Source organism: Sarcophilus harrisii, chromosome 2 (assembly GCF_902635505.1).
Source record: "Sarcophilus harrisii chromosome 2, mSarHar1.11, whole genome shotgun sequence".
In the NCBI taxonomy this organism is placed as follows: domain Eukaryota; kingdom Metazoa; phylum Chordata; class Mammalia; order Dasyuromorphia; family Dasyuridae; genus Sarcophilus; species Sarcophilus harrisii.
The window spans coordinates 435065256-435137344 of NC_045427.1; the positions used below are offsets into that span (position 1 = coordinate 435065256).

Consider the following 72089-nt stretch of genomic DNA (forward strand, 5'->3'; position numbering starts at 1 on the left):
ATCGACATCCTGCAGGCTTTTACATCCTACCTGTCTCAGAGGGATTGGGGTCAGAGGGGGGGATTGATTCAAGTGTCTGACCCCAGGTGAAAGGAATCCTGTTAACCAAGTCCTGTAGTTTTTGTATCTGAATTTTGGAACATTGTGGCACAGTGGGAAAAGAGCTGGATTTGGAATCGGACAATGTGAGAGTTGAATCTTTCTGCTACTCACAAGCTCTTTGGCTCCATTTCCCTCCTTATAAAATAAACTGACGGAACTGAGAAAGAGCTGAACTCAGTTCCTCTAGACTCAGAGCTGAAAGAGCTGCTGTGGGGAGATTGAAACTCAGAGAAGTTAAATGACTTGCCCAACATGATAAATGATTGATGGGAGGATTTGAGCCCATGTTTAAACCATGGCTTTTCCCAGTGTACCACAATTTCTTCTAAGATATTTTCAACTTTTAAATCTATAATCCTATGAAATGAGAAAAGAAAGATGTTTAAATAAGCACTCTATAAGAGAAAAAAAAAAGCAGAATGGACAATTAGCCCCACCCCCTTGGCTGGAGGTTAATAGAATTAATTGCACCTGTCATATTTTACCATGGATGGTCATCTAGTCTTGCCATTGTCACTAATTTTCCTTGTGATCTTGGTGAAATTACTCTTCTTCTCCAGGCAGTCAGTTTTCCTGTCTGTAACATAAGGATAAGAAACCTATGTAGCCTCTTTTAAAAGGCTTGTTGGTGCTTTGTAGGTTGTATGGTGTTAGAAACAGATAAGCAGTTGTTACTGTTGTCAATTCCCTGAGCTCCTTGATACACACATGTTGCCTATTCCTGTGTCAACGGTCCGTCTCACTATTGATGGAACAGCCAAGCTCCTTCCTATAATCTGAGGGTAGACAATGTGGCTTAATGGAAAACATGTTGGTTGGGGTCCCAGCACCTGTGTTGAAAGATCAGCTGTGCCATTTACACACCTGGGTGACGGAGAATTTTCAGTTTTTTTGTAGGCAAAATGGGAAGAAGAGAGAAGGAAGAGAAGGACGAGGAGGAGGAAGAGGAGGAAGTGGAAAGTCTCTGATTCTCCTGGTTCTCATCCTCCTTGGTTCAGCCTGGAACTGCTTCTCTTGGATTAGTTTTGTCTGTGTGGAGCTGAGCTTTCTTCTGTGGACTCTCCTCCATCGAGCCAGGCTTTCCCCCGCCCTGTACTCTCCGCCTTCCCTCTGCTTCATTTCCTCCCTCTCCCAACCCCAAACCCAGCCCCAGCTCCTTCAGAACTGCTTCCAAGTGTCAGTAAAGACTTATAGATTGAAACCCAACCTTTTGTATTGAATGCTTTCCCCCAGGCTCAGGAAATATGAGGTTGCTCCAGATATGTGGGAAAAACGGAAAACCTTTGGGTACATATTGTACCTTTTCAAGGCTACTTCTCCTGTGTTATAACTGGCAGCACTTGAAGGATCAGAGAAGCTTGGCATGGTGGGTGGAAAGGAAAGGCATGTATGGGGGGTGAGGAGTGGGAGCAGGCTGAATAGAGTCCAAGATACTCTTCCTTCTGTCCCAGGTGGATGGAACCCTGGATTAGGAAGAGTTAGGACAACTGATTTCTTATTCCTGGCTCTGCCACCAAATTTGGGCAAGTTCCTGGTTACTCTGTGCTTCGGTTCCCTTTTTTGTAATCAATCAGTTCTTATTAAGCACCTACGGTGTACCAGGCAGTGTGATGGAGGTGGAGGAATACAAATAGATCGAATCAATAATTTCATACAAAAAGTTTTCATTATAATTGTGAAGACAAGTTACATACAAAAGTGGAAACAAAACTTTAAAGAGAATAAATACAATGTAGCTGGAAACAAGGTGGTTTGGGAGAAGGGTATTAGTTTCTGGTGGGTGGGGATAAGGAAAGACTTCATGGGAAAGATGGTTTGGATTAGATGCTTTCTAAGATCCTTTCTGATTCTTAAATTATGATTCTGTGATTCTATCACTTCTGAGATAATGTCAAGATTTTCTCAGGCTGGAAATACTGGGGCTACTCACAGGTTTAACACTTGCAGTGATAGGGCACGGCTTCTAGGGGAAATATAGCAGTGATCCTGAGGTTCCCTGAATTTAGAGTGCTGTTGTTCTAACAATCTGTCTGTCAATGATTCTAAAGTCTTCTGGCTTTAGGATAGTTCTACAAACATTGCTGACTGTCAGATAGATAATCTGCTGGTCATTGATAATCAAGTTCCTGAAACAATAGTGAATAGGTCACTCCTGAACCTACCTGTAAGCAATAAAATTAGTAAATAAGTAACATGAAGCTCTGATCCCTCTAACTTTGTCCTGTAAATTTATCTTCTTTGTTAAATCCTTTCGGAACTTAGCCTGCTTCATTTGGCATTACAATTACAATAAACTTTGTCCCTTGACTTGGAGTTGGGTTCAAGCCTGCAAATTCTTTTGAGACCCCTCATCACACCGGTCTGTGACCCCAACTTTTTGAATCTCAAAAGCAGGATTGGTACAGCAGCTTTTGATGTGGCTGATGTAGACATCAGATGATGGTAGGCACCAAATGTTGGGGTCCAGTCTTATGAAGAATTCACAATGACCATTCTCTTTGGCAAAAGGTAGATTTATTTAGAGAAGAGGTTACAGACAGAATGAAGAGATAAAATAGATACCAGGAATAGCAAATGTGAAATAGAGTTGGGAGAGTATAGAAAGGAGTTTTAAAAATTAATGATGGAAAAGGCAAGTTCCTTAGTTCTCCCTGCCTGCCTCTGGGATCAATTCTTCAGTTTCTCTCTGCCCAATACACCCACTATTCAGGAACTCATCGTTTCTCCACTCTTTCCATTTGTTAAAGAAATCTTTTTTTAAAAAGTGGGTTGGGGGGGGTGTCAGTGAACAGTAGGGGGTCTGGTAGACCAATGCTGAAATTTTAGGGCTCAAATCCTGGGACACTTATTAAGTAGTGCTCAGATGCTAGGAATGAAATATAGTGGTCTATGAGGTTGAAATGTTACAGCAATGAACTGAAGCCAAACTTTGGTAATATCACAGTAGTATAAAGTTGGTTACCAATGCACAATAGCAGATATTAGCACAAAATCCATTTGCATCTTACTAGGGGTCTACTCAGATACTGAGTAATGTTTTGATGGGGTCCATTCACCCCAACAATCAGTTTCCCTTCAAATAAATGGGGCCCAACATCCTTTGGAGTATGGGGTAATAATTTCATCTTCTGAAATTACTTCCTGCTGAGAATGAATATAGAGCTGGAGGGATGTTCCAGGAGGTGATTGGAGTTTTTATTTTTTATTTTAAAGTTTTTTATTTTCAAAACATATGCATAGATAGATTTCAAAGTTCATCTTTGCAAAATCTTGTATTCCAATTTTTTCTCTCCCTTTTTCCCCCACCCCCTCCCCTAGACAACAAATAATCCAATATATGTTAAACATATACACTTCTTCCATACATATTTATACAATTATCATACTATCCAAAAAATAAAACAGATCAAAAAAGGAAAAAAATGAAAAATAAAACAAAATGCAAACAAACAACAACAAAAAAGGTGAAAATGCTATGTTGTGATCCACACTCCGTTCCCACAGTCCTCTTTCTGATTGCAGATGGCTCTCTCTATCACATTGGAACTGGCCTGAATCACCTCATTGTTGAAAAGAGCTGCGTCCATCAAAACTGATCACATAATCTTATTGCTGTGAACAATGTTCTCTTGGTTCTACTCATTTTACTTAGCATCAGTTCATGTAAGTCTCTCCAGGCCTTTCTGAAACCATACTGCTGATAGTTTCTTACATTCCATGACGTTCATATACCATAACTTATTCAGCCATTCTCCAACTGATGGGCATCCACTCAGGTTCCAGTTTCTTGCCACTACAAAAGGGGCTGCTACAAACATTTTTGCACATGTGGGTCCTTTTCCCTTTTTTATGATCTTTTTGGGATACAGAGCCAGTAGAGAAATGAAGGGAATTATTTAGTGACTTCTGAGTCAGATCTTGGAAGGTGGTCAATATAGCTGTCTAGTGCTGGTCACTTGAAGGTGAATTGACCAAAGCCTAAAAGAAAATAAACCTAACAAACAGAGATTGGGGCAGTGGCAAAACATTAAAGGGGTCACTTGGGTAGCCAGGGATACATATGCTAAAGTGTTCAAAAGAAGTTAGACATTGTGTAGAAAAAATAACGGGCTGAGATCAAACTTTGTCCTAGTCTGACAGGAGGCCACATGGTTGGACAGGGATAGTTTGAAAGAGAGGGCAGGGCTCTCATCCTTGGGAATATGATTAAAGGAGCAGAAAAAATTGACTTAAGAAGTGTGAGGGAAAAAAAAAATTCACCTGGAGAAAGTATGATCAGTTTTCCCCACCTTCCTTAAAGGTTGGGAATGCCAGGCAGAGTGAAGGTAATAATCAGTTTTAAATACCTTAACCACAGTTTGGATTATTTGTGACATGAAAGCTAGTCACTCTGTAAAGAACTAGGCAAAGTATGATTTCTTTTAGTAGAGACTTTACTGTACTTGTGCTGGCTTGGCTGTTTTTCTTGAAGAATTTCTCTGCATCAGGAATAAAAACAGGCTTAATTGGGGAAGTATGACACTAGCAGGGAAATATAAAACCCTAAGTGTTTGACATTATAACTTGGCTTTCTGTTTAGATGCAGTAAAGGTATGGTTTCTAGAATTCTCCACCTGGAATGGGATTTTAATCAAAAGTTCATTGCCTGGAGAACTGGAGGAGTAAGAAGACCAATATAATAGCAGTCTTTTTTGTGGCTGCATCAGTAAGCCAATTTCCTATGGCTTGATCGGTGCATATCAAATAAGTTTTTTATAAGAAAACATGCTTGTGCACAGACACACAGGACAATATATTGTTCTCCATTAGCTTAAATAGAATTGATTTTTTGCATGGATATAACAAAAACTCTAAGTTACATTTCTTTTTTCTTTTAATTTTTTATTGCTTTATTTTCTTCTGGTTATACATGTGCATTTGTTTTTAAAAATACATATTTCTTTATGAATCATGTTGGGAGAAAAAAAATCAGAAAAGGGAAAAACTATGAGAGAAAAAAACAAAAGATAAAGGGGAAAAAAGAGAACATATGTTGATTTACATTCAGTCTTCATTGTTCTGTCTCTTGATGAGGTTGGCATTTTTTATCCAAAGTTTATTAGGATTACCTTGGATCACTAAACTTCTGAGAACCAAATTTTTCCTAGTTGATCATCACATAATCTTGCTGTTACTGTGTACAATGTATTCCTGGTTCTGCTTATTTTGTTCAGCATTAGTTTGTGTAAATCTTTCCAGACCTTTCTAAAGTCAGCATGTTCACCATTCTTTACAGAATAATAATATTCCATTACTTTCATATACCATAATTTATTCAATCATTCCCCAATTGCTGGATATCTATTCATTTTCCAATTCTTTACCACCACAAAAAGAACTATTACAAACATTTTTGCACATGTGAATTCTAAGTTACATTTCTTAAAAAAAAAAAAAAATTGCCTAAAATTCTTTATTTTTGCTGGGGCAATGGGAGTTAAGTGACTTGCCCGGGATCACACAGGTAGGAAGTGTTAAGTGTTTGAGACCAGATTTGAACTCAGAAACTCCTGACTTCAGGGCTGGTGCTCTAACCACTGTACCACCTACCTGCCCCTAAACTTCTCTACTTTAAACTATATTGTACAAGAATAACAGCTGGGTCTCGTAAACAGTTATATCAGTAGCTAAATATTCTTACAATTTGAAAGGTTTAAAGACCTTATATAAATATATTTCTAGTAAGACATATTTCTAGTCACAGGCAGAAGACTAGGCTAAATATTCATCTACCCAGTGATGGAAAACAGTCATTTACCTAGTAACTATACATTTTCAGATAAAAAACAAGATTTTATACTTTTATTTTTGCTTATGGTTTTTAAGCTGAACACTTTCTCTGAATATAAAGATTTGCTATAAGAGAAAAAACCAGGGACATGACGAAGTATTTTTAGCTGTTTGACTTCAGGTATGAAAATCATAAAAGAATTCCATCCTCTTGCCAGACTCAGGAATAGGTGGGAATCATTCCTACAAAAAGGAACACAGTTGGGAAATCAAGTTGGAAGGGTCTGACCTCAAGTAGAGCTCAAAAAACCATCATTCAAACTCCTTTTTGCCTAGATGAACAAACCTTTCCCTTCTGAAGTACTTTTCTGAAGAAAAGTGGGCATTTCTCTGGGATGGTGGATTTTTCTGATTTATTGGTCCTCATCCACATCTGGATTCAAACTCAAGAAATAAAATTAGTTATAGTCTCAAACGTTTTCTTTCAAATAAACAAACCCAGATCAGAGGTTTCATATCTGAAAAGAAAAGAAAAAAAACCCAAACTTACAAATCATTGTGCCTAAAACTATCTCAGGGCTGTTATTGAAGAAGAGATAAGATGGGGCAGGCACTCTCATACCATACTTCTTTTTCATATGCAGGTAAACTTGTAGAGAGGCAGAAAGTAAAAGATTACAGGACATAGCCAAAACTAGGTGCAGGAAAATTATAGGTTTTAAAAATCCTACTTTAGGTATTTTAAGAAAGCTGTCGATCATATTGGTTAACCAATGAGACCATGATGCACTAAATAAATGTTAAATAATTTGCTGAATGGGTTTTGAAGCAACCCTTTTAATCAAATTTGCAGTTTACCAAAAATCTAACAAACTTCTTTTAGAAGTACCTTGTATTACTAAGAAGTAGAACCTTGCCAAAGATTTGAAAAATCCATTTATACTCTGTTATTTGCTTGCATTTTTGTTTTTCTTCTCAAGTTATTTTTACCTTCTTTCTAAATCCAATTTTTCTTGTGTAGCAAGACAACTGTATAAATATGAGATGAACCAAATCAGTTCCAATGGAGCAGTAATGAACTGAATCAGCTACACCCAGCGAAAGAACTCTGGGAGATGACTAAGAACCATTACATTGAATTTCCAATCCTATATTTTTGCCTGCCTGCATTTTTGATTTCCTTCACAGGCTAATTGTACAATATTTCAGAGTCCGATTCTTTTTGTACAGCAAAATAACGGTTTGGTCATGTATACTTATTTTGTATTTAATTTATACTTTAATATATTTAACATGTATTGGTCATCCTACCATCTAGGGGAGGGGGTGGGGGGAAGGAGGGGAAAAATTGGAACAAAAGGTTTGGCAATTGTCAATGCTGTAAAATTACCCATGCATATAACTTGTAAATAAAAAGCTATTAAAAATTTAAATTTTTTTTTAAAATATGTATACATATATTGTATTTAACATATATTCTACCATATTTAATATGTATAGGATTACCTGCCAACTAAGGGAGGGGGTGGAAGGAAGGAAGGGCAAAGTTGGAACAGAAGTTTTTGCAAGGGTCAATGTTGAAAAATTACCTATGCATATTTTGTCAATAAAAAGCTATAATAAAAAAGATTTGAAAAAAACAAATATTTCTTGTTTGGGAATTTCATATTCCATACCAAGATAATTTTCTAGAGCTGATGACTTGCTAACAAGAATGGCTTTATGAATTTTTTTCTTCCATTTCCCTCAAACAATGAGGGGTGGAGGGAAAAGGGCTAACTGGTCCCCCAAAAAAATCTAGATAAAATTTTTCATTGTTCTATACAGTTTTAGGTTTTAAAATCATCAAATTCAAATAACTCAAGTTTCTAAAATTCAAAACAGGTGATAAGCGAAATAATTTTGAGTGAAAACTTCACAAAACAAAATTCTGTCCATCAGGACTGACAGAATTTTAAAACATAGCTCATACAATTTTTGCAAAATGCACAATATACAACTTAGAAAACAACATAACACCTTAAACATATTTTATCTAATTAGGAGATACAAACATTTGACCAGAGAACTTTGGTTTAATACCCAAGTTTGTTTAAAATGAAAGCAAATACAGATTTAAATTTCAGTAACAATACTTCAGTATTTGCACACAAATTTCTGAGATCTTATACCCAGAATAAACAATTTTACAATTTTAGCATGCACTAGTTAATAGTGATAATCTCATACAATTATAATAGTAAGAGACTGATCACAGAAAATTCACAATTTATCTTGACATCTAAAGAGATGGTTTTAATTACCCCCCTCCCTCCCTCCACATTTTGTAGAGAGGAGAAATCCAGATAAGGTTTTTTTTTAAATCTCATACCCAACTTTTCATACACAATAATCACTAGTTTTAGCTAGTTTTAAAGTTATTTTCCACAAGCTTTTAGTTACAAGTCAAATCTCAGTTCTACAAATCCAGAAATGACTATTACTTATCAATTAGAACTTATTAAGTTAGATTTCTGGTAAACTACAACAAAGTTATGCTATTAGAACAGCCCAGGAAAGAGACTATTTTCCTGGGGGCCAAAGGGCCCTGCTACTTTGGAAAAATGGGATTCAAAATTGTGGGGGGACTCCCTTACCTTTAGGCAAAGGAGAAGGCTAGCAGGTCAATTTTCTTGGTCCTCAAGATTATATTGAGACCAAGAAATTTTGACTCTAAAGGAAGTCTAACAAGTTAGTTTTATATAAAATTTGGGGCTTAATTAGCAAGCTAAAAGTCTACAAAATTATAAAAGACAAGTAAGTTAGGATGAGGGCTTTGAGTAGACCCTGAGCTGTGACCCATCATTTCCCCTTTCCTGTCTTTTGGAGAGAAGAAATTCTGGAAACAAGATTGGAGGTCTCGCCTTCTACTAGAACCGCAGCTGCTCCAAGCTAAAAGGGGGCGTAGCTCATCATGTGAATAAAGTTTACATTTTACAACTAAAATTCATCTTATATATCAGAGAGCTACTTTTCTGACCACGTGGCAAGAACTTGTTAAGTCATAAAATCTATTTCCTGGAAATTTAGGACTTAGTGACATATCATTTTTCATTCAGCCACTAAAATCCCACCAACATTGAATAGTTACTGTGATATCTTATGGATGATTTAGTAATGATAATTTTAGAAATTTGATATTAAAACATTCCCTTTTGCCATTCAGACTTTTCAGGTTTGTGAATTGTTTCACATTGGATCAGAGGGGATTTCCACAACTCTCTGCATTGCCACTAACTGAGTCACATTTTTCCTCATTCAATATAAACTACTTTGGTTTGCAAAAGTTTATAAAAGAACCAGTTTTTCAGCAATGAAACAATTTTTTTTTTTTTTTGGATACAATTTTGTCCTATTTTCTTCAGTTAATTTAAGGGTTTTCTTATTTCATATCCTATTCATTTGGAGGGAAGATGGGAAAAATCTTAAGGTACAAAGGCTCCCAGATTTCCCCAAGCCACCTGACTCTGTCTAGAGAAAGAAGATGGGGAAATATCTTAAGGAGAAGCTGAAAAGGCCAGTCCCCTTCCACATACTTAAGTGTCCCAAGAGGAGAATTTTAGGACTCAGGAAGTTGGGGACACAGGATATCTCCATCTAGAGAGAAATTGAAGCTAACTCTAGGGCATGGGAAAGGGAATTTTGGGAAGCCTGCCATTCATTGGGAAGGCTGGACATAAACACAAGTAGCAAAGATCAAATTAAGTAGGGCAGGAGATCTAATCAAGACTGTCTTGGGCAATAAAGAGAAACGTAACTTTTAAGAAAAATTCAGGTTAATTTGAATTGAAAAAAAAAAAAAAGACTGTTACAGACAGGCAGAAACAGGAACACAGAAATAGGAATAATATAGAGAAAAATTGTGCTTTTTAAATGTTAGATGGATAGATAGTTTCTTCTGTGATATTGGGGATGCAAACTCCCCTAAACACCCGGAATCCTATCCTTAAACAGAGAAAAGTGAAGATATGCATTTTACCCCTGGGACTTTGCTGTGTTCCAAGCCGTGATACCTCCATTTTAGATGAGTAGAGAAAAAAATTGGGATTTGCATATCTTACCTTTTTTTCAAGAAAAAGGCAAAGGGTTTTGATCACCAAAGCCTTCTTCTGGGCAAATTCACTAGGGGTTTGTGCCTTTTTGTTCCCTTTTTCTGGAAAGCCATTCTCCTTTCCCTTCCTCCGTCTCACACCATCTCTTCCTGTCCCATCTCTATCTCTCTCCTTCCAATCCTACTTGTTCAAACCTTCTTTGACATTCTTTAAACACTCCCAAACCAATAACTTCTGACTAGATGCTCCATTTAACTATTAATTGCTTTTGCAAATCAATCTCTCTTGTCCCTTGCCTTTAAATCACTTTTTTTTAAAACGTTAAACTTCAAGCTTTGCAAATAACTTTGAACCAAATTTCATAAAACTTACCCAACAGAGCTGACAAATGTTTAAGGCATAACTCATAGTTTACAAATTCTAGAAAGCAACATACCATCTAAGTAGGAAGTTACAAACATGACCTCCCCTAAGGTAAGCTACTGGCATTTTGTTTTAATAACCTATATTTTAACTTAAAATCCAATCAAATACAGCTTTAAATTCCCAATAATATAAAACTGCTTTTACTATCATATTTCAAATAATGAATTTCACTAAACAGCATAGTTTCTTTCTCTCCCTCTGGTACCATGTGGCCCTGCTGCAGTCAGGAAACGAAGGAAGGAAAGGAAAGAAACTACCATCTTCATTCTCTCTTCATGATTCTCCCCAGTTTAATTGAATTGTTTGGAATTTTGAAATGACCAATTGCCAAATTCTCTAATTATTATTCCCAATGGACTTTCCTAAAGCTTCAACTTTGGCTAGAGTTGGAGCTTACAGGAGAGTCAGACCTTTCTCTCTCTCTTCCTCTTCCTCCCTCTCTCTCTAACAAATTCCAGCTCACAAAACATGACAAAGACATTCTGCACAAAGACACACAGACAAAAATCACATAGAAGAGACCATCCCTTCCCCACATACAACAGAAATACCCAAGTGCACTTTTTTTTCCCTTTTTGCTTGGAAGATTTGAGTTGGACTGCCCCCCTCAGAGCATCTAATCTTACCCCTGATATCCAGCAAATGCACAGCCGAACCCCTCCAGGGTCGGTTGGCAGACCAGGGTCAGAAGGAGTTGCCTACCTTCATAGCCAACCAGAGAACTCCCCTATCCTGTGCCATTAACAGAACCCCTTAATCTGGCCATCACCCCTTAATCTGGAAGGCTTGATAATCCCAGGGCCCACAAGGATAGTTCAAGGGCACATTAATAGATAGTGCCTCTAGGATTACACATGCATAAGTTACCTGGCTTTCTCTCACCAGGGTTTCATCTTCAAAGACTTGTGTGCCTTCTATCTGTATCTGAGTGTCTTGTCTCCCTAGGCCCATTTTTCACAAGAGGGAGGATGAGAGTCTGATCTCAAGATTGGAGGACCCAACCTGGCGCCTACCTTGAATCAGAGACCCAAGCCATCTCTCTGGGAAGCCAGATCCCGGATGAGCCCCCATAAACTGTGTGGGACAGGTAGGTTGCAAGACCCCCTTCTCAATTAACTAATCAGAGAAGTCATCAGGTACAAAGAGAAAGCATTTATTTAATCCCTGCAGGAAGAGGCCCAGACACACCTGGAAGCCATCCCAACTCCGCCAGGTACTCCTGGAACCTGGGCAGTTTCCTGCTTGTCCAGGGTTTAAAAGCAAAAGACTAGCCTTCTCATTGGATAGACTAAAAGGATCCTTGACCAATGGTCACCAATGCTGGCTGCCTCCCACAGGTTATGTCACTTCTTTCAACTTCTTGTATCTCCAGGTTCAAAGTTCATCCCTTCAGAGATCAAATGACCTCTCAAGGTCCCAGTTCTGGAAACAGGGATCATGTAATTCAATATTGAGAAATACTTCATCCAATCAGTCCCATTCATAATGTTGTGCCACAGTTCCCTTTTGATGTCCTGACCTAGTTTCCCCATTGTCCTATCTGCCTCAGGTTATAACCTTTTCCTCTTAATGTTTGAGTTAATTACTCTGCCTCAGGTTATAATCATTCTCTCTTAATGTTTGACAGGATAAAGGTTTATCCATTTTAGATGTCATTAGAATATCAAGTAACCTCCCTCCATTGTGTCATCCTAGGGGCCTCCCCCTCCATTAGGTTATCCCCAGGTACCTCCCCCATTATGTCATTGTTCTCATTATCCTATAAAAAAGCTTGCTGTCCCAATACTCAGGGCTGGATTCTTTGAGATGGTAGTTTTGTCTAGCCCTGGGACCAAGATCCATCTGGTCCCAGTATCTCTCTCCATTTAATAAACTATTGAATTGATCTCTAACCTCTGTCTTGCTCAGTTTTTTTGGCATTACAAATTCTTTAGCTTCTTTCTGCCCAACATACTCACCTCTCAGGAGGTGACTGACCCCCAACTCTAAATTACCCTTTCTATCCAATTTCAACACCTCTCCTCCTTGCTATAATTGGAAATCATATTTGGTCCATTATCACAACCTATTCTATTGTTGACCTGGGCCAATTTGGTCCTCGGGCATCTTGGTAGCCTCCCCACCCCCTGTATTGATGCTAAAGTTACTGATAGAGCCTACAATATCCACTGAGTTGCCAGGATCAAAAGATCTACTACACTTAACTTGTTACTGTTTTCTAAGCAGATAGGCAAAATATTTTTTTTATTTGTGTCCAACTCTACAATCCCGTTTGGGGTTTTCTTGGTAAGAATAATTTGCCATTTCCTTCTCCAGCTCATTTTATAGATGAAGAAACTGAGGCAAACAGGGTAAAGTGACTTGCTCAGGATCACACAGTTGATAAATGTCTGAGGCCAGATTTGAGCTCAAGATGATGTCTTGTTGACTCTAGGCCTAGGGTTCAATCTATTGGCTGGATTTGGAGATAAGAAAACCTGAATCCAAATTTTTTTTTTTTAATTTAATAGCCTTTTACATGGACCCACACTTATACCGTATACCAAGATAAGATCAAAATGGGTCCATGATTTAGACATAAAGAACGAGATTATAAACAAATTGGAGGAACATAGGATAGTTTATCTCTCAGACTTGTGGAAGAGGAAGAAATTTGTGACTAAAGACGAACTAGAGACCATTATTGATCACAAAATAGAAAATTTGATTACATCAAATTAAAAAGCTTCTGTACAAACAAACTAATGTAAACAAGATTAGAAGGGAAGCAACAAACTGAAACATCTTCACAGTTAAAGGTTCTGATAAAGGCCTCATTTCCAAAATATATAGAGAACTGACTCTAATTTATAAGAACCAAGCCATTCTCCAATTGTTAAATAATCAAGGATATGAACAGACAATTTTCAGATAATGAAATTGAAATCATTACCACTCAATGAAAGTGTTCCAAATCATTATTAATCAGAGAAATGCAAATTAAGACAACTCTGAGATACACTACACCTGTCAGATTCTAAGATGACAGGAAAAAAATAATGATGATTGTTGGAGGGATGGAAAACCGGACACTGATACATTGTTGGTGGAGCTGTGAACGAAATCCAACCATTCTGAAGCAATCTGGAATTATCCAAAAAGTTATCAAACTGATACCCTTAGATCCAGCAGTGTTTCTACTGGGCTCATACCCAAGAGATACTAAAGAAGGGAAAGGACCAGTATGTGCCAAAATGTTTGTGGCACCTGTTGTAGTGCTGAAGCTGGAAACTAGTGGATGCCCATCAATTGGAGAAATGGTTGGTAAATGTAGTATATAGATGTTATGGAATATTATTGTTCTGTAAGAAATGACCAGCAAGATGAATACAGAGAGGCTTGGAGAAATTACATGAACCGATGCTAAGGAAATGAGCAGAACCAAGAGATCATTATATCGCCAACAACGATACTGTATGAAGATGTATTCTGATGGAAGTGGACTTCTTTGACAAAGAGACCTAATTCGTTTCAATTGATCAATGATGGACAGAAACAGCTTACCAAAGAAAAACACTGGGAAATGAAGTAACTGTTTGATTTTTGTTTTTCTTCCTGCGTTATTTCTACCTTTCTGAATCAATTCTCCCTTGTGCAACAAGAAAACTTGTTTGGATCTGACACATACATTGTATCTAGGATATCTAGGACATATTCAACATATCTATATATATATGGACTGCTTGCCATCTAGGGTAGGGGTGGAGGGTGGGAGGAAAAATCGGAACAGAAGTGAGTGAAGGATAATGTTGTAAAAATTACCTGGCATGTGTTCTGTCAATAAAAGTTATATAATAATAAAAAAAATTTTAATAGCCTTTTATTTACAGGTTATAGTATTGAGTAACTTTACAGCATTAACAATTGCCAAACCTCTTGTTCAATTTTTTTCACCTCTTACCCTCCACCCTCCCCAGATGGCAGGATGACCAGTAGATTTAAATATATTAAAATATAAATTAGATACACAAAAAGTATAATGACCAAACCTTTATGTTGCTGTACAAAAGAATCAGACTCTGAAATATTGTACAATTAGCTTGTGAAGGAAATAAAAAATGCAGGTGGGCATAAATATAGGGATTGGGAATTCATTGTAATGGTTTCTAGTCATCACCCAGAGTTCTTTCTCTGGGTGTAGCTGGTTCAGTTCATTACTGCTTCATTGGAAATGTGAATCCAGATCTTGAACCAGATATTTACTAGATGTGTGGGTCCAGACTAGTCATTTAATCTCTTCCTCAATTTCCGCGATAAAATAGGGATAATAGCATCTACCTCACATGGTTGTTTTAAGGATCAAATGAGAAATGACATTTAAGGTGCTTCGAAATATTAAAATATTGCATAAATGCTAATTATGAGGCAATTAATTATGAAGCAAATACTGGAATTGAAGTCTCAAAGACCTGAGGGAAAATTTTACTTACCTTGGACACATATTTTGTGATTTTGGCTAAGTCATTTAAACTTTCTAGGTCTGTTTCCTCATTTGTAAAATGGGGGCAATAAAAGATTATTATAAAGACCTAATGGGATAACTTGGGTAAAGCACTTCAAACCCTTAAATGCTATTATCACTTATTATTCAAGTATCTCTTCCAGTCCTGACAGTTTTAAAACTCCTTTCATCTCTTCAAATTTGAAGATTTTCTGATTCTGGAATAGTTATGAGGTCTAATTCTCCTTGTTTTGGAAAAGATAAAAAGCTGATTTTATTTTATAGATTCCTGCAACATATGTATAGACATCTTTGAATACCTCATCCTCTTGTGCTATTTCAGCTTATACTTTGACCCCAAGTCTAAATTGCCTTTCTATCCAATTTCTACATCTCTCCTCCTTGCTATAATTGGAAATCATATTTGGTCCATTAAAAAATATGTTAGTCATGTATTGGATTACCTGCTATCTAGGAGAGGGGATGAGGAGAATGAGGAGAAAATTTGGAACACAATGTTTTGCAAAGGTTATTATTGAAAAACTTAACCATGAATATGTTTGGTAAATAAAAAGCTTTAATAAAAAAAAAAAGTTAGGCTCACTGCTACTTGGCAATCCTCTTCTCCAACTATTTCTCACCCTCCCAGATCTGGCACTTCCAAATCTTTTTCTCTGCTTGATGCTAGATGCTACTCATTCGCCTCTTGTCCTCTAAGCAGAGGGCTTCTTACTTTATCAAGAAGTCATTTATTGGGAACACCCCCTTTTTATTCTCTACCTCTTTCACCCTTATCTGCCCTACTTCCCTTCTCTACTTTAGTTCTTGGTAGAAGTAACCTTTCACCTTGCCAAGGTCAACCTCTGCCTGTGCAGTGTTCTCATTTTGTCTGCTCCAGAACTTGCCTTTTTGATCACTGATTCTCTTTCATCCTTTTTCCCTCATAGGCTCCTTTACTACATATGCATAGGTCATATCCAGATCATTATCATTAAAAAAAAAATCTTCAGTTGATCCTCTCATCCCCTATAGCTAACAAATAATATTTCTTTTTCCTTTTCTAAATATACCCATTTTGACTTCCTGTAAATTACATCTTCCTCTTGGATCCTGTCTCCTTGTGACTTCTGAGAATTCTCTTTCCTCCCCCCCCCACTTTGCCCATTTTTTCCGTCTCCTTTGGGATCTATGTTCTGTTACCTAAGTGTGAGTGTACCCAAAAGTACTCTTCTCCCTTGCCTTTTTTCTCTTTATGTGATTTCATTATATTTCCTGTGTTGGTGATCATATATCTATGCACTTGTGAGACCAAAATACCCAAAATATACATAGTACAGCCCTTATCTTCCTCCTGATCTCCAGCCCTACATCACTGACAGTTGGATATCTTTACCTATATATCCCATGTGTTTCAGATTTAACATTTCCAAAATATAACTTGTAATTTTCTCCTGTTAAATCCATCCTTTTGTCAACTTTCCCTTTTTTAGTCAAGGTACCACCATGGTTCAAATTCCATTCATTCAGGTTTACAACCTCAGAGTAATATTATTTCCTCTCCCTTAAATCCCTCCCTCTCCTCTCCCAAATCCATTGGTTGCCAAACCAATCAATTTTGTCATTATAACATCTGTCATTCATCCCTTTCTCTCCAGTTTAATCAACTGGTAGAGAACAGATATTTATTAAATATTGTTTGCCAGGAATTTTATTTTGTGCTAGAGATACAAACATATGAAAAAAAGTTTGCATTCTAATGGATGAAGCAAACAGAAAAATTAGATAGGACAAAAATATTGGGGGTAGGGGTGAGTGAAGGGTATTGAAATTCAGAAAGTCAGAAGCACTTTCTGAAGAAAAATGAACTTCACTCAAGACCTTTTACTCTTGCCTGGTTTCAGCCTTGGTTTCTCCTCTTCCTCTCCATTCTCCATGCAAGTGCCAATAGGATATTTCTAAACCACATTTCTGACCATGCTACTCCCCAGAGATTTTATTGACTTTCTATTGTTTCTAGGCTAAAACACAGAATCCTTAGATCTGGCACTTAAAAAAATTCTCCTAAACTAGCACTAAATCTCCCATTCCAAATTTATCTCCCATTACCTCCCTTCATGGGTTCTATATTCTAGCTATAGATCTATATTCTACCTAATAGCGATTATAAGTCTGATCTCGGCACTCGCATATCTGTTTCCAATCTGGAATGTCCCATCTTCTCATCTCGGCCTTTTAGCATCTTTAGCTTCTTTTAAAACTCGGCTCAGATGTCACCACCAATGGGAAGTTTCTCCCAATATGCTTAATTATTAGCACGTTCTTATTTCCATGGGTTGTGTTCGAGTTCCCTCATCAGGGATGGGAAGTTGTGTTTTTTACATTTTTTAAATCCCCAGCGCATAGTATAATATAGCAGGCATTTCGTAGCTAATTGTTGTATTAAATACGTAGAAAACCGATTTTATTGATCTCAGAAAGGAATGGATAAATGCATTTTAACTACGAAGCTAGAAAAGGACAAGTCTTGCCTCTGCCGCATACCGGCTGTGTGATTCTGGGCAGTTTCCTTACCCTTTGGGGTTCCAGAGAACTTGGCTCAAGGACTACTAGCCCACTCTCCCGCAGCGGCAGAGCACGCACCAAAAGCCAGTAACGCTGGATTCTGAACGCTGACCACGATGGAGTTCGTGGCTGTGACTGAGGCAGGGGGCTGATGGCTCAGGTTATGGAAGCTTTGACTCTGCTGGGGAAGGAGCGGGGGAGGAGCTGGGAGTGTCTGTGCCAGGGCCAGGGAAGCTCGGAGGGGGATGCGATGGGCTTTCCTGGCCCAGTGAAATTCAGCCCGGAAAAATTGTCTCCCGCACGCTTTCAGCTGGGACACTGCAGGCCGCTTCCGTCGGCGGACTTAAAAAAGTGCAGCACGTTGACGAGGGGAAACATGAGTATCGCCCCAAAAGCAGACCCCAGCTGTTCCGCTGCGCCACACCACACGAGGGCGCTGTGGCTCAGGTCGCGCAGCAGCACCCCAGTCATCACCTTCACGTAGCTCAGGGTCCCAGTGAAAAGCACCCAAGAGATAACCTGAAGGCACAAAGAGACATTCCCTTCTCTTGAGACAGGCCCCTCCAGGGCACCAAGACCTCCCGTGTAACTGGAGCCCCAGCAGCCGCTGTTTTCCCTCAGAACCACGGGAGATGACTCCCCCACCCCAAAAATCACACGGGGCCGGTACTGCTCTGCTCTGGTCTGGAAGGGCCCCGAGGCAGAAAAGGGAGGAGAAGAGGGAAGGATGGAGCGAGGCAGGGAGGGAGGGGCCAGAGCTACTCACAATGAGGGCTTCTCCCCACGGGGAGCCCTTCAGCGGCGGGCAGGGACTCAGGACAGCCGTGGCCATGTTGAAGGCTCCAAACCCGGTTCCCACCACGGTGATCATCCCCAGCCACGAGAGAGACCTGGGGAGGGAAGCAAAGGGAGGCTTCTCGTGTGAAGAAGTGGCCTCAGCGGAGACTTCACAGAAAGTGCCTCTCGATCCCCTCCCATATATACCCACAACTCCAAAGTAAACTTCTCAGGGAAGACTTTATCCAAAACAGAGAGGACTGATCACCTGCCCGCAGCCCTGGCAGGATGCCATATCCAGGAGGAACTATTCATGTCTCTGCTGCTTAGTTTTTATAACACTTTGGGGACATCTCCTACTTAAGCCTCAGTTTCCTGATCTGTAATTATGACAATTATGTAATTATCTTCCAACATTACATAGTTGATAAGAGAACTACCCTTGCATCTAATCCAGTCACAGAGTTAGTTCCTGCTCATATCCCTATCTACTTTTTAAGGTGATGAGCCCCGATTTTTTGTGTGCGACATTCAGGACTTGTTTATGTTAACACTGTAAATGTTCTTTTTCTCTGTGTGTATACCGTTTCAGTCAAGAATCTGGGATGTCTTGGAGAGAAGGAACAGTGTTTTCCATGTTTTTGTTTTCCCAAAGCCTATAACTACACCAACTGGGCTCTGCACACAAGGGAAATTCAATTTATATGATCAATGCAGTATTTACCAGCCTTCTTATACTCAAGGGGAGAGGTTACATTCAATTGAGACCTAGAATCCAAACAAGTCCAGGAGCTAAATTCCTCCATGACCCCTTTCCCTACTTCTAACCATCAATTCTGCTCCCACCTGGAGGTGGGAGAAAAAAGTATAACAGTATTTTAAAGATTTTTATGGCTGGAAGGAACTAATGTAAGGTGATTTAAGTGGTGACTTGCCACAAACTAAGATATCTAACCCAGGAATAGAAATTCATCAACTCTTTGCTCTGAAAGGGAACTTTAGAACATAGAATATTTGTCCAGGTAGACAAAATCTTAAAGATTGGTGGGGTCCAGTGGAAAGAGCATTCACTGGATCCAGAGACAGAGAATCCAGATTCAAATCCTGCTTCTGGACATTTAGTACCTCTTCACCTAAGAATAAGCAGGAACATCCAAGTTCTAATTTATCCCAAGACACTAGCTGTATGACCTTGGGCAAGGCATTTAACTTTGCCTCAGTTTCCTCATCTTTCCTTGGGGAAGGAAATGGCAAACCCCTTCTGTATCTCATACAAGAAAATCCCAAGGAATCAGGAAGAGTTAGCCATGAATGAAAGGACTGAAGGACAAAAACAGTAATACCTGGCTTCCTTCCAAGTTCAAGTCTGCCTAAAGAAACTTCTTTTAGATCCTTTCATTTAGATCCTTTTAGTTATCTATGTTTCTTTAGCTTATCTTATCTTTAATTCTCACATTGTAAACCTTGTTTATAACAAATAGATTAATCAACCAATCAATATTTAAACTGCCATAATTTACTTAACATCCCTAAGCTTCAACTTCCTTATCTGCAAAAAGAAAGGTTGATTTTTGTATCATAGAATCCTTTGACAATCTGGTAAAGCTTATGGATCCTTTCTCAGAATAATTTTAATATAAAAGTGCAAATATTTTTTTAAAAACGAAGTCTACAATGTATACTTATATTGTATTTGACTTATACTATGTATACTTATATTGTATTTGACATATTTAACATGTATTGACCATCTGGGGGAGGGGATGGAGGGGAAGAAGGGGGAAAATTGGAACAAAAGATTTGGCAACTGTCAATCCTGTAAAATTATCCATGCATATAACTTGTAAATAAAAAGCTATTAAAAAAAACAAAAAAGTCTACAGAACCTCTGGACTAGATGGACTCAGGTCTCTTCCAGTTGTATATCCATCTTTAATTTTGCTTAGTTTGGAGGAAGAGAAAATTGGGGCCAAGAGAAGGATATGATTTGCCCAAGTTGGGCAAAGCTGGCAGTAGGACCCGGAGGTTTTTACTTCCTAGTCAAATTTTTTGTACTCCTCCTTTCCCTATTTCTCTTTGCTACTCTATTCCCCATCCCTCCGACTGAGAGCCAGGGTCACTTACCTACTAGATAGGCACATAGCCAGGAGGCAGGAGAGGGGGTTGGCCATGGCACTAAGTGCTGCAGACAGGTGATAGGCCATAGAACTGTAGGGCATGCAAGAGTAAGTCTGGACAGAGGGGAGGATTCCGTTGGTGAGAGCATTCACAAAGACCACCAAAAAGTAGATGAAGGCTAATTGGGCCTGTGGCCGGATGGTGACCTGCTTCTCCTCAGGCAGGACTACAGATGGGCAGCTGTCTCTGTTGCTGCTGCCAGTTTCCTGGAGCTGGAAAGATCTGAGAGTCACCTGACTGACCAGGAGGTCCTCAGTAGAGAGTTCCCACTGCTTAGGGAGACGAGTCAGTCCAAAGAAGGCAGCCAGGCAGCTGGCCATCATGACTGTCAGCAGGAGAAAGAAGACAAAGGGGGAGAAGTTGGCTTGCAAGTAACAGGTCTCTGGCTGAGGGGTGCTGGTGGTGAGGTCAGGTTTCACAGTGATGTTCAGTGACTCAAGGATGAAGGATGCTTTAGTGCTGTTAGGTGGCTCAGTGGTTATAGAGCTATTGGTGACTTGGGCACAGGTGTTGAGCCCTGAGCCTTGGGCCAGAGCCACCAGAGCAGGGAGGAGACCACTCAGGCCTTCCCCAACAAAGTAGGAGGTGAGATATCGGGCTGGCAGGCGGGCCATGAAGGGCAGAAAAGTGACAGAGGAGGTGCAGTCCACCAGAGCCAGGAAGAAAGTAAGGACCAGGAAGGCCGTGCTATGGGGAGCACCGGCCACCACTGACGTCTTCTCCCACAGGAAAGCGAAAAGGAGGCAGGCGGTGGTGCCCACGGCTAGTACTACATAGATGATGGGGATCTCAGGGAGGCAGCCAGGCCGGAACCGGTGGAGCAGGGTGATGAGGAGGGGTCCCACATTGGCTAACTGGATGATGATCGTGAGGTAAGAGGGAAGGTACCAACCCTCAGGTAGTTTTTCTACCAGCAGAGGCAACTCTACCCAGAGTCCGTTGATGGCCACCCAGGAACCAGAGCCAAAGATGCATACTAATAGGTGGATGAGCAGAGCCATGGAGTCTTTTTTCTGGGGACTTCCAGGATTGTCTAAGGACTGCCCTATTGAAGGAAAGAGGAAATTGTTTTAATTTGCAGTATTTACCCACAGAACTTGTGCACCTTGCGCCCACATTTTAGAAGCCAATATCAAGGGGAAATATCATGACACATTGTTCCTCCATCATTGACATAAATTCTCTCCTCTTCTCTCCCTTCTTCCCTAACCTCCTCACAAGGCTTAGAGCAGATGAAGAGGTGTGAACAGCATAGAATCATATATGTCAGAGTTGGAAAGTGGCATAATAGCTGAGAGGAACTTTCAGAGCCACCTAAATTGGAACCCTTTTTAAAATTGAGAAACAGAGGCTCAGAGATAGGAAGAGGTTGGACCATGTCCAAGAAACCTGACAATGGATTTCTACCCCTGAGGGGGCAGAGAAGTGGGAGGAGTGTGGACAAGGAGAAACTAGAAACGATGTTAAAGAGGAAGTCAGAGAAGGGCAGCTTAAACATGGAGAGAAAAAAGCCTAGTTGTAGTGAAGAAATAAAGCAACCACTTGGGTGTTTGAGTGAAGAGTTTGGGTGGGCGTGGACAGGGCAGGTTGCCAGTAGTGCATTTTGGCTTGAAGTGGAGGTTTTGTTTGGAGAATTGGCCAGAGATGTGACATTTGGAGATGTCCAAGGAGAACCAAAGGAGATATAAATATAGAGTGAACAATGGAGAGGCATTGAGTGAGAGAGAGCCAGAGGACCTGAAGGAGAGAATGAAGGATCAGCAGAAAGAGAATGTGCAGAAGAAACAGTAGATGGGAGAAAGAGAGAGAGAGAGAAGAGTGAATGAGAGGTAGGGTGAGAAAGAGTTGGAAGAGCAAGTCAGAGAAAAAGAAAGAGGTAGGGAGAGGAAGTGAAAAATAGAATAAGAGATGCCGAGTGCATTGAAGAGGACAAAATGGATGAGGGTGTGTGTGTGAAACACAGGATTTGGTGTTTAGCACGACTGTATGTTCATGATTATGTAGCTATGCCCTTGGCTTTAGGCAGAAGTTCACTATTTCCCCTTTCCCCACATCTCCCACCCTATACACACCTGCCTTTAGCCCCTATGCTTCCTTCCCAGACCAGCCTGAATTGTAGGAGGGAGGCTGGCTTGAGAGCAAACTGGAAACTATTTGCAGAAAATAATATTTTTCTAAGCACTTTTCACAAGCAGGAAGAGGCAGATCAGGAATTAAACACATTGTGTGTTTTTGTTCAAGACTTAGGGAGTGGAAACTCCTTCCATTATTGTAGATGAGCAACTCATCTGTAACTTAACCAGCTTAGAGAGAATGTCCTTGTGAGTTGAGAAATTAAGTGACATTCTTGTGGTTACATTGCCAATATGTGAAAGCTCAAACTTTCCTGGCTCCAACACTTGTCCCGAACCCCCTATAGCATGGTATCTCTTACAACCCAATTCTACAGAGAAGGGAAATAGAAAAAGTAGGAAGGTCCTCTGAAGTGGGCTGGAGTGATCTTGTTTAGCAGGAGTGGAGCTGATGAGCATGTGATTGGCTTTAATGAACCTGGGTTACCGGTTAGGATTATTTTAAAGAAAAATACTTTCTTGTTAATAATTGTGTTCCCAGCACTTAGCACAGTGCTTGGCACATAGTAGATGCTTAAGAAAAGTTTATTGGATTGAATTAGGAATTAGACAGCCTTTGTTCATTCAACCTCAGTCCCCACAACAGTGATCTTGACCCAGGTTAGGCTATTCGGTGGAGGGCTGGGAGCTTATGCTAACTCACCCAAGGCTGAGTATAAGATTTATATTCAAGAGCATCAATTTTGTCCTGGGAATCTTCCTGCCAACTTCTCAAATCAATCTCATGATATAATGAGAACTGTGGTGGGAGGGAGATCGGAAGAGGAGAGAAGGAATAGCTCTTAGTTCCTCCATTCCTGATTTTGGAGAAACTTAGAAGATGAAAGAATTCTGAGTCACTGTTGGGATTCTGTACTCTTAACTGTTAGCATTAGGAACGGTGTTAGTGGGAGTAGGAACAGAGGTTACGTGCTTCTCCAGGAAATGCTGTCACCTATCTCACAGGTTATTCTACTGCTTTGAAATTTGGCTATGAGAGTTTGCAGGCGATGAAAAAGTTGAGATGGGAGGCAAGTGTGTGCTGTGATTACAGCACAGAATAGTGGATAGGACACTGAATTTGTTAGCAAAAAGATGGCCTGCGTTCAAGTTCTTGCCTTAAGAAAGTAGCTATGAAAGCCTGTTAAGTCACTAACCTCTGTATGCCTTAGTTTCTTAATCTTTAAAAGAAGGAAGAATGGATTTAGTAACTTTTTAGGTTCCTCTCAGCTTTGCTCAGATGTAGAGCTATCTATATAGTGCAACAAGGCTAAGTAGAATCCCAGCCTCAGAGCTAGACAGAACTTTTGGAAGTCCTAATTCTGGTTTTACCAGAATGCTATATAATTGCAGTAACATGCCTTAGAGCTAAAAGGGACCTAAAGGATTCTCTGCTCTGGTGTCTTCATTTTATCTAGAAAACAATTTAATAAGTTACAGAGATCTTCTGATCTGCTCTTCCCACTGTACCAATCATTTCTCAATACAGTCATGGATTTGAAAAATAAGACTTTTCCATCCTCCAAAGAGCTGGGACACTGAGGCTGAACAGATGACAGGTAGGCAAGTAGGTACTCGGCCAATCCTCTATGGGAACAAAGGAAATCTTTCCTGCATGTTAGATGTTATAAATTAGGCAAACATTGACACTAAACTGGGTGAGGCTCTCAGTAGCTTTAACTGCCTGATCTCTTCATGAGTCAGAACTGACTGGATTAGTTTTCTGGATTTTCAGGAGGACTTCCTGAAAGAAAGGGAATTTTCTTTAGGCTACTCCTTGATTCTTTCCTGCCTCTTACTGGCACTCTTCCTAGGGAAAGGTTTAGATTTAGAGCCTCAAGGGCTCATAGAATTTAGAGCTCAGTGAATTGTAGAGTTCTTGAAATACATTTAACAGAAGAAATTAGATTAGGGAGTGGAGTTTGCATAAAGTTTGCATAAAGTCACATAGGGGATTAGTAGCAGAGCTGGGTTTGAACCCAGGCCCTGTGACTCTTTCCTTGAGACTGCCTGTCAAATTCTTTTTAGCTTGTAATCTAATTTCTCCCCTTTACTCCCTCCCCTAGCTAGTTTTTTTTCCTATTCCTCAATTTCTTTTCCCCATCTCCCCTGGAATACCTTACCTACCTCCAACCCAATCCTGGTAGGTATACCTTTCCTGCAAAGGTCCATTTCCTCCAAATATTATTTTTGTTTGTTTGTTTTGTTATAATGGAACTAGTGTTAGCTCTTATAGGAATAAGGAAAGTTTAATTCTATCACATTTCTTAGATGTCATGTATGACATGTTATTCCATTTGCCTAATTGTTCTTTTTGGCCAATATTCTATTTTCAAGTGTCCCTTTCCCATTCTCCCAATCATTCTTTTATATGCGGACATTATAAGTTTCAAGTATCCTTTTAGCTCCTAGACTTGTTAAGTCTTAAGATTCTACAAATTATGCCTCATTCTAACCATCCACCATTATACCCCATAACTTTTCATTAAGGCTTTACACTTTAGTCAGATCCCACACATCAGACTCATTTTGTCCTGGGTCATGGACTCCCACATGTTCTCCCCAACTTGGACTCCTCAGTATCTCCATTTTTACCTCTCCATACCCTGGTTATCCTTTAGTCTCAGAATCTGGTTTTATCTCCTCAGAAAATCGAAATAATTACAAATCCCTAGAATATCAAGATTGGAAGGGGTTTAGACCCTCTAGTCCAATCTCCTTATTTGAAAAGGGAAGTGATCACATAGTGAACAGAGCTGGGACCAGACCTCAGATGTGCCATTTTATGATCTGGTAGATCTTGCATAAATTACCCTTTTGAGAAAGGTTAATTTTCCAGTTTTTCCATCTGTAAAATGAAGAGGCTGGATTAGTGCCATCTAAGGTTTTTTTTCCCAGTTCAGAATCTATGATCTTTCCAGTCCCAGAACAGGAATTTAAGTCCACAGTTATCGCTAACTTTTCTGAACTATTTGGATACTTACAGTCTGTCCCATGCAATCAAACACTGGAGCACATGCCGTCTTGAATGGTTTTAATTGTTTCTTTGTCTTCCCAGTCAAACTGTATTCACAAGTTGTCAAACTATAGCATTCAAGGTGGAAAGCCTGTTTAGTCTCTGGATATGCTCCTTGGTCTCATCATTATTGCGATGTGGTAGAAAGTGCACTGGTTCTAAAGAGAGATTTTATTTCAAATCTTGTTTTAGATATTCCTTACCTCAGGAGCTTATCATTTTCTTTCTGAGCCTTGGTTGCCTCATAAGTAAAATGGAGAGGGAGGGGGGTTTGCTAGATGGCCTTTAGGGTCCCTTCCAGCTCTATATATTTGCTGCATGATTTCTGCAAGTTGGCAGAATCACACAGCCAGAATGAAGAACATTATCTTTTAGAGATGGAAGAAACAGCATAGAAGATTAGTATGAGTGTGATTTTTGTCTTATCAGGAAGGAATGAAATCAGCAGGATGGTTAGATTGAGACATGATCAGAAACACAGAATGCTTGAGCTGAAAAGTACCTTACAGCATAAAGAGAAAGCATCAAATTCAACCTCTAATTTTCAGAGGGCAGCTGAGGGTTCAGTGGATAGAATGCCGGGCATCTTCCCGAGTCCATTTTTAGCCACAGATACCGACTAGCTGTTTGACCCTAGACCAGTCATTTAACCCTGTTTGTCTCAGTTTCTTCATCTTTAAGAACTGGAAAAGGAAATGGGAAACCTCTCCATTACCTTTGCCAAGAAATCTCCAAATAAGGGCATGGAAGAGTTAGACATAACTGAAAAGATGACTAGGGAATAACTGGGATAGAAAGAAATGATTTGCTCAAAGTCACATTACTGTTAAATAGAAGTACACTTTCTGACTCCAAATCTAGGTCTCTTTGTATTAGTGTTAAGCACTTCATACTAGTTGCCATGTCTATTGGCGCTTTCCATTTTATAGACCCCTTGACAGAGAATTTCTTACTCATCCTTGCAACTTCCCTATAAGTAGGGAGGATTGAACCAATATCTTTTTTTTTACGGAGGCAGAAAAACTTCAAGGTGGAAAAGGGATATTAACTTATTAACCTATCATACAGCTAATAAGTGACACAGCAGGCAATTAAACCCAGGTCTCTTTAATCCAAATGCCACCATGCTCTGTTCATGATGCTATAGCTGCTTCTTCCAGTTTTAAAGGAATAAATTTTTAAAATGGCTTAGATGTAGGGGTAAGATGAGGAAAAGCAGGGTAAAAAGGACCTAGGATTCTTAAAGTAGGGGAAGGGTAAAATTCTCTCTCGGGAAAGACTGCTCTGGAAGACCAGTTCTTAGTGAATCCCATGGAGTTTCCCACAATACCTATTGATCCATTATTAGCCATGACACAAGGGTTAGGCTTCTGCAGAAACTGTGGCATTAAGTTTTTCAATCCGATCAGTTTTTCCGTGGCACTGATGTTTCCTTCTGTCTGTTCTATAAGTCAGTCAATAAATATTTATTAAGCACTAAAAGCTGAGGACAGAAAGAAAAAGTTCCTGATCTCAAAGAGCTTAATATTTAATGGGGAGATTTAAAAAAGGACTAAATGATCTCTGGTCCCAGATCTTGGTCCTGTAAGTCCATAAAACCAGAGGCGTGTTCAGTCTGGAGGGCAGCCTATATGCTCTTCTACCACCCAGGCAGCAGGAGCTCTGGCTGGCTAAGTCTCCTCTTCAGCTCTCCCAAATATAGTCCTCCCAGCTCCCCCTATTCCCTTTAGTTTGGTCATTCCCAAGAGCCCTGCTTCCCAAGCGTATTTACCTGGAGGCAGCCTGTGTCAGGAGGACTAGGGGAGAGTTGCGAGTACTGGCCCTGGTCCAGATCACTCTGCCCTGACTTGGGAGTCTTGCTTCCCTACTGGGCTCCTGGGGGCAGTCCAGGGACGTAGTGCCCTAGTTCTCACATGAACAGATGCCAGACATCTGAGCAAGGTCAGTTCCAGCACGCCCCAACAGGGGAGGGATTCACAAACCATTCTCTGGGTCCCTCTGTCTTAACCCCCTCCCCTAGCTTCCCCTGTTCCTCCCCTTTCCCTATCCCTCATCCCCTTTCCCGATCCAATGGGTGGAGATGAGGTGGGGAAGGAAGGAGGGACTCGAAGGAGTTGGGGGAGTGCCCCTGTCACCTTGCCAGATCTTCTACTGGGGAGGAGAAAAAAGCCTGGAACAAGGAGCCTGTCGAGACCTTGTCCTTCCTGTTCCTACCAAGGTCTGGGGCTAGAGGAAGGTAGGGGAAGTCGACCAAAAGCTTCCTTAACCCATCATAACTACTTGGAAGTAGATGAAAAGGCACTGAGAAACTCCGTTTCTGTCTGTCTCTCACTGTCTCCTGGTAGTAAACGCTAGGGCACCTTCTTCATCTCTCCAGGTATGTCTCTCCTTTTACTCAGTGCTTCTTCCACCCTGGGTTACCTGAATAGCAGGTTCCTGCTCTCTTCTCAGGAGGGGCAAACTGGTAGCTAAGCATTAACTTGTCCCGTTTCTTGCTTGGGGACCCAAGGAAATTGAACTGAGGATTCCAGGGTCACCTGATATCCTTGGCTACTGCTCAGGTGATAACCTTCCTTCTAATCTACCCTCCACCCCTTTTCCTCCATTGCCTCTCCCAGGGACTAAAGGGATTCTGGTTAGATTAGACATCTAGGAATGTGACCTCCTGGCTAGGGATGAGTTAGTTGGGAGTCAGAATTTAAAGATGATTGTGAGTGGGATCAGAAAAATAAAATGATCTGGGGGGTCTAAGGTGATCTTAATACAGCCCTAGAATCTGGATTCTAGTCCTAACTTTCCTCTCTGATCCTCAGTTTCCCCATATATAAAATGAAATGTTGATTTAGATAGCTAATAAGAACCCTTCTAGCTCTTATTTTCTAAATTCCTTTTTGCCTCATTCTATGATTGCCCTTGGGTATTAAGGCTTGAGCCAGGGAATTGAGCTTGCTTTTCATCCTTCCAAGTTGAGCAGTGATTATCTTAAACACTGCCCCAGTGTATCCCTACTCCAGCTCCTGAAGAAGTTCATCAGGCAGAGTGGTATTCTCCCCTACACTTGCCCTCTCTGAAGCATAAGGGATATTGTTCATTCTTCTGAAAAGGGCTTTGATGATCAGAATTGGAAAGGATCCTAGATTTGAGTGTGTCAGAGCTGGGAGAGACCTTAATAGAAATATAACCAGACGACCTAGACTTGAACTGCTAATTACTTGAATGATAAATCACCTAAACTCTCAGACTCAGTTTCCTCATTTAGAATATGAAGATTACAGATGCTCATCAAGTGTTGCTTCAGTGCTGATAGAATGTTAGAACTGAAAGGATTGATGATTTTCAAGTACAACCTGAATCACTAATGTCTTGTGGAGTCAAAAAATCATAACTCGCCAATCCTTTAATAGTTTTAATACTTTTCAAAATATTAACAATTTACTTTTGCAAAAAAACAAAAAAAAAACATTCACTTTTGCAAAACCTTTAGTTTCATATTTTTCTCCCTTCCTACCTCCTCTTCCCCAAACAGCAAGCTAAACATGTGCAATTCTTCTAGACATTCTAATCCTCTTTCCACGAGACTAAAACTTCACTGTTCCATATGGTCTTGTATTAATGTTTACTAGTCCAAGTCAAGATCCTTATCCCCCAACAGTGCAAAGAGGGCAAAGACCATTGTCTATATTTCTTTGTATTCTCCACAGCACCTATCACAAGATGAAATAGTTGCTTAGTATAACCTACTTGATAACAGGTTCCAGGTCATAGCCTTGGAGCTCACAGTTGAATAGAAAACTGGCCATGTCAAATAAAATGTAGCCACTAGCTGGCATCAGTGAACAATCATTTTTTTTTAATGCTCACCCTGTAGAGGATATCCTAGATTTAAATTCTGGAATCCTGGATTTAAACTCTACTTCTAACTCAGTGGCTGGAGGCAAAAGACAAATGGCTTAATTACCGAGTAACTGCAGGATCACCAATTTACCATGAATGTTCCCTATACCTGTGAAATCATAGACTAAAAGGACTCTAGCTCTACTTAGAGACCACACTGGGGTAAGGGAAAGGGAGAATACCTACTGGGGGAGAAGAAAGGGAGAATACCTACTGTATGTCTAATAATGTGTTATTATCTCACTTGATCCTCATAATTCTATAAGGTAGGTGCTATGATAGTCCCCATTTTACAATTGAAACAAAATGAAGTCAAACAAAAATTGAGTGCCTTGCCCAGGCCACACAGCTAGAAGTATTTGAGGTGAAACTGGACCTTAGGTCTCCTCGACTCCAGGCAGTGCTTTTATCCATGGTGCCATCTAGCTGCCCCATGAACTAAAATAAATGTAATGGACTCCTAAGGGGAATTGGTTAAACTTGAATTCCAAAACTATTAACTATATAGGTAGAGAATGGAGAACACATCCTGAATAGATGAATAGATCACAGCCTGAATAAAAAAAAAAAATTTAGTGATTCAGTTTGTACTTGAAAATCACTAATCACTAATATCTCATGGCAGTTAAAAAAAATGTTGATTTGACAAAGAAAATGATGAAAAGAATAGTGGAGGGAGAATGGCTTTAGCAGTTCTAGGTGTTAAAGTGTATTATTAAGTGGCAGTCATTATTACTCTTATTTTTTTAGAGAGATCAACAGAACACTAAACACAGGAAAATTCAGAAACAAAGGAACTCAACGGAGTATTTAATAAAGCGAAAAAGAGGTGAAAAGCTGTCCATTCGATAAAAAAAAAAAGGAATCTGGTAGAGATGCTCCTCTACATTCTAACTGGAAATGTTACCGAAATACAAAGATCATGTCTATTGTTTGTCCTTCCTTCTTAAAGAGGACCAATGACATCAGGAGGAGGATGACTTCCAAGTGATTTGGCAGACTTGGGCAAAGTCATCAGTTTTACTTTTTTCTTCAGAGGAGTCATCTGTGACTAGTGGCCAGATATAGATCAAGACGACTGAAGATGGCTCTGTATGCAGTGGGAAACCTTGGCTTAGTTAAAGTCTTTCCGGGTCTGAGGGTATACTCATTCAGTAATTAAGACTTGGTACAGTTGCTATTTATATTCACTCAGAGCCATCAAAATGCAAGCAATGACCAAGGAAGGCTTGGACTGGGGCCTGTTATTGGTCAATCAGTGAGAAGCAAGGGCGAGTTGAATTTAAAGCCATTTGAGAACATATGAGCATTAAGAAAGCCTGTTTTTTTTCAGAGCCATATTTCAAGAAATCATAAATGAAAGACGAGTTAATTGTCCTCAATAAAACAAACCAACAACAATACAATAATGATGAAATGAATAAGAAAAAAATTTAGACCCCCAAGCCCCAAAATACCTTGCAAACATAAGCAGTCACAACTCGAGTTCCCCTGGATAGAGCACCCACATATAAGAGTATGTTTCTCTTTGTGGACAGATTAAATGCAGGAGGAAGAAAAAGTCAGCATTACCCAATTGGATCTGATCTATTGGGTCCTTCACGGAGACAGCTACTACTACTATTGGATTCAAGTGAGGCAGTTGTGCAACCCCAGTCTCATGGCAAAATGTTGATTGGAAATACTGGAGATGGCCCTGTATGCAGTTGGAGACCTTGGCCTTTTTAAAGCTCCGGTTTTCAGTTCCAATTGTTTAGTGATGAAGAAGACAACCATCTACACCCAGAGAGAGGAACTGAGTTTGGTTTACAACATAGCACTTTCATTCTTGCATAAATATGTATGCACATATTAGATTTAACATATATTTCTACCATGTTTAACATATATTGGACTACTTACTGTCTAGGAGAGGGGTGTAATATTTTCGTCAAAGTCCAACTGCCTTATTATCTCCTCCACTTAAGGCTCAGCTAGTTTTCTGGAGGCCTTCCAGAGTCTTGGTTTCAGTGGAGACTTGAAAGGAGAGCCTGCCACCAAGGGGGTGTGAGATAGGATGAATCTGTCCGAGTCCAAGGGTTTGTGCTCCAGCCTTCAGTCTGCTTGTCTCTCTCAATCTCTGAATCCCAAGGTTTGTGCTTTAGCCTTCACCCACCACAAAGGTAGACAATGGAATGAATCTCTCTCAGCTTCCTAGAGCTTCTAGTGCACTTGTCCTTTCTGGCCCTGAGAGTTTCTTGCTTATATGCACCACACTGAGTATACACCAATCATCATATCACTAGGAAACCATTATTTGTTGTACGATTAAATCAATGCTAAACTAGATTTAACCATTGTCTCCTCAGTTCCATTTAGTAATTCCACTTAGTACTTTGTTTCAAGTTCTGGCCCATAACATTATTTGTTGTAGGATTAAATCAACACTAAACTAAATTAAACCATTGTCTTTTCAATTCCACTTAGTACCTTGTTTCAAGTTCTGGCCCATAACAGGGGGTGGGGGAAAGGGGACAAAAATTGGAACACAAGGTTTTGCAAGGGCTAATGTTGAATAATTGTCCATGCATATGTTTTGAAAAATAAAACGCTTTAATAAAGGGGAAAAAAATAAAGCTACGGTCTTTCCCAAGTCTCATTTTGAGGCAACACCCATTCAGTAATGAAAGCTAGGAAAGAATTGAAGTAAACTATAGCCTTCTTTGCCTTCACAAAAAAAGACCTTCAGAGTTTCTGGCCAGACAGAAACAATTGCTATTTATACTCACTCTGAGCCATCAAAACCTAAAGAATGACCCAGGAAGGCTTAAACTGGGGTCTATCATTGGCCAATCAGTGAAAAACCAGGGCGATTTGAGTTTAAAGTCATTTGAGTCCATATGGGCTTTAAGAAAGCCTCGTTTTTGAGAGTCATATTTCAAGAAACATAAATGAAAACTAAGACGAGAGAGTTAATTTGTCTCCATTAAAAAAAAAAAAAACTAACAACACAATAATCAAATAAGTAAGTAGGAAAGAAAAATCTAGCCCCCAAATCCCAAGATATTTTGCAAATATAAACAGTCACAATTTATATTCCTTTGGACAGAGCATTCATGTAAGGGTATGACTCCTTATGTGGACAGAGGAAGAGGGGGAAAGAAAAAGTAACAACTGGAGTTGGCCTAGTATGTCCCCCAGGGAGGCATCTCCTCATAGATTGTTGTTTACCCTTCATTCCAGAAGGTGACTAATGACACCTGGAGTGTGATGCTTTAATTTTAAAGTGAATTGGATTTAAGTGAGTTAGAGCTGTGCAAAGACATCATCCAACTCTCTCCTCCAGATCATTAAAATCCAGGGGAAAAACACAGCTCAGAACAACTGGCTTTGGCCATCATGTACTTCTCTCAGCTGTAGGTAAGAAATGTATTCTTAACCAAAGAAGGGAAAAAGGCAATGACAAAACTCTTTGTCTTTTTCCTTTTCTGTTTTTTAGTTGATCTGATGGGTATGGAATGATACCTCAGAGTTGTTTTAATTGACATTTCTCTAACCAATAAAATTCAGAGCATTTTTTTCCTTATAACTATATATAACTTTGGTTACTTCATCTAGAAACGTTCCTTGGACCATTTATCAACTGAGGAATTGCTCCTTCTGTGTAAATTTGACTCAGTTCTCTATGTATTTGAGAAATGAGGCCTTTATCATAGATTTGCTATAAATTTTTTTCAGAGCTATGATTACTGAATATTTCCCTGCACCATTTTTGACCCTCTTTATTCTTTTCTGTCTGTCTTTTCTCTTTCTCTCTCTGTCTCTCCTTTCACCCTGTCCATCCTCATAAGTGTTTTGCTTCTGATTACCACTTTCTCCAATTTTCCCTTCTTTCTATCAGCATTCCTTCCCTCTTTTATCCCCTTCCCCTCCAATTTTTCAGTAGGATTAGATAGATTTCTATACCCAACTGAGGTTGAGATTAATGTTCAAGTGCTTTCCTTACTATTAGCATCTTCCCAGCTTGTACAGTAGTATAAGCTCTTTCACATTTCCTTTATATGACATAATTTACCTCATTCTACCCTCACTTTTCCCTTCTTCCTGTACATTTCTCTTTGTCACCCATTAATTTTATTTTTTAGATATAATTCCATCATATTTGATTCATGTAGATGTCATCTCTCTATATACACTTCTAACAGCCTTAATAATGAGAAAGTTCTTAGGAGTTAAAAGAAATATAAATTTTGATCATTTAAGCTTCATAAAATATTTTGGGGTTTGAGGACTAGATTTTTTTTTTCTCTTTCCTATTTATTTATTCTATAATTAAAAAATAACTGGGATGATTAACTCTTCTGTCTCTTGTAGTTTCATTTGTGATTTCTTGAAATAGAACTCCAGAAAATCCATTGGGATTTAAATGGGATTACTTCACTGTGTCTTTAAACTCAAATCACTCTGGCTTTCATTGATTGAATAATGATAGGCTCCAGTTCAAGCCTCCCCTAGTCTTTTGTTTGGGTTTTCAGGACTCATAGTGAGTATAAATAGTAAATGTTTTTGTTCTGACCAAAAACTCTGAGGATTTTCCCCTCCTTGACTGGTTCTTTTGTGAAGACAAAGTAGGCCATACTTTGCCTTAATTTTTACCTCTTCTCAATTACTGAATGGATGTAGCCTCAGACTAAGTAAGACCTAGGAAAAACCTTAGCTTAACAGGTTGTGCCACAGTTCCCTTTGGATGTCCTTACCTAGTTTCCCCATTGTCCTATCTGCCTCAGGTTATAACCTTTCCCTCTTAATGTTTGATTTTAGTTACTCTGCCTCAGGTTATAACCATTCCCTCTTAATGTTTGATAGGATAAAGGTTTTATATCTTAGACTTTAGGCTATACTTATTCCTTCTTAATGTTTAATAGTATAAAGGTCTTTATCCATTTTAGACATCATTAGAATATCAAGAGCCTCTCCAGTACCTCCCATTATGTCATCCTAGATGCCTTCCCCTATTAGGTTATCCCCATCCATACCTCCTCCATTATGCCATTGTTCTTATTATCCTATAAAAAAGCTTGCTGTCTGATACTTAGTGCTGGATTCTTTGAGATAACAGTCTCGTCCAGCCCTGGGACCACATTTGGATCCATTTGGTCCCATTTAATAATAATTTAATTTATTTAATTTAATAAACTGGTCTCTAATCTCTGACTTGCTCAGCTTCTCTGGCATTACAAACAAAGCCAAGGTCTCCCACTGCATCTAGAGCCATCTCTAGTCATCTTGATCTATATCTGGCTACTGGACCCAGATGATTCTGGAGGAGAAAATGAACCTGGTGACTTTGCTTAGCTCTACCAAACTTAAATGCAAATCACTTGCAAGTCAAGACATCACCCTCCTGAGGTCATTAGTCCTCTTTGAGAAAGAAAGAAGAATAACAGCAGCAATCATCTTCCTATGTAGGAATGTAAACAGTTTAACCTTATTGAATCTCTTGTGATTTCTTTTCTATTTATGTTTTTATACTTCTCTTTCTTTTTGAAAGTCAAACTTTCTATTCATCTCTCATTTTTTTTTTTTAACCAGGAATAGTTGGAAATCCTCTATTTCACTGAATATCCTTTTTTTTTTCCTCCTGAAGGATTATGTTCAGTTTTGCTAAGTAGATGATTCTTGATTGTAATCCTAGTTCCTTTCCTCTCTGGAATATCATATTCCAAGCCCAATTCTTTAAGTAGAAGCTGCTAAATCTTATGTTATCTTGATTCTGGCTCCACAATATTTGAATTGTTTCTTTCTGACTGCTTGTAATATTTTCTCCTTGATCTGGGAACTCTGGAATTTGGCTATAATGTTTATAATTTATTCTTTGATTCTAGAATAACAAGACAGTTTTTCCTGGATTTCTGGAAAGATGATGTCTAGGCTCTTTTTTTGATTATGACTTTCACATAGTACAATAATTCTTAAATTATCTCTCAGGGATATATTTTCCAGGTCAATTATTTTTCATTCTTTTGATTTTGTTTTATTGCTTTTTTATTTCTCAAGGAATCAATAGCTTGCACTTGGCCAATTTTAATTTTTAAGGAATTATTTTCTTCAGTGAGCTTTTGCATCTTTTGCATTTGGTCAATTCTGCTTTTTAAGAAGTTATTTTCTTCAGTGAATTTTTATATGACTTCCTAATTGTTCAATTCTACTTTTTAAAAAGTTTTTCTGGGAGAATTCTGGGAAGATGGCAGAGTACGTTGGGAAATTTCAAGCTCTCCATATTTCCCCTAACAAATAGAACAAATTTGCACTTCAGGGCAAACATACACTGGTGAAAAATCAAACAGACGTGGAGTAGAACCCAGATTCTCCTAATATAATCTGAGAAGTCAAAAGCTTGGTAAAAGAAGCACATTAAAAAAATGTAATACTTTAAAAACCAGAATGGACTAAATAGTAAAAGAAGCACGAGAATCTACTTAAGAAAAAAAACATCTGTTTTAAACATTAATTTTATTCCAAAAAACCGTAAAAAAGAAAAACAATGAAATAAAGCAAAACAAAAAAAGAACATTGTCATGTGCCCAGCACTTGAGGGAGAAAGTGACGTTTCACAGCCCTCTCTCACTGAAATCCAGTTCAAAGGTTTGTGGTATCATTATCTCCCAGAAGTCCTCTTTGAGAATGAAGGACAAACAACCTGTGTGAGCAGAACTGCCCCACTGGAACTTGCAGTTAGTCAACACAAGTCTCCCTTCTTCCCTCCTTCCCTCCTTCCTTCCCTCCTTCCCTAACCCTAACCCTAACCCTCCTTCCTTCCCTCCCTCCCTCCTTCCCTCTTTCCTTCCTTCCTTCCTTCCCTCCTTCTCTCCTTCCTTCCTTCCTTCCTTCCTTCCTTCCTTCTTCTCTCCTTCCTTCCTTCCTTCCTTCCTTCCTTCCTTCCTTCCTTCCTTCCTTCCTTCCTTCCTTCCTTCTTTCCTTCCTTCCTTCCCTCTTTCCTTCCTTCCCTCCTTCCTTCCTTCCTTCCTTCCTTCCCTCTTTCCTTCCTTCCTCTGTCTTTCCCTCTCTTCCTCTCCTCCTTCCTTCCTTTTCTTCCTTCTGCCATTCTCTGTCCCTCTCAATAGTATCTTATTTTTCCAATTACATATAAAGATCACATTCTGGAGGTTTATGCACATAATTTATACATAGTAGTTTCACTCAAAAATTCCAGGAAAATACTGACTGCAGTAAGTCTCCAGACTATTCATATTTCTATTAATATCTAAGGCAAAATGAAATCTTTGAATCCAAGTTCTATTGGTTCTATTAACAGATACAATTTCATAATTTTCATAAATGATGATCAGATCATTTAATAAAACTGAACTGTTGTCAGCAGCACTGATAATATCTTAAAACCATACCCAATTGGAAAGTTCAAAGGAACCTTACAGATAAAAATAAGTAGAGAAGTCTTTGCTATTTTTCTCTCAATAGTTACTATTTATTATCTATTTTAAAGCAAAATATACTCCATTAATATTTAACAGTTTTACAGTTCAATTCATAATCTATCAGCATCCAAATTAAAAGGCATTATGTCTAACTGCTTTTCTGATACAATAACTTTCTAAATTTCACAAAATGAGAAAAAAAATTGAACCCTAGTAATAACGTAAACACTATTAGGATTTTAAAAATATTTTTAAAAAACATTTAAAAACTTTTTGTTAGTCAAATAATATAAATTCATTTGAATGCATTTCTGAATCTTCATATATGTGTGTATAAATATATATTATATATATAAATCACCTTCTATTGATTGGCTATTCTGTACCAATCACATGCAAAGTGCAATATAAAATAATTATACTTAATAAACATATTAATAATAAACATTTATATAGTGCTTACCATGTGCCAGGGATTATGTTCAGCATTTTAAAATTATCATGTCATTTGATCTTTATAAACAACCCTGGGAGGTAGATGCTATTATTATTCCATTTACAGATTAAGAAATTTTGGAAATTGTGGTGAAATTACATGCTTAAGTTCAAATAATTAATAATTTCTGAAACTAAACTGAACTCAGGTTTTCCTGATCCATGAATTTTTCCAGTATATTGTTTTAATGCCAAATAGCAAATGTATTTTTGCATTAAATTCTGATTTACCACACTTATCCTCATAGGAGAACATGTCATTGTATATGAGATCATAATATAATTTAATTTCAGAATTTTTTCCCCTCAATAATATTTTATTTTTCTAATTACATGTAGAGATAGTTTTCAACATTCATTTTGGTAAGATTTTGAATTTTTTCTTCCTCCCTTAATCTCCTCCCTTCCCTAAAACAGCAAATCTAATAAAATCTGGATTTGCAATCACAAATGATAACATTTAAAATCTCAAGGGAATCAAATTCTTCTTAAGCTTCTTTTCAAAACTCCAAACCTTTTCTTTCAAACCCAACAGTCATACTTTTAGTGAAAAAGGACTTTCCAACTTTCTCTTCCTATATCTACTTATTAAAATCTTCGCTTTTCTGTTCAATGAACTTTGATTAAAACTTAACAACTTAAAAACTAACTTCATTTTACATTCCGATTCCTTGTTTCTTTACCTTCACTACTTAACTACAACCCATCATTTCTTTTGTTTGTTTCTTTTTCTTTTCAAAGAATGTTAACAGGTTAACTTTATTGGATCCCTAATGATTTCTCTTTCCTGTTTAACTTTTTATGCTTCTCTTGAATCTTTTATTTGAAAGTATTTAAAAAAAAAATTTAGTGCTGGTCTTTTCATCAGAAATACTTAAAGTCCTCCATTTTCATTGAATATCCATCCCACCTCCCATCCCTATCCCTATACCCCACTCCCCCGGAAGAATTATAGTCAGTTTTGCTGGAAAAATTATTCTTGATTGTAAATCTAGATCCTTTTCTATCTGGAATACCATGTTCCAAGTCTTCTGAATCTTTATTGTAGAAATTGCTAGATCTTATGTGATACTAATTGTGGTTTCATGATATTTGAATTGTTTCTTTCTGTCTTCTTGCAATATTTTCTCCTTGCTCTGGGTACTCTGAAATTTGACTGGGAAAAACTGGGAGTTTTCATTTGGGTATTTCTTTCAGGAGGGGAGTGAAGAATTTTTTCAACTTCTATTTTATAGATATGTTTTATATAGATAGATATGCATATATCTTTTTTTTCCTAGTGAATTTTTGTACATGAATTCCCATTTGACCCATTGTGATTTTTGAATTCTTCTCTTCAATGACTTTTTTGTACGTCATTTTCCATTTGGCCAATTTAGATTTTTTTTAAAACTTTTTTTTTAAATGAAAGCTTTTTGTTTTCAAAACATATGCAAGGATAATTTCCCAACATTAACCCTTGCAAACCCTTGTGTTCCAATTCCCTTCCCTCTTCCATCCCCTCCTCTTCATGGCAATTTATGTTAAACATGGTAGAAATATATGTTAAATCCAATATATGCATACATATTTATACAATTATCTTGCTGCACAAGAAAAATCAAATCAAACAAGAAAAAAATCAGAAAGAAAATAAAATGCAAGCAAACAATAACAAAAAGAGTGAAAAAGCTATATTGTGAACCACACTCTTTCCACAATCCTCTCTCTAGGTGTAGATGGCTCTCATCATCCCTGAATCATCTCATTGTTGAAAAGAGCCACATTCATCAGAACTGATCTTTGTATAATCTTCTTGCCATATACAATGATCTCCTGATTCTGCTACTATACAAAGGACTGCCATAAATATTTTTGCACATGTGAGTCCCTTTCCCTCCTTTAAGATCTCTTTGGGATATAAGCCCAGTAGAAACACTGCTGGATCAAAGGGCATGCAATTTGACAGCCCTTTGGGCAGAGTTCCATATTGTTCTCCAGAATGGTTTGATCCATTCATAATTCATAATCCTATCAACAATGTATTAATGTCCCAGTTTTCCATATCCCCTCCAATTTTCGTCATTATCTTTTCCTGTAATTTTAGCCAATCTGAGAGGTGTATAGTAATATCTCAGAGTTGTCTTAATTTGCATTTCTCTGATCAATTAGTGATTTAAAACACCTTTTCATATGACTAAAAATGGTTTCAATTTCTTCATCTGAAAATTTTCTGTTCCTATCCTTTTTATCAACTGGAGAATGGCTTACCAATTCAGATTTTTAAGGCATTCTCTTCAGTCATCCCATTATTTTAATCATATTCTAGTCTAATATTGTGAATTTCCTTATAAAATCACAATTAATTGCTAAATCTTTACTTCTTGAGTTGCAAAATAGATTTTGTATAATTTTTATTGATATTATTTACAATTAATTGAAGTTGCTTAAGCCATGACTCTTTGTATCTGAACTTAGTGCAGAAATTTTGCTAGTCTGTAAGGAGTTAAAGTTAGAAATCCAGTTCTCCTGCTAATCTCTTTTTGCCTCAAGGAAATCTGCTGTCCTTAAGGGATGTGGGTAGACACTTCCTTCTAGGATAGTATCTTTACAACACAAAGTTATTATGCTTCAAGGTTGCCTGGTTTGTTATCCAAAGAAGTCTGATTTATTAATTGCTAACTTTGCATGGGCTCAGTGAAGTTTTCTTAGTCATAGGAGGGAAGATGGGTTGTTGATCATTTTCTCGATCTCAATCACTCATATTTTTCTCCATTCCTCAGCTCTGTAGTTAATCACGTTGTCCTCAAACCCATGATATTGTGAACCTTGTAACCAACCTTGTAACCAACCTTGTAACCAATTGTATTATTTCCTCACCAATCTAGTTTTGTTCTTTGTTCTATGCTTATAAAGAAGAGCTGCATCTCACTTGAACTAGTAGGACTTCGGCTATTCTACTGTTAAGTTTGCCCTGCAAATAAAATAAAATACTCAGAAACAAAACAAAACAAAACAAAACATGATTTACTAGATCTTTGTCCAATTTCACTTACAACAATAGTCTATTTCAATTTAGGATGACTTAACTATTAATTTACCTAAACAATTAGATTCTGTTGAATCCTTTCAAACCAATTTCAGTGCTGCTTATTCTCTAGTAATTGAAATCAACTTTTTCTAGAACAATCCATCTATCCTCTGCCAAGAGGAGAGAGGTGTGTGCTGTTTGTGCTTAATCCTAATCTTAGCGGCAAACCTTCCAAATCCACAAAGATGTTTCAACAATTTGGAAATTTACAGTCAAGATATTACATTCCACTTATAAATTTAGTCTCTAATTAGTTCATAATACCATAAATTTCTACAAGCCAGGAAAAATATTTCCTTCCTTTTCTTGTCTGTCTTTATTTCTGCAATCTCCAACCTTGCCAGGCTTTTAAAAGCAGAGAGAAAGAATTTCAGTTTTCCTTCTTATTTCCCACTGAAAATTTAATTTAAAGTCAGTGAGAGTATTTCTCTACTAAATATTATCAATAGCTAGGAGAGCTATTTTGAGATTCCATTCTTCTATATTCTTCCTAGATTCTGGTTGACAGCAGTTTTTTGTTTGTTTGTTTAATGGGTAATGAGACATTTCCCTTCAAATTTCTCCAAGATAAAAAGACTTTTTTTCATGCTAAAGAACTTCTGAAGTGGAAGCCCACCTCATGGCCTGCATCACCTCCTTTTTGGGACCACCAAAATATTTACTTTCTTCTCTGGTTTTTCCTTACTAAAGTGTTTTCTTAAGAAACCTTAAGAAACTGTGATCCATCTCCTCTGCCCCCCCCCCTTTTTTTTTTCTATTATGCCTCTATCAAAGCCCTCCTAGGACTCTCTTCTTAGACATTCTCTTCTGTATTGGGAGTTTTCCCTGATCCTAGAAGATGATGCCAGTTTACTGGGGGTGATTCCCATTATGCCTCAATCAAGGCCTTGAGATCAAAGTCTGCATGGAGTTGGGGAGATGTGGAGATCTAAGATGGGTGGTCCTTTCTGAAGAAGCCCCTTGAGGTAAGATTTCTACTGAAGCTTTAGGATGTTCCTCTGATGAAGACTTGTGGCTTCCTCTAGGCTGACTCACTGGAACTGTTAGTGAAAATAACATCCAAACAATGATTTCTTTATCAAGGCATGTGGCTCCAGAAACAAACTGGGCCGAATGCTCTCAGCCAGTGCAAGGATCTGGAAGCTCAGTGCTCTTTGGTTTTTATACAGTTTTTAAATGATACAAGAGGGGAAAAAGAATGTGTAAACCAAGATGTGATTACATCAGGACATATGCTGATGTCTTGTGAATGGAGGACTTTACAGAAAGTATTTGAAGAACATGAAATTCAGAAATGTCAGTGTTCAGAGGTGAAACTTATAGTCACAAAATGAAGCCACTTTGGCTTAACAGGAGAAAACAGAATAAATAGGGTAGAATTAAGCTACATTACAATGGGATCAAAATTGGAAAAAGAGATAGTATAGTCAGAGTAGGGAGGATGGCCTGAGGAAATAGTGAGAAGGGAAGGGATTGGACATGATGAAGGAAAAGGAAATGTAGGAACAGTAAAGCAAAGGAAAAATTGAATTACAAAAGTTTATGGTTAGATAAAGTAATTTCACAGTTCTTGAACATATAAATGGAACATTTGTGAATAATGGCAAGATCAAGGGTACAACCATCCTTCTGTAGGGTTGGAGTAGAATAGAGGAGTAGGTCATGGAACTTGAATAGATTGGGGAATTGGGAGGTTAGTTTATTTGAGAGAACATCACCACTTATGTTGAAGCTTCCTCATAGAAAGGCAGAAGTTGGAGTGAAGAGGAAGACTATAAGCTAGGTATTGAATTCATGGAGAAAGAAGGGAGAAAGACTTGGAGGTTAGTAGAGTTACTGGGATCTGGATTAGTTTGAGAAATTTGGAGATGAACCTCAAAGGAGAAAAGGTTTCTGCCTGACGTGATAGAGGGTTGGGTCTGGAAATGGTCACAGGGAACAAGAAGGCTTCTCAATCCTACCCTGGTAACATTGCAGAATATTAGAGAGGATTCAAGTAGGGCTAGAAAAGATGGCCATAATGAACTAAGCTTTGTGAAGATCAGGTAAAATGAGTGACAGAAAATGCTAGGAGCAAGACACAAAAAAGTCTGGAATGGAAGGAAGTTTGTTGCTCAGGGGAGAGCATGCCAGAACTGAAAGTCAGAAAAATCTCATTTTAAATCTGGCCTTAGACACTTATAAATGTATGACCCCAGATGGGCCACCTAACTTCTGTCTGCCTCAGTTTCCTCTTCTGTAAAATGGGAATAATAGTAGCATCTCCTTCTCAGATTTGTTGATCAAATGAGATCCTATTTGCAAAGAACTTAAAGCACTCTAAAGCAAGTTATTAGTACTATTCTTGTTAGTATTGATTATAGTGTTCCAGTGGGCCTAGTGGAAGAGGTGGTCATATTTGGAGTGTGATCTTGTGGAGGGAGGTAGGGTTGAGTAATGAATGAGTAGAGACCTAGGGCAGGGAAGGAGGAAGCTTTTCTTGGGGAGTCAGTATCCATATCTAGCATGGAAGTGGGGGATAGAAATATGTGTACCATTGGAGAAAGTCTATCAAAGAGGTGGGAGCTATGTTCCTAAGAGTTTGGAATCTGTCCAACTGATAAGCACAAACTGTTCTGTCCAAAACATGACTTAACTGCTTCTGCCCTCAAATCAACTCTTTTGAATTTCATCATTTCTGTCAAAGGCATTAATCCCTTTTCAGAATCCCTGGGTTCATAACCTCACGATTATCCTTGAATCCTCATTCCCTTCCCCAAAATATTCATTGGGATATCCATTATTAAATCTTATTTCTATCTCTACATCGTTCTTCATATCTGATAACATCATAGACACAGTACTGTTCTTCATACCTTCATACCCTCTTTCCTGGACTATAGTAATAGACTTTTAATTGGTCTCCCTGCTTCAAATCATTTTCCTTTCCAACCCATCCCCCACACAGTTGCCAAAATGATTTCTTTAAAGCCCTGGTCTGACTATGTCAATCTACCATTCAATAAATTATAGCAGCTCCCTATTATGTCTAGGATACAATCCAATATTCAGTAAATATTTACAAAGTGCCTACTATTTGCCAGGAACTATTTTAAATGTTGAAGATACAATTAATTAACAAAAGAGAGAGAGAGAGAGAGAGAAAGTTCCTGCTGTGAAGGACTTTACCATCTAATGGGTAACACACACAAAAAAGCAAGAAAAATAGGAAAGGAGATTGAGGGTCTCAGTGGAGCATCTTATTCTATGGAGTTGAAACTAGGATACAGAATAAAGTTGTCTCTTTGACATTTAAAGCCCTTTATAACATGTCCCAAACCTACTTTTGCAGTCTTGCTCTATATTACTCTCCTTCTTGTACTCTATAATCTAACCAAACTATCCTTCTTGTTGCCCACACACATCTCCTATGTCTATGCTTTTGTATCAGTTGTGCCTCATACTTGGAGTGTAGTTTCTCCTCACTTCTGCCTCTTAGAATCTTGTTTTCTTCAAGACCTAGCTCAAGCATTATACTCTGCATGGAGCCTTTTAAAAAGATTCCCTAGGTCCTAGTGCCTTTTCTTCTAAAATTATTTTTCATTTACTTTGTAAATATTTTCTGTAAGATAACTTATGTTGTGATGGGTCAAATCTGAGGAAACAGATTTGAGCTTTGAAGTATTTCTTTATTAAGCAATACATGTCAATGGAATGACAAACTAGGACCAGGTTCAGATATAGGGAAAGACAGAATTTTTGGTGTGCATTAAAAGAAAACAATGAACAGAATATAAAGCAGTATAAAAGATTAGGTAATCTGATTTCTAATTAGAGGCTTTCTGAATTGAGAGGGGAAGAATAAACAGGTTAATTTCCCTGAAATTAGAAAAAGAGGTGTCCCACTTTCTCCACCAAGTTCAACCAAAGAGATATTCAATCAAATAAATAAGGAAACAGTAATTGATTGGTCAATAAGGGACCAGTTTAAATAAGACATATGGGTTGCTTGAGAAATATAATTCTGAAAAAAAACTCTTTGCATAAATCTTCTGATCTGACTTTTTCCAAGCCACACAGGGACAAATAATACAATAAGATTTCCCCCCCCACAATTTCCATAATTGAATAAAGTTTTCTCACAAAACATAAATCAAATTAGATTCATAATTGAGTAGAAAAGTAACTGAGCCAGATCCAGAACTGAGTCACAAGATGGAATAAATGTAGTTCACTCAATTCCTATAATTCATACAATGTACATGGTTTCTGCTCCCATAAAATATAAACTTCTTGAGGACAGGATAATTTTAGACTTTGTCTATTTACCTCTAGCACCTAGCACAAAGTCTAGCATGTAGTTATGCTTAAGAAATATTTACCAAGTAATCTAAGGTCTCTGGGCAGGATCAGCAGGGAAGAGTATACTATGCTTTTTTGAGGAAAATGTTTAAATTTTATCTTTTTCAATGATGAAAAATTGATTTTCTCTCCCTCCCAACTCTTCACCACTATTGGAAAAAAGCCCCAAAATCTTTTTTAAAAATTAGGAAATCAAATTTCTTTATCAACTCTGTAAAAAATGAAATGTTTCATTTTTATACCCCAAATTCACCATTTCTCTATTAGCATGCTTCATCATAAGTCTTCTGAAATCATGGTTTGTCAAAAGCTTTCAAAATTGTTTGTTTGGACTGGATGAATTGATAAATGAATAAAGCATTTATTAAGCATTTGCTCTGTGTAAAAAATTGTGCTAAACACTGAGGATACATAGAGAAAAATAAGTTAGTCCTTACTCTCAAGGAGTTTACATTCTAATGGGGAACACAACACAAATAGAAAATTTCAGCTTCCAGTCAGATGGAAAAGTCCCATAGTTCATAGAATGTAGCAGCAAAGTCAAAGATAATGCTTCTTTAATGTCATTTCCACTGACAAAATCTTGTCAGTTTTTGATCATGACAAAGACTTTAATAAGTAGAATTTTCTTTTCTGGATCTTCTGTACTATGAGGAGTAGAAGTCAGGCTATCTCTGCACAGGAAATGATAATTCAGGTCAATGGCTTTCTAGAATGATAGCTAAGCTCAATGGACTAAGTCTAAATTCAGGCTCTTGGGCTACCTCCATCCATCAGGGAGAGAACATCCCTATAGGGATGTTCAAGATAGTGATGTTGTTTTGACTTGCTCAGTAAGTGCTATTATAACAAAGTTGGCTCCCCTGCTCTGAAATACTATTTTACACTACTTTGTTATGGCACGAATTATTTTCTTGATTCTGTTCGTTTCACTCTGTATTAGTTTATATCACCGAAACTATTCCTTTCATTATTTTGTTTTTACAGCCTAACAGTATTTCACTACATTTATTCAAGCATTTTCCAATTGATGGGTACTCCCTTAGTTTTCAGCTCTTTGTTGAGAGAGAGACAGAGAGACAAAGAGAGACATAGAGACAGAGAAAGAGAGAGAGGGAGAGGGAGGGAGGGAAGGGGAGAGAAAGAAAAGGAGAGAGAGAGAGAGAGACACAGAGAGACAGAGAGACAGAGAGACAGAGAGACAGAGAGAGAGGGAGAGAGAGAGAAGAAGAAGAAGAAGAAGAAGAAGAAGAAGAAGAGAGAGAGAGAGAGAGAGAGAGAGAGAGAGAGAGAGAGAGAGAGAGAAGAAGAAGAAGAAGAAGAAGGAGGAGGAGGAGGAGGAGGAGGAGGAGGAGGAGGAGGAGGAGGGAGAGAGATTACAACCATTTTCTTTCTGTGATCTGCCTCAGGGCACTGGCCTAGTAGTGGTATCACTGGAGCAAGGACATATACAATTCGGTAACTTCTGAGGCAGTTTCAGGGTACTATGTTTTCAGTCCCTTCTTCCCCTTCCACCTCCCCTGCGGATCACAGACAGGGGAGGACAAGCACTACTGCCTGGCTGGCCACAAGGTGTCGCCATAGGTCAGCACTGGACTTTCAAGTAGGCTTGCGGGGGGTCTAAGTCCCAGGCTATTTGGAGTCAGAAACAGTCCTTCCTTTACATTTATATTCTCAGTGTCCAAAATAGGGTATTGTGCATATTAGTTACTTAATAAATGTCATGCATGTAGTAAGAAAAAGATTTTTCCTGATTTGATGTTGGGGTGGAAGTCAGGGACAGTCAAGATTTACAAAGAGGTTTATAAAAAAGTAGTTTGGGGGGCAGCTAGGTGGCTCCATGGGTACAGCACCTAGCTGTGTGACCCTGGGCAAGTCACTTAACCCTGCTTGCCTCAGCAAAAAAAAAAAAAAAAAAAGTAATTTCAGTGGCCCATAGAATGATCCTTTTCTGATCTAAGGAGATGGATCACAAATACATGACGTGGAGAGAGGCAGTAAATAATTTTTTTAAATATCTGAGAGGCATTAGAAAACAGCTCAATGTGGTAGTCCCAAAACTAATGTTCTCTTGGGGTAAATTAGGAAAAATAGAGTATCTAGGATATGGAACCATTAGTCCCTTTATACATTGCTCTCTGGTCAGACCACATTTACGGTTGTATTTGTTTCTGGATACAATATTTTAGCAAGGATATTGATAAACTGATGAATATTCAAAGTATAAGGACTAAAATGGTGAATAGCTTAGAGATCATTCTATATGAAAATCAATTGAAGGAAAAAATAGTATTTTTATAATTATTGTTGTAGCTAGTTTTTAGTATGTTATACAGGCTTTTTCTATAACTTTGCTTCCAAGGAGCAAGTGTTTCTTTAATTTCATGGCTTTAATCACCATCTGCAGTGATCTTTTAGCCCAAGAATATAAAATCTGATACTACTTCCATTTCCTCTCTCTCTATTTGCCAGGAAGTGAAGGGACATATTGCCAAGATCTTTAAAGGAAGATAGAGAGGAGCATGATAGGTGTGAATGGGCTGAGAAAATTTATAAAGAAAAACTGTAAGGATGAAGTGTCACAGAGGACATTAACAGGGGAATACTTGAGAGGTCAAAAAAAAATATAGCTGAACATATATTTGGGAGTGAGGAGATAGCTAACTAGCAGATATCCTGTAGGGTCCATTGGTAATCTAATAGTGTTAAGAGTTCTAGAGTGATGGATTGTGACTGGTATCATTGGGGGTATTACCTATTCTTAGGGATACTGAAAACCTGTGGTGGAAGGATTGGACTTATTCTACTTAGTTTTAGGTTGGCAGTGGGAGGCAGTAGGTACAGAACATCAGTTATTATTAGAAATCACAAAGAAGCAGGAACTAGGAGCCGCAGGAACTAGGAGCCATAGGTAGAGACAGGGGAAAGCTAATTTAGTTTTAAAGGAAGACATTGTCAGTATGGTGGAACATACCTATGATCACTGAGGCTAGAGTATCTCTTGAGTTCATGAGTTGTGAGCTACAGAGGGCTAAGGAGATCAGGTGTCCAAATTAAGTTCTGCATTAATGTTCATAATTAATAGGAGATTCTGGGAAAGTGCTGCTGATGGGGGTGGTGGACGACTCAGAAATGGAGCAGGCCAAATCTCTCACTAATTAGAGGAGACCCAACATTTGGATTAGGCCTTGCACTCCCATTCTAGCAGAGATAGGTATTTGCTTAAAAAAAATTTTTTTTTTCACATTTTCAATTGCTTTTAGAGAATTGCTTGAAAATAACTGTACAAATATGTAAACACGTTGTATTTAACATATACTTTTAACATATTTAACATGTATGGGTCTACCTGCCATTGAGGGAAGGGGGTGGGGGGAAGGAGGGGAAAAGTTGGAACAGAAGGTTTTGCAAGGGTCAGTGCTGAAAATTACCCTCGCATATATATTGTAAATAAAAAGCTATAATAATAAAAAAGAGAAAGAGAATTGCTTGTAGTGACAGAGAGATTAAGTGACTTACCTTTTGTAATATCATTTTTTTAAGATTTGGGCAGGTAAGTGGGCAAAGTGGATAGAATACATGGTCTGACATCAAGACATACCTGCCTTAGTTCAAATCCAGCCTTAAATATTTACTAGCTGTGTGATCCTGGGCAAGTCACTTAATCCTATTTGCTTCAGTTTCCTCATCTGTAAAATGAGCTAGAGAAAGAAATAGCAAACCATTTCAATATCTTTGCCATGAAAACCCCAAATGCGATTACAAAGAATTGCACATGACTGAAGATGACCAAACAATAAAATTCCAAGAGTTCCTTTCCTTTAGCAAAGTTGCAGCAAATTTGATGTGATCCTGGCACCTGAACTCTTTCTTTTTGGGTGCTTAAAATATTTTTTTCTTTAACTTGAAAACTTGGGATTTTTTGTTATGATATTTCTGGGTATTTTAAATATGGAATTTTTTTTCAAGAGATGATCAGTGAATTTATTCTATTTTCACTTTGCCCTCTGGTTTGAATAAATCTGGATAGCTTTTTTTTTTTTTTTTTAATATAATTTCCCTTAAAATATGGTATTGAAGTCATAGTCTTTAGGGATAATTGAAGATTCTTACATTATCTTTCCTCTATCTGTTTTCCAGGTAAATTATTTTTAATAGTAGTTATCAGTAAGTCATTTAACTTCTCTCTATCTTAGTTTCTTCATGGAAAAATGAGAACAATAACAATAATAACTTCCCTGAAGTGTTATTGTAAAGATCAAATGAGATAATATTTATCATGTGCCCGGCACATTTGTTGCTGTTATTCAGTCATTTTCAGGTGTAACCAACTCTTCCTGACCCTATTTGGAGTTTTCTTGTCAAAGACACTTAAAGAACTTACGATCTAATAAGGGAAATAGCATGCAAAGAAAATTACAAAAGAAGCTATATACAGGAAAAATAAGAATTACCAGAGAGAAAACACAGGAATTAAGAGGTTTGGGTAAAGCTTCCTATAGAAGGCAGAATTTTAGTTGACACTTAAAGGAAGCAAGGGAAGTCAGGGGACTGAACAGAGGAGGGGTATTCTAGATCCAAACATGGTGGACAGCCAGAGGAATGCCTGGAGCCAAGAGATGGAGTATCCTGTTAGTGGAACAGCTTGGAGACCATTGTCCATTGGATCAAAGAGTACATCTTGGGAAATAAATTGTTAGAAGATTGGAAAAGTAAGACAGAGATAAGTTGTGAAGGGCTTGGAATATCAAACAGAACAGTTTGCACATGATCATGGAGGCAATAAGGAGCCATTGGAGTTTATTGAGTGAGATTGGATGGGCTGGGGGTAGAGTGTGACATGGTCACATTTGTGTTATAGGAAAATCACTTTAGTGGCTGAATGGAGTAGGCTTGGGGTGGAGAGAGACTTGAAGTAGCAACAGATGAGGAATCCATGATGACTCCTAGGTTATGAACTTGAGAACTTGAGGGATCAGGAGGATGGTGTTGCACCCCCACCCTCAGTGATAAGGGAAGGTATATGGGGGACAGGGTTTAGGGGGAAGGATGATAGGTGAGAGAAAAGTGGAAGAACCTCTTATGGATGTTCTTTGAGAAGAGTATAGCTAACAAAAGACAAAAGAATTATAGAATGATGGTGACGATGAAAGGATCAGATGAAGTTTTTTTCAGAATGGGGGAGACATGGTTATCTTTGTAGTCAGTAGGAAAAGAATCAGTAATCAAGAAGACACTGAATATAAGTGAAAGAGTGGGAATGAAAAATGGGGTATCTGAAGTCCCTTCTTGTACTAAAATTTTATGTTCTAAGCTCTCTTCCAGCTCTGACATTCTGTATTCTAATGTTATTTCCATCTCTGACGTTCTATCATTTTGCATTCTATGTTGGATTCCACCCTACACCATTAGGACCAGGCTTTCTGAAAACAAAGGCAGTTTTCTGGTCCTAAGAGAGGTTGGGAGGAGGGGAAAGGACAAAGGAGCTTAATGAATTTGGAGGGGGCTGGTATAATAAGAGGCCCCAGTGCTCCAATGATTTCTCACTTTACTTTTTCCTCTGACACGTGCCAGCCTCCAAGACTCCCCAGGGGCCTGGAACAGCTGAGATTCCCCTCTGTTCCCCACAGCCCAGATTGAGGCTGGGGGTGGGGTGGGTTCCCAGAGCAGATGTTCCAGGGTTTCCTTGAATCATGTGGTAGACGAGTGTGTGGACCTAAGCTCAGAACGCAGGGAGCAAAGGGGAAAGAAGGGAGCAGGGATGACCAATACCATTTATGTTACACTTAAATTTAAGGGTAACAAAAGCTTAGGATGTAACAACTCCACTATAGGAGTAGGTAATGCAAGTATCATTATCCCCATTCTACAGAGGATGAAATTGAGCCTCAGAAATGCCTGAAGTTACACAGAAAGTATCAGAATTGGGATTTGACACCAGTCTTTAACTTTCAACCTTTCTACATCCAATCTTTCCATTACTGGGGAAAGATATGACATGTATAAAAATACATACTGTGTGTGAATGTAAACATATATACATACATATACACATATATCTATATTCGAGGTAAGTTGTGATAGCAGCAAAGATCACAGGATCATAGCTAAAGGAAATTTTAGAATTCCTCTAGTTAAATTTAAGTACTTTGCCTACCTCAGGACAGATGAATAGGGAGAAGAGAGATCTAAGCAAAGTGATTTCTTTAAGAAAATCTGTAGAGAGAGATTATTTCCCAATCTCTTTTAATACTAATGCCTTCATTCTACTAATTCAATTTCTTTTCTCTCTCCATATGTGTGTGCGAGTATATATGCACACACACATGATATTTTGGTACATATTTGTTTGTTGTCTTCCCCATTAGCCTGTGAGGTCCTTAACAACAGGGACTGTCTTTTCCCTTTCTTGGTATCCCCAGCTCTCAGCACAGTGCCTGGCAGCTAATAGGTACTTATTAAATGCTTGTTGACTGAAGTCTATTATAGGTTTCAAGGAGGCCATGTGACCCAACCTTGACCTAGAAGGAAGAGAAGGATTTCAATGAATGGAGATAAGGAGAGAATTAATTTCACTATTGGGGGTGGGGATGTGTTGAAATTTGAATTGAATTGTTTTGGGTAGGTTAGGTTTCTAGGTATCCTCCTGATATCTGGAAGTAAGGATTGGAAAAAGATTGAAGAGCAAATGATTTGGGAATTTCTCTGAGTCTTAGTTTTCTGATCTGTAAAGTGGGAAAAATAAGTTGGCAGTAACAAAAGGAGTGGAGTGGGGAAGAGGGACTAGAGAATGGGGAGGTCATGATTACCAATACTCATAAATTAATAAGGAACCCCAATTTTAGCACAATACTTCCTCATTGGAGAACTGTAATGGGGTTTGGGCTGTTAGCATTAGACTAGAGAGGGATGTCATGGTCCTCTTTGAGAACAAAGGACAAACAACCACAGGTTAGTTAGGATTCATAATTTGGGTTCAGCCTGTCTTTTTAGGCCAATTACACATTATTCCCCATCTCCTCCCTCTCCACTACACATTCTAACATAGTCAGTTTGCTTGTTGTTCCTCCTCTTCATGCTTTTGTATTTGCTGCCTCCCTCCCTATCCTTAGAATATTTGCCCTCTGAACTTTGACCTCTACAAGCCTCTAGTTCCTTCAACATTCAACTCAAGAGCTATCTTCTTCAATCAGGAGACCTTTTCTGATTTCCTCCTATACTTGAAAACTTATTTTGGGTATATCCAATATTTATCTATAAATATGTTTATTTTCCCAGTTGAATGTAGTTCCTCCAGAGTAGAAACTATTTTGTAGGTAACTCCTGCTATAGACTTCTGAAGACCAGGTTCACTCCAATGGCAGCCTGATCCTAAAGACCCAGCTTTTCTTGTAGAACCCCCAGGAAGAATTCTTTAACTATAGTTATCCAAGATCTCTTCCAGAAGAGATTTTCATGGTTTTCTTTAAAAAGGAATTCAATATACAAAATGGATATCAAGTATAGGACAGTTATACATCTCTCTATATTTCCCTACCATAAAAGAAATGCTTGAAACAAAAGTGATTCAAAAGGGAGTGTTAAAAAAATACTTAAAACAGTAACCCATTACATCTCTTATGTTCCTGGGATGTGATGATGACTTTGTGGGATTGCTGAACAGATAGTTCTCATTTATTTAGGAGACAAAAAACTGAAAAAAAGAAGTGAACATAGCATGTGTTGATTTACATTCAGTCTTCTTAGTTCTTTTTCTGGTTGCCTATAACATTTTCTGTCCAAAGTCTATTAGGATTCTTTGGGATCACTGAACTACTGAGAAGATAGTTTCATAGTTGATCATTGCACATTTTACTGTTATTGTGTACAGGGTATTCCTTGGTTCTGTTTGTTTCAATCAGCATCAGTTCATTTATATCTTTCCAGACCTTTCTATAATCAGCTTCTTTAGCATTTTTAATAGAACAATAATATTCCATTACCATCATGTACCATAACTTGTTCAGCCATTCCCCAGTTGATGGCATCCACTCTTTTTCTCTTTCTTTCTAGAGCATATATTCTCAATACTAGGTGCTTAGATGGTAGCCACTATTTTAAGGCTATACCATTTACCCCAATCTCCTCCCCATTTTGCAGAAAGTCCAAGGAACAACTTTCTCTGGATTTGGCATGGGACAGACAGAAGATATGATAACTGATTGAGGGGTAGCTTCTTTCTGACTCTAGTACCAGTCATCTTCAACACTAGGAACTAACCAGGAACCTCCAGCAGAGTCTTGGGAAGTGTTCTGGTCCAGTCTATCCTTCCTTTGTTTTCCTAATACCTGGTACATAGTAGGAGTCTTGTAGAGTCAAGAATACTGATCAAAGAGGCAAGGGAGTAGAAGTCCAGCCTTGGCTCTTATTACTTTTACCTGAGTCTTTGGACAGCTTTTTCACAAGCTATGCTTGAAATACTTTCCCTCTTCATCTCTGCCTCCTGGTTTCCCTGACTTCCTTTATATCACAGTTAAAATATCACCTTGTTTCCCAGGCCTCCTCAATCATGTTACCTTCCTTTTTGAGACTGTATCCAATTTATCCTGTTTATTTTTTGAGCAGCTAGCTAACGTAGTGCTCAGTGTCAGGGCTGGAGTCACGAAGAGTCCTCTTCCCAAGTTCAAATCTGGCCTCAGACACTTCCTTTGTTGACACCCTGCCCAACTGGTGATCTTGTGCAAGTAGTGCAAAGATTATCCTCATTTTATGGATGAGAAAATTGAGGCTTATTCCATGGCTGGGCTGGAATCAGGAACTCCTGATTCCAAAGCCAATTCCTTTTTCACTGTACCTCTCAGATCGAAATCAAGGATCTCTTCTAGCTTTTTGAAGCTGGCAGCCCCATGCTAGGAGGAGAAGGAGAAGGGGGGAAGCTAGGGATGTTCTGATTTGCATGCTGGAATGGGTCAAGTTGAAAGCTGAAAGACTGGTGTCTGCAAGAGTTGGTCTGAGTTGGGGGGGAGGGAGAGTTACAGCTTCCTTTCTTTCAGGTCTTTCATCCCTCATTGCCCCCCCACCCCAATCTGGGAGGTATGGCATCAGGAGCCCTGGTGGGGGAGGAGGTGTGTCCTTAACAAAGGATGTCTTCAGGAACAAAGAGCTACTGGCCTGTAGCTCCCTGGGGGGGTAGGGTGAAGGGGGAATTCCCTTTTTCACTTCTACTCCTACTCTTCATGAATCCCCATCTGTCAGACCTTATATGCTGAACAACTCCAGCATTGTGAGGTCAGACTTTGACCTTTAACATCCTCCTCACCCCCACCATGAGCCCAAAGTCTGCCAGTCTGGGGATCCTGGAGAAGTTTCACTTCTATCCCTTAAACCTGATCCACCTTCCCCCCCATTCCACTGTTCCAACCCCTTTCCTCTAACATCTGTTATAATTCTCCTCCCACTGCTTTCCCTATGCATGCGCACTGGAGGTGAAGTGAGCCATGATATTAGGCCACCTCCAGGAGGTCAGACTACTGGGGGTGTGGGGGGAAACTTCCAATTCCAGCTTTATCCCCATTTCTAATTCTCTTCTGTAATTCTTTCTCCAATGGCTAACTCTTCCTATTCAACTCTCCTGTTGATAACTCTAACAGTTCACATGGGTTTAATTATCATTTCTGTGCAGTTGAATACCAGATCTTCCTATCTAACTGTAGTTTCTCTTTTCCTTGTGCTTCAGTCCTGGATCATCAATCATCTATTGGATATCTCAAACTGGATGTCCCAGAGACATCTTCAATTCAACATGTCTAAACTAAATTGATTATCCCCTCTCACTCCCTCCCCCTCCAACCTTCCTTTCTTTGTCCTTTTCTTTATCAATAGTACCACCATCCTTCCAGGGTCTTAGGTTGGTCATTTCAGCATTACCTTCTATCCCTCACCTCACATATTCCTTCCTTCCTCTCATAGAGATACCACTTTAGTTCAGATCCCTATAGTTTCTTCCTTAGATTATCGTTCCTAATTGTTTTCTCAGCCTCAAGTCTCTCACCACTACAATCCATTTTACACTTTACTTCCTAAGTAATTTGCCTTTTAAGTGCAGATCTGACCATGTGACTCCCAGACTCAACAAACTCTAATGGCCTTTAGAATATGAATTGCTCTCTTTAGCTTTTAAAGCTCTAAGCAATTTATCCTGAATCTACCATTCCAGATTGTTTGGACATTATTCTCTCCCCTGTACTCTTTGATCCAGCCAGATTAATTTTCTATCTGTTCCTCACCTATAATATGCCATCTCTCATAGCCATGCTTATTCACTGGTTGCCTCTCTCCTTACCTCTACTACATATACTCTCCTCCTTTAAAATGGAGCTCAGACATCACTCTTTGCTCAAAACCTTTCCAAAACCAATAGCTGCTAGCGACCTCTCTCTTATTCTCTAGAGCGACCTCTAAAATTTAACTGTTTTATATATGTATGCACTTATTAACTGTACATATACATCCACACACATACATACATACATATATTTTAACATGTATTTGCAGTTTTCCTCATTAGAATATAAGCTTCTTTTCAATAGGGATTGTTTCATTCTTTGTACTTGTATTCCTAGAATCCAGCAGTGTTGGAGACATAGTAGACTCTTAATTAAATAATTGCCTATGATTGTTTCATCCTTTTCTCCATTGATCTCTTCTTCCTATTCATCCTTTCTATCCTCTGTTTTTCCATTCATTAATTTAATAAACACTTATTAAGAATATACCATGTGCCAAGGATTGTGCTAGTGCTGGGATATATATAGATGAAATGGCTCCTGCTCTCAAGGAGCTTATCTTCTATTGCAAGAAACAACCCAAACTCAGAAAAGTAAGCACAAAATGTATAAAATGTAAACACAAAGTAACTGCAAGTAAGGGTGATCAAGGTAGGCTTCCTGTAGGCATTGGTACTTTAGCTAAATTTTAAAGGAAACTGGATTCTAGGAAGCAGAGATGAGGAGAAATACATTCTAAGCATGCAGAACAGCTTGTACAAAAGGCATGAAAATATGAGATGGGATGTCCCATAAAGAGGAACAACAAACAGACCAGTTTAGATGAAACATAATGTGAAATAATGCTTGGAGAGATTGTGAAGGAATTTTAAAAATCATACAGAAGTCTGTGTTTTATCCTGATGTCAAGAAGGAACCCCTGGATATTTTTGAGCAGAATGTCATAATGAGACTTAAATTTTAGGAATATCAATTTGGCAGCTATGTAGAAAATAGATTCAAGAAGGAAGAAACTGGAATTTGGGAGACTGATTAGGAAGTTATTGCAATAATCTACATGAGCAATGATGAGAACCTGTAGTTAATAAAAAGAAAGAAAAGTTCATATGCTAGAGATATTGTGGAAGCAGAATTGATAGGACTTGACAATTGATTGACCATGAGAGGTAGAATAGGAAGAATCAGGTGTGACTCTGAGATTGTGAACCTGGAAGAATAGAGTTGATCTCAAGAGAAATAGAGAAATCAGAGTGAAGGGAAGCTTGGAGGGGAGATGATGAATTCTGTTCTGAATCTGTTGAATTTAAAATGTCTATGGGAATCTAGTTAGAGATGTCCAGTAGGCAATTGGTGATGATATGGGATTAGAATTCAGGAGAAAGACAGGGGCTGGATAAACAGATTTAGGAGTCACCTGCATAGAGATGATAGTTGAACTCATGGAAGTTGATGAAATCACCAAAAGAGACAATAAAGTCTCCTTCTTCCAACCCTTTCCATTTTCTTTCCTCTTCTCTTCCTCATTTCGTTAGTCTTTTTCATATTTTGCTCCTTCCCTTTTCCACTCTTCCCCCTTTCTTTCTTTGGCATCCACTTCCTCTTCCTACTAACAGTCTCCCTTTTAGCCATATCTAGTGTCTCCTTAGGGATGCATAAAGAACATACCCTATTCTGCAGTTCAGAGCAGGTACATAATACATCCCCTGATTGCTTCCTGTTAGCCAGGCTGCTGAATTGGAACTCTTTCTTAAGGGACAATCCTATCCCTCAAGTATTGTCTTCCTTTTTGCTTTAAAATGTAAGGATGATTCTTTGAGTTACTGCGATTTGGGGAGATAAACTTGCTTTTGCTGGATTGCAATCTATGAATGCATGACCTAGGGAATGGTGTGATTGAGATGGGGCTCCCTGCTCTGTGTCTTTCCCCCTTTCATGCAGGATCTCTTGAGATCCTGTAAGGCAGCTGGCATCCTTTCTGGAGCATCAGAGGAGTTACTGAGGAAACAGTGGCAAAGAGACTGGGCAGGAGAGGAGTTAACCAGAGAAAGAGAGAGAAGAGAGATCTTGGGAAAGAAAGGACCTGCTTTGTACTGATTGGATATACTCACTGGAGGTGAAAAGTAAAATTAACTAATGAGCAAATGTCATAAGGAGGCTTGAATATTAACTTTTCAAAGGATTGTAGTTGTTCTATGCTACACAGACACGCAAACACTAAGACACACAGACACAAACACATGGGCCAAAACAGAATTGATTCTCAGAAAAATGAGAAAGGATTGGAATTAGAGTTTTAGGGAACTAGTTCTATCAAGGAGATAGGCCTCAGTAAAACAATGAATAATTCTATAAAGACCTTGGGCAGGTAAAGGATGGAGAAGGAAAGAATCTGTCAACTATTGTTACACTGCTATCATAGGCTTTAGAACTAGAAAGGTCTTTTGGAAGTTATCTAGAAAACTCTTTTCATTTTATTGGTGAGAAAACCTGTACCTTGTTAATAGCATTTTACTGTATTGGTCTCTAAATTGTAAATAGCTGGAGCCCCACAAAACAGGCCTAGAGACACGTTTTTTAGAGATCAAGTAGTTGTTAAATTAATCACTTTCAGAGTAAGTAATGCAGTTTGCAAACTAGATGTTCTCTTGGTGGGGAGAATTGCTGAAAATTGCAGAAAAGGTACACAAATCATAAATGGGAAAGGATGGGGAAAGTAGATTACAGTACAATCATTTTCAGGGTTTGATTGGTTCCATTCCAGGAATGGAAGATAATACAATTCTTGGATTGTTTCATATCCTAAGGGTCATGCCCACCCTCTCTCCAGGGCACAGAACCAGAGTTCTGTGATAAGAACAGTTTTCTGTAGTTTTCCATTCACTTCACTCATTGTACACAGGTACAGTACAGCACAAGAATGACAGATAATTTTAAGCTGCATTATGAATTTTCGATTCCCAAATCAAAAAAGGCAGCTCTGAAAAATCTAAATTTTAATATATTCATTACATATATCATATTATTATAAACATTATAATCACCTTTTTCCCATAATTTCAATATGAACCTTCTCTGTAACATTTTAGGTTAGTAATTCAGCCTCCTCTTGAAGATCTCCAGTGATGGTGAAATCACTACCTCCAAAAGAAGCCTGTTCCCATTTTACTCATCAAGAATTGTCAGGGGGTTCACATGTTTAACTTATGTGGGATTGTTTGCTGTTTTGGAGAGGGGAATGGGGCAGAAGGAAGGAAGAAAAATTTGGAACACAAGGTTTTGCAAAGGTGAATGCTGAAAACTATCTTTGCATGTATTTGGAAAAATAAACTACTATTTAAAAAATTGTCAGGGGAAGATAGATGGCACAATGGATAGAGCACCAACCCTAGTGTCAGGAGGACCTGAGTTCAAATCCTACCTCAGACACTTAATAGCTGTGTGACACTGGACAAATCACTTAACCCCATTGCTTCCAAATAATAATAATAATAATAAAAGAATTGTCAGAAAGTCTTTCTTCATATTGAGGTAAAACTTGTTCCCTTATGTCTTTTCTAGGTTATCATCCTGATCATTCTTCTAGACTCAATCAGGTTCTCTCCAATTCTCTTTTTTAATTTATGTATTGTTATGCTGGGAGGAGGAACATGGGAGTTGTGGAAGAGACAAAAGAATGCCTGGAACCCTTCCCAAACCCCTGTCTCCATTTAAAAAATCGACTCAGCAGAAGGGATGGAAAACCACATGGTCCAGAACCTGGGGATGGAGAAAGAACAATAGATCCTTAGTCAGAAGATCTGGCTTTAAGTCTCAGTTCTGCCACTTATCAGCTATGTGACTATACAAATTTCTTCTGTCTCTACTCACTATTTAATTTCCAACTCACAGCCTGAAAACTAGGAGCTTTTTAGGACAAATTCCTTTGATAAAAATTAAGCTTCTTTAGGGCATATTTAGTATTATTTTTGTATTCTCTTTTCTTGAACCTAGTCCTCCATGCCTTTTTGCCCCACTCAGCATATAATAGTTATACTAATGTTTCTTGAGTTGAATTGAAATGTTACCACAAAGCCAATGGCTAGTCTATTGATTGGTTGGTTTCCCAGATGGGAAAACTGAGAGGTCCAGAGATTTGTATTAATCCATAACTTTAGAAAGACATTTTCACTTCCACCACTCCCAATAAGTCAATAACACTTTTTCAAAGTCCATTATCTGATAGAGAATCTTATCTGATTTGCTCCTCCACCCTGCTGGGGAAGCCAGGCAGCTATTATTATCCTCACATTTCAAGTAATGGTCAGGATTGTGAGAAAACTTGCCTAAGGTTATTCAGAGGACTAGTTTTAAAAAGTCAGGAATGGAAACTAGGTCTCCTGACTTTCAGCCAGGATAGGGACACCTCTTGTTGCTCTCTGTGATGTCTAATGATCTTGGAGCCATGGGAACATAGGAATGGCCTTAGGACCGGCCTCTGGAACAAGGGATTGGCAAGCAGCATGGTGTAGTGCTAGTCTTAACCCTTAGTTTCTTCATCTGTAAAATGAGTGTGTCCATTGTGGAGGCCTAAATCCTACTGGTCAAATAGCTGTCTACTAGGAAATAGCTATTTGTCCTGAGCTGAATTTCATTTTCTTAGTGGGTATCAGATAAATTTTTCCAATGAAGTCTATATAAATTCTAGAGGGATACTAGATTTGTAGTCTTTTTTGGGTGAGGAAGGTAGATGCCCAGAAAAGTATCCATTCTCTACTAGACTCTAGAAAGTGTCAGCTTTTCATATCTCAATTTTGCTACCCCATGAGGCTTTTTCCTGTGAAAGTATGCCAAGGATGTGGCTTCTTCCCTAGAATTTGGTTCCTCCCCAGCAACAAGGGCCATAAGGGCTATGACCCATTTCCCTGCTGGGTTGACTGTGAGACAGTAGTGATTGGAGCTGGTAGAAATAGTCTGCTCCTGGATCCTACCTTCTTTTAGTCAATAAACATTTGTCAATAAATTGTCATTATGTAACAAATAAATCCACAGGAGCTGATGGTATCACCAAGTAATATAGAGGAAGAAGAGAAGAAAACCCAGCACAAAGGCCTGAGGAATATCTTTGTTTAGAGGGCATGATCTAGAAGAGGATCCAGCAAAGGAGGCAGAGGAATGGTCACATAGAAAAGAGGAGAACCAGGAAAAATGATTAGATAAAAGAGATTTTCTTTTTGTTTTTTTTAATTTTTTAAAAAATTTAATAGCCTTTTATTTACAGGTTATATGCATGGGTAACTTTACAGCGTTAATAATTGCCAAACCTCTTGTCCAATTTTTCACCTCTTACCCCACCACCCCCTCCCCTAGATGGCAGGATGACCAGTAGATGTTAAATACATTAAAATATAAATTAGATACACAATAATTATACATGACCAAAACATTATTTTGCTGTATAAAAAAGAATCAGACTCTGAAATATTGTACAATTAGCTTGTGAAGGAAATAAAAAATGCAGGTGGGCATAAATATAGGGATTGGGAATTCAATGTAATGGTTGATAAAAGAGATTTTCAAAGAGGAGAGAGTGCTGTCATAATTTTAAGACAGCACTATGGATTAATACAAATTTCTGGACCTCTCAGTTTTCCCATCTGGGAAAAATAATGTTAAAGGCTGCAGAGAGATCAAGGAGAATGACAGTTGAGTAAAGGCCATTGGATTTGACAAGTAAGAGATCATGGATAACTTTGAAGAGAGCAATTTTGATGGAATGATAAAGTCAGAAACCAGACTGAAAGGAGTTAAAAAGAGAGTGAGAGAAGAGAAAATAGAGGTACCTACTGTAGATGGCCTTTTGGAGGAGTTCAGTTACAAAGGGCAGAAGAGATATGGGACTATTGTAATGGATGGAATGGTCAAGTGATGGTTTTTGCAGAATAAGAGAGATGTGGGCATGTTTCTAGGTAGGAATAAAGGACCCAGTAGACAGGGAGTGATTGAAAATAAGTGAAAGAGTGGGGATGACCAGGGACAATCTGTTGGAGGAGATGGGAAGAGATGGAATGAGATTGCTTGAACAAGCAAGGTTAGCCTTGCTAAGGAGGAAGGCTACTTCATCATGTGAGACAAGGGTGAAGGAGGAGATAGTGGTAGGAGGCCTCTGACTGATGGAGAGAGAAGGAGTTCCCAGTGAATGACCTCAATTTTCTGTAAAATGTGAGGTAAGGTTCTCAGCTAAGAAATGGGGAGAGTTGGAGCCATCAGAGGTTTGAGGGATAAGAAGATTTGAAAGAGCTGCTGTAGAGAGTGGGAAAGTGTGTTGATAAAGGGGGTATAGTAGAATTGCCTCATAGAGATTGTGTTAGGTTTGACATCTGGACCTGAAACATAGCCGCAATTGTTCTCTTTGTTGCCAGCTCATCTTTCTCAGACCATGTAACTTATGGTACTGTGAGCACCTAAAATCAATAATTTTTATCTAGTTCTAGTATTTCCCCAGTACTCCAATGCCCCACTGCCCATCTCAGCCAGTCAGTCAATAAACATTTATTAAGTACCAACCATGTGTTAGACATGGTAACATCTCCTAGTTGTCCCTTCAGAATTTCAAATTCAAGCAGTCACAAATAAAAGTCCTTCATTATCTTGCCCCCATTTTTTATTTTTTATTCATAATTTTAAATTTCACTTGAGGATACCATTATCCAAGATGTTCAATCACCCAGATTCATAATCTCAGATCCATCCTTGACTTTTTCCACTCCTTCCTGATAGCTAATCAGTGGCCAGTTTGTTGATTTTACTTCCATAACATCTGTGGCATCTATTCCCCTCTCTTAACTACCCTAGTTCAGGCCCTTATTCCTTTTTGTCTAAATTATTGTAGTAGACATTTAACTTTTCTCCCTTTTTACAGTTTTTCCCTTCTTGAATCCATTTTCCACATTGCTGCCAAAACAATTTTTCTAATAAAAGGCTTCATTTCTAAAATGTATAGAGAACTGAAATAAATTTGTAAGAATACAAGTCATTCTCCAATTGATAAATGGTCAAAGGACATGAACAGGCTGTTTTAAGATGAAGAAATTAGTTATCTATAGTCATGTGAAGAAATCCTTTAACTATCAATTAGAGAAATTAAAACAACTTTGAAGTACCAGTTCATACCTTTTAGATTAGCTAATATGACTGAAAAGGAAAATGACAAATGTTGGAGAAGATGTGGGAAATTTGGGACATTAATACATTATTGGTGGAGTTGTGGACTGATTCAACTATTCTGGAGAACAACTTGGAAGTGCTCAAAGGACTTCCCACATTCCCTTCACCAGTCATCATTATTCTCTTCTTGCCATTTTAGCCAATCTGAGAGGTGTAAAGTGGTATTTCAGATTTGTTTTAATTTGTATTTCTCTAATCAATAGTGATTTAGAACATTTTTTCATATAACTATAAATGGTTTTAATTTCATCATAGATGTTTTATTTTTCTTAAAGATTCAACTCAGGTATTATCTTCCTCTAACCACACTGTCTCCCTTCCTCCCCTTCACCATTCCTCCCACTGCTCTTTTCCTTCTTGGTTTAATTTATATTTATTTGCATCCATGTGGCATCATTCTAATAAAATTTAACTTCCTTGAGTTCAATAACTGTTGTTAACTTTGTGCAGCTCAGGACAGTCTCTTACATATGGCAGATGCTGAAGTGTTTGTTGAATTGCATTAAACATCATAGAATGTCATGACTAAAAGGGAATATAGAATGTTAAAGTTGAAAAGAATGGTGGATATGTGGCAACAAGATCACTGTTTAAATTACTTGATGAATTGTACAGAAAAGAAGGATTAAATTTATTCTTTTGATCCCAGAGGGCAGAGTGTGGACTAGGAAATGAAAGCAGAAATTGTAGCGGCAGATTTCAGTTAAATCTAAGGGGGAAAGTACTTCATAACATTATGAGATATTAAAAAGTGAAATGGGTTGTTTGGTAGTGGAAGACTCCAACTCCTGGACAAACACAAGTTATGGATATAACAGAGGATGTAATAAATATTTGTTTAGGAGTAAGTTGTACTACATGTTCTCTGAGAGTCTTTTCACCTCTGAGATCCTATTAGAATGTCTGAGCTTAAAGGGCCTTTAGATGTAGTCCCAAACCTGTCATTTTATAAAAGATGAAATGGATAGTCAAGAGAGATGAAGTGATTTTCCCCAATATTGGCTATTAGGTGGTGCAGGTAGTTGGGCCTGAAGTCAGGAAGACCTGAATTCAAATTTGGCCTCAGACACTTCCTAGCTATATGACTTGGGGCAGTTACTTATCCCTGTTTGCCTCAGTTCCTTATTTGTAAAATAAACTGGAGAAGGAAATGACAAACGAGTTTAGTACCTTGGCCAAAACTCCAAATGGGGTCACAAGTCAGACATAAATGAAAAAACGACTCAACAACAATATGGTTAAGTTTTGGCCCCCTATTTCCAGACTTTTAAGTGTAGGTTCCTTCTACTATAAGTTGCTGTCATGGGAGTAGTACAAAGCAAGTAAGTACCCATCCTTCAACTTTGGGTTGTCATTTGAATTAAAATTCTGGGTCTTTGGAGGACATGGTGTTTCATTTCAGCCCTATTCTACCACTTGAAGAATAATGGCCTTAAAGGGATTAGCTTTGACAGCAGGGAGTGGCTTAGGATGGTTGAATGGGGATTTAGGATAAGGCAGATTGTAATCAAGTCCGGGACAGCCTCCACCCACTGATCTTGTCACCAAAATGTCAATAGTGCAGAATGTTGATTATTTTTCCATTCTTGCTAGATAAACAGCATAATTATCCTTCTCTCTCCTCTCTTTCTTATTTGTATCCAGTTAATTACAGTATGGTTCTTGTTCCACAGCAATCTGTTTGATTACTTGAACATATTGAGGGCAGAAATTGGATCTAACCCAATCTTTTAAGACACCCAATGATTGATTAATGAATGGTGTCACCAAACTATTCTGGGAATTGTAGTCTATAAATTAAGAATGCACAGTATTTTAGAACTCTCAAAATACCCCGTGTTCAAGAACCTCAGAGTTCCTTCTATTCCCTCATACATTCTGCAGCCCAGGGGGCATCATTTGCTCTTGGGGTGTTACTTTCTGAATTTGCAAGGTCAGATTCCAGTTCTTGAGCATGTTGTAAGGAGGAATGCTTTGAAGTGTTAAGTCCAGGGATAGAAATAACACTATATTTTTTTCTAGGACCTTTCATCTCTTGATGAAGGCACAAACATTAATTAAAGCTGTATTCCACTCCTGGTAGGAAAGAGGATATTATTATCTTCTTTTGCTGACAGGGAAACTGAGGCATAGTGATGGTAAATGGTTTATTAAAACACTGTCAAGACTAAGAGGTAAAGGATTCTATATCAGTGGGGCCATGGTAGGTTCATTACCAGGACCTTTCCATGGACATGGGAGAGAACTTTATGTGGGAGGGATGAAGAGGGACATTACAGGAATATTATTTATTCTACCAATCCAGAGCACTTACCATATTCAGTGTCCTATACTGGCTACTTCAGGAAGGCCTAGTTTCCAGCTTTTCCAGAGCTTGCAGTTTCTTTTGGGATAAGATATATATAATAATAGAACAAAGCAGAACTTGATAAGTATATGAGAGATTAGATACAGCAGGAAGATTCCAGAGATTCAATCCAACAAGCATTTATTTTGTGCAAGGCCTAGCATTTATTACTATGGATATAAAATAAAAATTAATATTGCCTCTCTACTCAGGGAGTTAGCATTCTACTGGGGAAAGGGCTGGATGGGAGATATATCACATGTACACTTATACATATAACACAAAGTAGGCAGCAATGGGGACAGAGGTAAGAGTAAGATGATTACTCTAGGAAGGTTTTGAGGATAAGAATTTTCAGCTCAGCCTAGAAGGGAAGGCTACACAAAGAAGATGGGTGGAGCCTTTAATAAAGTTAAAGATTCCAAAGGTATGAGATTAGGAGGAAGACTATTACAAGAGTTTGGAGGTAGGGGGAAGATAGGAGTTGTGTGTGGTAGGCTAGGTTGGACATGACCTTGAAGAATTCACAGAGGGAAGAGATGTGATAGTTTGGAATCCAAATCTGATGGTTCCCTTTGCTTGACTTGGAGAGATTGGTTGGGAGCTAGAAGGCTTTTAAATGTCATGTTTATGGAGGAACGAAAGTCCAGGGGGTTCAATTAGTTTGTTATCAAGCTTTGGCCAACATGCTAGGGGTGAACCACTCTTTACTCTTTTTTACTCTCTTCACACTTTACTAGACTGGTTCTTAGGACAGAATTAAAAACCCATTTATTTAGCATGTTAAGGTTTTGCCAAGCCATTGACCTACAATGTCTAATTGGCTCCTCCCAACAACCCTTTCAATTAACTATTATTATTATCCTCATTTTGTTGAAGGGGAATTGAGACTCAGATAAATGTAATGATAGGACTTTTTCATACTTGTTGCATACAAGTGACACAGCTAGTTGGTATCAGAGATAAGATTTAAACCCTGACTCTTGGCTCTGTGCTTTTTCTACTGTCATGCTGCTTCTTATATTCTATCTTCTTATATTTATATATCTTCTATCTCATATTCTTATATCTAGGTGGATAAAACCAAGGCTTTTCTGTGTTTTGAATTAAATTTTATTTTTAAATTAACAATCATTTATTTATTTTTTTCTCCCACTTCCTTATTTATTTTTTCTCCACTTCCTTAAGTGGAGGGGAAGAAAGAAAAAACTCAACCCATCCAACAAAAGATATGCACAGGGAAGCAAAACCCGATATTGGCCATTTCCAAAACTATATGTCTCATTCTACATGTTGATTGCATCCCTCTATTTAAGGAGGTAGGTAGCAAGCTTTATCACCGGTCCTCTGGAATCATGTTTAATTACTGAATTGGTCAGAGTATCTTTCAAAATCTTTTTTTTTTTTTTTTTTACAATATTGTTATTGTATAAAGTTTCTTCTAGTTGTATTCACTTCATTTTTGTATCAATTCATATAATACAGTATCAACTAACATTTATATAGATCGTGCTACTATGTGCTAAATACAAATATTATCTCATTTTTGAGAGGTATGTGCTACTAATAGCTTTATTTTATAGTTGAGGAAACAGACGAGAGGTTAAATGACTTGCCCACAAAAGCTAGTCAGATTTCAGCTCAGGTCTCCTTCATTCTAGGTCCAGCACTCAATCCACTCTACTACCTAGTTGTTGCTACATTTTTTCTCGGGGTTCTCTGAAACAGTCCCCTTCATAATTACGTGCAGCACAATAGTACTTACAAGCACAATTCCATCAGATTCATATGCCACATTTTATTACCCAATTAAAGGTGATCCCTTTAGTTTTTAGTTCTTTGACACTGTAAAACGGACTCCTACAAATATTTTTGGATGCAGAGGGCTTTCTTTTTTGATCTCACTGGGGAATAGGCCTAGCAATAGTCTCCTGACAAGTTTTTTGAGGAACAAGAGCCACTTCCATTTCCTATGAGATAGAAGCAGATACACGATGCTTTGTTGGACATAGCCCAGTTCCATTTCTGTTTTTCCAGTCTTTTTTCATCTTACTATTCCATACTTTTTTTTTTTGATCAGGGACACCCCTTCTTAACGTTCCACAAACAAGATATTCTCTCTCTCAGCTTTGGGCATGTGCTCAGGCTATCTATCACTCATGCCGGGACCATTCTCCCTCCTCTGCTCCAAAGACTCTCCCTCCCTGGTTTCTGTAAGTCACGATTAAAACCTCCCCCTCTGCTGGAATGTTTTCTCTCTGTAAATAATTATCTGGGCGGTAGCTTGCTCTGTATGCTTATCTCTGCATTGCCATTGGGCTGTAAGCTCCTGGAGGACAGGCGGGTCTTTGCTTGGGCCTGGAATCGGGAAGTCCTGAATTCAAATTCCACTTCAGACACGAGCTGCGCTTCCCTGGGTAAGTCACCTAACATTTGCTCAGCTGTAAAATGGGCACAACGCCTGCCTCCCACGGCTAGACCGAATGAAATACTAAAGCGCACTGGCAGGGCATCAAAAGCGATGAGGGCGATGGGGCTAGGCCTGAGGTCAGGAAGACTCCTCTTCTTGACTTCAAACGGGCCTCAGACACTTACTGTCGGGTGGCTCGGGCTAAGTCGCTTAAATCTGTGTGCCTCAGTTTCTTCATCTGTAAAATGGGCTGGAGAAGGAAATGGAAGCTCTCTCCAGTATCTTTGCAAAGAAAGTCCCCAGTGGGGCCCCGGAGAGCCGGACGCGACCGAACGCGGTGCATGATGGTAGGGATGCTGATAATGGGTAGTTGCTGAAGTCGTTTAATAGCCTTCCAATAATCCGTGAGGACGGGGCAGAGAAGGGCGCCCCGAGCCGGAGGGCTTCGAGCGCAAGGAGCGAGGGCCGACGGGAGGAGGCGCTTTAGGACGCGGGCCAGGCCGGGCCGGGAGCCAGGGAACCGATCTTCATTCATAAAGCATAGCCTCTCCTACAGTCGCCTAGCAACTCGGGCAGCGCGGAGTTCGAAGGGAACCCAGGAACCAATCGGGGTATCCGGGGTGAACCATTCTGCTCACTGAAGGGGGAAACCAGGGTACTGATGGACCCTTTCTCCCGTCTTCCTGTCTGGGAGTCCTCGGAGATCCAGAGGACGAAGAAGAGCGACGAAGTAGCCTTTGGCCACGCAGGGGGAAACGACACTAACCAGAGCCCGGGCTTCAGAAGGAGGGAGGGGTGATTCACTCTCCCCCCCGCGCCTGCGGCTTGCAGGCGTTGGGAGCGGCCGGTCTCCGTTGGGAGCTCGGGCTGCGTGGGGAGGAGGGGCGGGGCAGTTCCGGTGTGCCTGTTTGGGGAGCGGCGGATCGTCCGGAGCCTGCTGAGGTCGGCGCTGGGACCCCTGGGCCGGGGGCGCGGGAGTGTCGGGGCTTGGTCCGCGCGAACTCGCGGGTGCTAGGGCCGGAGTCGCGGGGCGGGGCCTGTTGGGCCTCGCAGCCCCGTCGCTTCTTGTTGGATCGGTGACAATGGGCAGGTTCCCTTATCTTTCATCCCTACAAACGGGGAGTGGGGCGGGGTCGGGCCCGCTGATCTCGAAGCATCCCTCGCCTCCCCGAATCCCAGGGCGCCTTGTGTGACGGGGGATCTGTAGGGGCCCAGCCCAGTACGGCCGCTTCCCCCCTCCTCTTCGCCCCATTGGCCCGGGGGGTGTCCGTGCCCCCTCACGAGTGTGGAACCGCGACGGGGCGGATGGCGTCCGCCCTCTTCCCTCGCCCCAATTTGTAAGCGGCTCTTGGACGTCGTGGTCTCCGTATTCCTAGAAAGGGCCAGCGCGTCTTGCTGTTGGCGCTCTGGGATGGAGCCAGCCTGATCGGGTTCCGGGGAAACCCATCTGGGTTCTTTATGAGGGAGAGATCCCTAATGTTTGGGGTTGCCCAGCAGGGAAGTACATTGGGCAGCCTTTATGCTTATGAAATGGCTGTGGCGCGGACGGGCGCGTTAGGTGGGCCAGTGGCTGGGCTGCCCACCCGCCCTCGGGAATCCCGAGTTGGCACCTACCTGTAGGGGCAAGTTATCACACCGCTGTTCGCCTCGGTTTCCTCCTTTGTAAAATGGGTACGACAATGGCACTCCCGGGATTATCGTGAGGCTCCAAGGACGCGGTCACTGCGAGTAGGTTAGCGCAGTGCCCCGCACATAGTAGGCGCTCTGTAAGTATGTTATTACCCGTAATCGTGCTCGGGGTCATGGCTGTGTGTGAGGGCGCTGGGACAAAGCGATAACGATCAGTCCATCTCTGCACCCAAGGAATTTGCGTTCTGCCGGGAGGACACCGCTGTAGCCAGCCGCCAATACAAAGTTCAGAAGGGAGAGGGCTGATAAGCTGAAGGGCTCGGGGAAGGTGAAGCTGCCTGTGCTTTGCGGCAGGTCGGGTTCTGCCAGGCAGAGGCCGTTCCTGACTGCCTGGGTACCAAGCCACTGAACGGGGGATGCAGTGTCCCGGGGGGGAGCGGCCAGCAAGCCGGTGTGACCGACCGGTCTCCCCCAAGGCCGCAAAGGAAGATGGCTTCACAAGGCCTGGCTGAGGATTTCACGTTCTGTCCTGGAGGCAGTCGGAGACATTAACTGATGGAGGGACCTTTTCTGAAGAATGCCAGTCTGGGTGTGAGAGATGAGTTGCAGAAGGAAGACTCCGCGTTAGATTTATTAGGAAGCAATTCTAGCCTTTCTGGGGCACAAGGGTAGAGGCTATGTGAGTAGAGAACATGTGTGAGATGCAGAGGAGATAGGATTTCAGCAGGACTTGACAACTAATTCTTTATGAGTTGGGGGAAGGTAGAGGAGGCGAGAATGATTTCAGTTATGCAGTTGAGTGATGGGAAGGATGGATAGTAGTCAGATCAGCTATAAAGTCCATTCCAACTAACATTTATTAAGCACCTATTATGTGCCAGGGATTAGTTTAAACATGGAAATACAAACGGTCCTTACCCTTAGGGAGCTCACAGTACGGTGGGGGAAACATGTCAATAACTGTAAACACAATTTATGAATGGATAAATTGGAAACGGGCCTAGGGCGAGGGCACTAAGAGTAAGGAGTCCTGGAAAAGGCTTGTTGCTGAGGGTGAGATTTTATCTTATACCTGAAGGAAGTCAGGAAGGAGAAATGTGAAGGGAGATGATGCCGGCATGGGAAACTAACAAAAATGATTGTAGTTGTGGGATGCAGTGTAAGGAACAGCAAGGATGCCTGTATCACTAGATCAAAGATATATGGAGACGGGGAGGAAGGTGTAAGAAGAATGGAAAGTTGGAAAGGGATCAGGTTAGGCAGGACTTTAAAAACCAAGCAAGTGACTCCTTTCTAAGTAAGGTAGAAGATGTGTGTTGGACATGCTGTGTTTTAGATATCTAGAATGGAGGTGGAAGTTGGAAACAAGGCTGAAGTGAGGGCTGGATGCATATAGATTGAGCTAAAGTGAATTGAGATGATTGAGTGAAGGTAGTTAATGAGATCAACAGAGAGAGGATGGAATCCTAAACATAAAGCAAGCAAAAGGAAGAGGATATTGTAACAAAGGAGACTGAGAAAAAGCAGTTATAGAGGTAAGCGGAGAACCGAGAGATATCTGTCACAGTAGCCAAGGAAGAAAAAAGAACCCAGGAGGAAAATGTAGTTGTTTCTGACTTTTTTTTGGCCCCACTTAGAATTTTTTGGCAGAGATAATGGAGTGGTTTGTCATTTCCTTCTTCAGCTTATTTTTCAGATGAGGAAATTAAGGCATAGATGGTAAGTGATTTGCCCAGGGTGACAGTCTGAAGCCAGATTTGAACTAGTGTCTTTTCTTGATTCCAGGCCAAGAGTGAAGCTAAGGGTGTAGATGCAGTATTAAATGCTATCAAAAAGTAAAGAATAATTGAGGAAAGATCACTGGAATTGTCAGCTAAGAGATAGTCGCTGAAATATTCAAGCAGCCAGGATGCAGTGGAAGGGATTCTTAATCTGAGTAAGAGTTGGAGTAGGTGAGGAAAGATCACTGGAATTGTCAGCTAAGAGATAGTCGCTGAAATATTCAAGCAGCCAGGATGCAGTGGAAGGGATTCTTAATCTGAGTAAGAGTTGGAGTAGGTGAGCTTCAAGTTCTCTCCAATATCCTAATGTAGGATTATACTAAGATTCTTTTAAATTCTACTTGGCATTTCTTTATTAAGTGCCTGTTAGGCACAAGGCAGGGTGCTGGACTCTATGGATAGAAGGATGAAGAGAATACAATCCCTGCTGCCTCAGGAAGCTAACAGACTCTTGGGGTCAGGTGGTACTGGGATAAGTATCAGTCATACAGAGTAGGATGTGCCAATAGCCATGGAAATAGACAATGTGCTTTAGAATAAATTGAAAGAATTGACTTGCCCACTGTAGAACAAGTTGAAAAGTGGTAGTGCTAGAATTTGAACTCTGGGTCCTTAATTCCAAATCCAGCTTTTTAAAAATAATTTTATTTTATTTTTTTTCTCAGTTACATGTAAAAACATTTTTTACATTCATTTTTATATTCCTATCTTACTCTCTTCCCTCCTTGAGAAGGCAAGCACTTTGATATAGATTATGTATGTGTAGTCATGTAAAACCTGTTTCCACATTAGCCAAGTTACAAAAGAGAACACAGACCTCTCAAAGGAAAAAAAAAAAATCACGAAAAATAAAGTTTAAAAAAAAGTATCCTTCAATCTGCATTCAGATTCCTGGCAGTTCTTTCTCTAGAGGTGGATAATGTTTTTTCATCCTAAATCCTTCAGAATTGTCTTGGGTCATTGTATTTATGGCTTAAAGTAGTTAAGTCATTCATAGTTGATCATCATACAATATTGCTTTTACTGAAGACAATGATTTCTTGGTTCTGTTCACTTCCTGACTTCTTTTCAATTCGCTACACTAATTCTTCTAAACTGTTCTTAGCAAGTAGCTGCCCTGTCTGATATCTGTCAGTGATGGGAAGCTCACTTCATATGGGTTTCATTCCATTGAGGGGTAGTTCTATTTCTCAAGAAGTTTTGCCTTACATTGAACCAAAATTTGTCTCTTTGTAACTTAGATTATTCCAAATTCCTCCTTGATCTTAGCTCTGCCTTTTAGGGACACATAAAACAAGTCAGCTGTGTTGGACCATGCCAGGCTTTGGTCCTGCCTTCTCAGGCTAGAACATGCACAGGGGGATCAGGTGAGGCTCCAGAAATAATACTGGGGCCAGCCTGCTCTGGAATGGTGCCTGAGGGGCTGCTTGGGTTTGGGGCCGTTTTAGTGAGGCAACAGCTGGCTTGAAATTGATATGATCTTGCCAGCTCCTTTCCTTTCCAGGCTTCATGGGCAGCAGGACTCTGTTGAGTCCTAGAGAAGGGAGAGGGCAAGGGGAAAGGAAACACTGTCTGGCCTTGATGCTTCCCTAGTGAGGACTGGGTTAACCTTAACTGAAAAAGGAAACAGCAACTGGTAGGAAGAGTTAGGTAGGAGGAAGACTGTCTTGATTATAAAAAGCCCCAGATGCCCCACCCAGGATTTGAAAAAACTCGGGACTTAAAAC

General features: G+C 39.2%; 2 protein-coding genes across 4 annotated transcripts in view; one reads left to right on the forward strand and one right to left on the reverse strand.

The window, feature by feature from the left end:
• Positions 1 to 15751: 15751 nt before the first annotated feature.
• On the reverse strand, positions 15752 to 27537 carry SLC52A3 (solute carrier family 52 member 3). 3 transcript variants are annotated; one of them, XM_031954153.1, is made up of 5 exons: positions 27284 to 27464; positions 25481 to 25670; positions 20332 to 21430; positions 18197 to 18320; positions 15752 to 17949 (listed from the first exon to the last, which is right to left on the reverse strand). In XM_031954153.1, exons 3-5 carry the CDS (start codon positions 21384 to 21386, stop codon positions 17737 to 17739), a joined length of 1392 nt encoding a protein of 463 aa, XP_031810013.1. In that variant the 5' UTR covers positions 21387 to 21430; positions 25481 to 25670; positions 27284 to 27464; the 3' UTR covers positions 15752 to 17736. The 3 variants fall into 3 exon arrangements, with proteins under 3 accessions (XP_031810013.1, XP_031810014.1, XP_012409086.1); XM_031954154.1 differs by lacking the exon at positions 27284 to 27464 and adding an exon at positions 26843 to 27006; XM_012553632.2 differs by lacking the exon at positions 25481 to 25670 and having other exon boundaries at positions 27284 to 27537.
• A 39902-nt stretch (positions 27538 to 67439) lies between these two features.
• The window catches only part of FAM110A (family with sequence similarity 110 member A), a 20026-nt gene continuing 15376 nt past the window's right edge, over positions 67440 to 72089 (forward strand). Inside the window, 1 exon segment of the mRNA XM_003757054.4 lies at positions 67440 to 67894. The gene's annotated coding sequence lies outside the window, so the exon portion shown is untranslated.

What these genes read in the sequence shown, in the direction of transcription:
- SLC52A3 (XM_012553632.2), bottom strand. Translation starts at nt 21,386, where the DNA reads ATGGCTCTGCTCATCCACCTATTAGTATGCATCTTTGGCTCTGGTTCC. An exon ending in GCTATGTGCCTATCTAGTAG is followed by an intron (nt 18,321 to 20,331) that starts GTAAGTGACCCT and finishes TTCCCTCCCCAG; the next exon opens with GTCTCTCTCGTGGCTGGGGA. An exon ending in CGTGGGGAGAAGCCCTCATT is followed by an intron (nt 17,950 to 18,196) that starts GTGAGTAGCTCT and finishes TTGTGCCTTCAG; the next exon opens with GTTATCTCTTGGGTGCTTTT.